This window comes from Micromys minutus (assembly GCF_963924665.1).
Source record: "Micromys minutus genome assembly, chromosome: 17".
Classification (NCBI taxonomy): domain Eukaryota; kingdom Metazoa; phylum Chordata; class Mammalia; order Rodentia; family Muridae; genus Micromys; species Micromys minutus.
In genome coordinates this window covers 36,617,366-36,686,934 of record NC_137952.1, presented here as the reverse complement: position 1 = coordinate 36,686,934, position 69,569 = coordinate 36,617,366, and the positions used below count along the sequence as shown (strand labels likewise).

General features: G+C 45.1%; 1 protein-coding gene across 1 annotated transcript; it reads right to left on the bottom strand.

The window, feature by feature from the left end:
- Positions 1-16,738: 16,738 nt before the first annotated feature.
- TGM3 (transglutaminase 3) lies at positions 16,739-52,678 on the bottom strand (the record flags this gene model as incomplete). Its single annotated transcript, XM_080930944.1, has 14 exons — positions 16,739-17,098; positions 17,527-17,660; positions 20,748-20,905; positions 23,306-23,614; positions 26,752-26,997; positions 27,796-27,899; positions 35,216-35,351; positions 35,450-35,627; positions 38,255-38,383; positions 39,697-39,815; positions 40,499-40,738; positions 41,182-41,355; positions 52,277-52,531; positions 52,672-52,678. 14 exons carry the CDS (start codon positions 52,676-52,678, stop codon positions 16,951-16,953), a joined length of 2,337 nt encoding a protein of 778 aa, XP_080787070.1. The 3' UTR covers positions 16,739-16,950.
- Between the last annotated feature and the right edge of the window lie 16,891 nt (positions 52,679-69,569).

Below are 69,569 nucleotides of genomic sequence, written 5' to 3'. Positions count from 1 at the left end.
ACTTTCTTGAGTGTGCAATTTTTATTTCTGCTCTGATGGCTTAGTGGTCTGCTACTGATCACAGATTTTCTTACATTCTTGGCATAGTGTTTCAGTTACAGTTCTATTACTGTAAAGAAACACCGTGACCAAGGCAACTTATGAAAGAAAGCATTTAACTTGGTTCCAGAGAGTTAGTTCCTGACCACCATGGCTGGGAGCATGGCAGCAGGAGCTGCAGCTGAGAGTTTCCATCTAATCTATAATCATGAGGTGTGTGTGTGTGTGTGTGTGTGTGTGTGTGTGTATGTGTGTGTGTGTGTGTGTGTGTGTGTGTGTGTGTAGATGGGTGGGAGAAAGAAGGGGGGCAGACTGGACCTAACATGAGCTTTTGAAACCTCAAAGCCCACCTCCACTGACATGTTTCCTCAATGTTAGCCACACCCCCCAATCCTTCTCAAATAGTTCTGCAAACTGGGAACCAGACATTCAAATCTATAGATGATATAGGTTATATAGATATAGGTACATGATATAGATGCAGATTATGGCCTAGGAACAGATATCTCCACCCTCAGGATTAAGTTAGATCTTTTCATTTCAGACATTTGACTTCTGAAATCTTAACTTTATCAGGCTCTTGCTTAGCCCAAGGGACATCACTGTCCCAGGGAGCTCCTGATGCTGAGCAATTGCTGATGACTGCTTTGGCAAACATTCTGAGGACAGGATTTTCCTCCAGGAAAAGCTTCAGTTCAGATTAGATGGGGATAACTTCAGAAAACGGATCTTTCTAGATCAAACAAGAACAGTAATCTACGTGGAACTTTCTTTCCATCCTTTCCTCCCCTGCTCTCTTCCTTCTTTGGCTGTGTTAGGAATGAAGCCCAGGGCTTTGCATGTGGCAAACAAGGACGCTGCCATCTTGGAAGCTTTCTAGAGTGCCTAAACCTGGCTCTTCTGGTGGCCAAAGGTTGCTGACCACCAGTGTAACTAGTATAACATCTGGGTCTTAAGGCTTCCATAGATAATGGGGGAGAGAAATAGACCAAGAAATAAAGCCACAAGTCTAGTCCTTTTATTGAGATTCAGCAAGGATTTTTGTTTGTTTGTTTTAAATAAATGTTTTACTTTGGTTAATTTCAAGGATTTTGCAAATCTGACTCTCACAAAATTTGATAGTGCTTTCATTGCAGAGGACTTCACTACTGAATTTCATCTCCTGAGTGTGTGTTTTCATTGATATAATATATTTAATTATGGAAAAATTTAAACATATATAAAGTAGGGGCTAGGACAGTATAGTACTATGTATGAACCTGTCTTAGTCATTGTTTTATTGCCATAAAGAGACACCATGATCATGGCAACTCTTGTAAAATAATTTAACTGGTTCTCGATTATAGTTTCATTATCATCATGGCAGGATGCGTGATGACACATAGGCAAACATAGTGGCTGAGAGTTCTACATCCATATCCAAAGGGAACAGGAAGAGGCACTAGACCTGGCTTGGGTCCCTGAAACTTCAAAACCCCATCCCCAGTGACACACTTCCTCCAATAAGGCCACACCTCCTAATCTCTGTCAAGTAGCATCACTCCCTAATGACCAAGCATTCAATCTATGAGCTTATGGGGTTATTCTTATTCAAACCACCACTTTGTAGTAAAATACCCAGGCATAAGAAAATCAGGGGCATGGTAGTACACACCTTTACTCCCAGGACTTGAGAGGCAGAGACAGATGAATCCCATGGCAACCTGATCTATATAATGAGTTCTAGACCAGCCGGGGCTACATAACAAGACCTCGTCAGAAACCAAAACCAAAAGCCCCCAAGCCCCCTAGCACTGAAAAGAGAGAGTTTATTTTGGCTCACAGTTACATGTTATCATCCCATTTCTGTTGCCAGGAAGTTTTAGTGACAAGAAGCTTGAGACAGCTGGCCAATTACATTTACAGTCAAGAAGCAGAAAGCAATGGAGGAACACATGCTGTTGCTCTCCTCTCTTTCTCCACTTATACTGTCTGGAGCCCATCCTGGGAAAGCCACCACCATCAATTAATTAACACAAGGTAATCCCTACAAACATGCCCAAAGGCCCGTCTCCAGGTGATTCTAGTTTCTGTCAAGCTAACAAGGAGAAGGCACTCTGAGACGCCTTAAAGGACCCCAAAAGGTTGTGCTCCTAGTTGCACACACATGGATCCTGTGTGTGCAACTTAGTGTTGTCCTTAGTGTGTGTCCTTAGTGTGTGTCCTGTGTGTGTCCTTAGTGTTCTAACTAAAGTCACAGAGAATGAAATTCCAAAGCACAGTACAAGACTGTTGGGTACAAAAGCAGCAGTGACTGGGACTAACGACAGGTGGATGCTTGGTACACATCTAACCTCCACACCAACGCCCTATGCTTCCCAGGTCGAAATAGGGTGTTGCACATTTTAAAGAAGTCCCCAATGTGCTTTTAATTCCTTCTTTAGGACCATGATTCTCAATGCCCATTAAAGTCACTGGTTTCAGGGTCATTCTAGTCTAGCTCTCCCTCTGCTGGCTATCATGAATATTACAGTGAGCTGTCCTGCTCCCGCTCATCCTTCAGCATGGATACAAAGTTACAATTGTTATATTTTCTTGATGAATTGTTTCTTTTATTGTTAGTGTAGTGACCTTCTTCATATTTTAACTGATTTTTACTTGAAATCATCTTTATCAGATATCAGAATAGCTACATCCACTTGTTTTTTGTTTCTATTTGCTTGTCAGGTTGTTTTACTGGTATGCTATGACTTTTAGTCCTTGGGCGATTATACTAGAGAGGTGTGTTTTTTGGTGAAGACAGAAAGTTGGATACAGTTTTCTTTTCAATCTGTTTAGGCAATCTGTGCCTCTTTATTAATAAGCTGAACAATTTACATGTAGGAATATTAGTGGGGACATTTTCTAATTCCTGTAACTTTCATCTCATTTTTCCTTTGGTTTTATGTTTGATTATTTTATTATTTGTGTGTGACTCTTTCCCCTCTCCCCCTCTGTGCATGCGTGAGTGCATGCATGCATGTAAGCCTATGAGAGAGGATTATGTTGCAGGCAGCAAAGCTGGAAGGATAGAGCCATCTAAGCTCTCTGTCTTCCGAAATGGAGCTACAGATTTGGAGTTGTCTCTAGGGCTTTAGTCCTTCTTTGGTTCAGTGTTTTTTTTATTATGCTCTTGTTGCTTTTAGGAATGGAAGTATATATTCTGAACCATTGTGTATTGGAAGTATGTCATTTACTTTACACTGTGAGATGGAAGTGTGTCATTTACAGGATGTTATAGTTAAGAGCTTGCCTTGAGTCTCTGAAGAGATTTTGAACTTTAGACCTTTAAGCAGTGTTGACATTGAAAGACAATGGGGACTTGAAGTTGGACTGAATGTATTTTGCATTTTGATTTTACCACAAATCTATGGAGCCTAGGGAGTGTAGTGGTTTAATGAGAATGGCCTCCATAGGGTCATATGTTTGAATCCCCTGTTGGTGGAATTGTTTGAGAAGAATTAGGAGGTATGGTCTTGTTGGAGAAGGTGTGTTATTGGGGGGTGGTATTTAAAAATTTAAAAGACTGCCTCATTTCCAGTGTGCCTCTTTGCCTCCTGCTTGAGAATCAAGATGTGAGCTCTCGGCTGTTTATGCCACCATGTCTTTGCTCTACCATCGTTGACTCTGACCCTCTGAAACCACAAGCCCAATTAAATGCTTTTTTTTATAAGTTGCATTAACTATGATGTTTTGTCACAGCAATAGATGAGTAAAATGACACCTTTCAACTCATCCATGCCCCCACACCCTCTCAGATTCATGTCTTCTTCATACATGTACACACACACACATGCACAATTTACTGAATCCCTTTAGTGTTGCCCAATGTGCATGTATTTAGAGCTGACTGCTTAGTATTGGATAACCTGAAGAAAACTGATTCTCTTCCCTCTTGGAAGTCATTAATAAGAGCCTGTGGCTCTGCATCTAGGGGTTGGACCTTGTAAAATTTCCTTATCTGTTTTGACAGGTGAACCAATAATGTCATTGTGCAGGTCTTTTTTAGGGGGTTATATTGTTGAGATTTCATGACTACTGCATTCCCATCTCATCTAGAAGACATAATTTAGTAGCAGGCACTTTGCTCCTCTGGTTTTCATAATTTTTCTGTCTAATCTTACACAATGGTTTCTGAGCATTAGTGCAAAGGTTATTTTGTAGATGTACCAGTTGGAGATGGGCACCCCCAAGTTTTCTGCATTTTGTTGTGTACACCAGTTGTGTATCTCTGCAGTGTCTGCTGCACAAAGAAGTCTCTTTTTTTGTTTGGGGTTTCTGATGCCTAATCTAATTTCTGATCTTTGGATTACTTCTTAAGAGGGGGATGCTATAGAAGCAATGAGAAAAAGCAAAAGTAACTCTGCTCAAGAGAATAGACTTTCTGGTCTATCTTTGAAACAAACAAAACAAAAAATACCCCCCCCCCCAACATTCCACTTGAATCAGGTCAGTTACCTGGCCAAGGGATCACTCCTAGAAAGGTTGGCTCACCTTTAGTCCTAATTTTTCTTTAATGATTCCTTTTCTTTTCTTCCTACATTCCAGTCCTCTAATATAGATATTAAAGAACTCAGCCATGCTGTGCTTTAAGTTTGCCCACTTGCCCTAATTACTCAGAAAAGTGTAGTTTCTCCTTTTTTGTTTTTGCATGGATTCTGCCTTTCCTAACTTTTGACCTTCTCCAACATTTAGACTTCCTTACTCTTCTGAAGCTCCCTTCCCTGCCGAATGACATCTGTGCTGTGTCTGACTTCCATGCTGGTTCAAATGACATGGGCTTTCCCCTTCTTTACTCCATTGGGTAGCTGCTGCAACAGGTAGTTTGTCTTGTTTTGATATATATATATTTGTGGTTTGGTCGTTTGGCTTTTTTCATTTAAATTTTAATAAAAATGTCCCCAAGCTTAAGAAAAAAAGAAGCTTTTGGATAAGAGGAGACAGTTACATTTATTATGTGTCTATTTAGAATATATTTTAAAATTATATTGGTCTAGAAAAATGACAATAGTAGGCTCCTCTCTAGGTCTGTGACTTTTACAGCCATGACTAGTTGGCTAGGTTCATGGTGCCAGGTATGAATTCCCTTCTACTGAGTGGGCATCTATTAAAAATCTGTTGGTTACCCCCAAGATAAAAGTGCTATTGTCACATTATTGGGGCTATTTCCTGGCCTGTCACTGCTGTGGTTCCTGGGCTTGCATCTGAGTAGGGCTTCTGATTGCTTTTCTCCTCTGACATCGTGTATAGCACTTTCTAGTACTGTGACAGACAGTCCTCAGGGAGGCTTCCAGCTCAGTTTTAGCTTTACTCCCTCATGTCCTGTGTCCAAAGTGAAAGATGTCCCTGGCAATAAGGTCTAATCTTCATGTTCTGGGAAGCAATCAAGGACAATTCAGCCATAAACTTTTGAGTTAGTTTCCTAATCAGGTGCAGACTATGGAGTGGACTTCAGATCCAATCAGAAAGTGTTTTATTTCCCCTGAAACAGTTACATCACTATTGTACTATTACCTTATAGATCAGTATGGTAGCATGCATGAACCATAGCTAGGCAAAACTGATGATCTCTTTCCCGTCCAAAAGTTTGTATATCTCCATAAATATGCTAGGCAGTCACATGGACAAGGCAGTGTCTGCCTTTGATGGTGAAATGTGTTTCTTTACAGCCATAATCATAAAGATCCTGGGTTTTTTAATAAGATTTATTTATTTATTTAATTGTTGGGAATGTGTGTGTGTGTGTGTGTGTGTGTGTGTGTGTGTGTAGATGTGTGCACACACCATGGTACATACATGGAGGTCAGAGTACATTTGGTAGGAGTCAGTTTTTCTTTCACCTTGGGAGACTTGGGAGATTGAATGACTGTCACCAGGCTTGACAGCAGGTGCCTTTACCCTCTAAGTCATCTTACCAGCCCCAGGATTCTGTTCTCTAATCCAATATGCTAGTTTGTCTGGTAGAATGAAGAACTGATATGCAGATACTCTTCAAAAGCCCCAGAGATTCACGGAATACAGCATTTAAAATAATTTCATTACTAATGAATCTTTTGACTAAGAGACATGTCTGCTCCTGACAGTAACCCCCATTCCACTTCAAACAAGATACTGGACATCATTACCCCTGTAAGGTGTTGCTCTAATTGTGGGAAGCTAGCCACTGGGCAAGAATTACCTTAATTTCATCTGCAGACAAAATGCTTTCCACAAACAGACAAATCAGTTATGCAGTATTGGGCCACTAAGCTGTGCCAATACAGGGTAAGCTAGTTGTTTTAATTCTTGCTTCACCTAAGGTCTGTCAGGTGGTTATGGGCCAGAAGGCTGAAGATAAATGTTCTAACATTATATGAATATTGGGGACAGACCAGGCAATCTGCTCTCTCTACAAATTGTATAAGTTTTGGAAACTATATCTTTGTGCTTCCAACATATTCAGGTAATATTCGCTCATTCTCAAATCTCTGATTGGGTTGAAGACTAGCTATAGTGTCATAATTGAACTTATGTTGTAGTTGTTTAACTTTCAAGAAGATATTCTAGATTTGAAAGGAAAGCTTTTGGATAATATTACAAGTTAGAATTAAACATGATTGAAGTACTTTAAGATGGGTGATAAAGACTTTATCTTGATTGCCAAATGTGAAAGACTGATATAATTGTAAGTCATACATAATAGTTTTTATAATTGCTTCAAAATAGTCCTACTATATATGGTTTGTTAATGTAAGAGAAGGAGCCTATTAGCAAATACATTGGGTTATCCTGTTGCTATTGTATTCTGATGTTAATTATACATTCTCAAAAATTGCCCCAATGAACAGCCCGTCAAGTACTCATATCATGTCATATACACATTCTCCCCATTTTAACTGAAAAAAAAATCTTGAGTTCATTCAATATTCAGAGTTAGTACTGAAGGATGTATTAATTCTTTAGTTTTTTATTTTATAGTGTTTAGTGTTTTCTTAGTCCTGTTTGTTTAGCTGTCCAGCTATCTTTCTTTCTTTTGCTGTAGCTCTTGGGTGAGTGTATCATTCTCTTCCATTTGTAGTATTGATTCCAACATCCTTTGAAGTGCTGGCTTAGTGGCCATAAGTTGCTTTAGCCTGCTTTTGGCATGTAAAGTTTTTTTTCCTCTTGATCTGTGACATCTTTGCTGGATACCATAACATGGGTTTGCATGGGTTTGTAGCTGTGGTCTCTCAGAACTCGACTTCCATTTTTTTAAAACCCTACTGAATTTTAAGAGTTTCCACTGAAAAACTGGCTTTTGTTTTTACGGATCTGCCTATGTATGTGACTCAGCCCTTCTCCTGCCACTTTAATATGTTTTCTTTTTTCTGAATATTTAGGTTTCTTTCTTTAATTTTAAAACTATAACATTATATGAGGATTTTTTTTTTCTGGCTCTATCTATTTGGTTCTCTTGTACCTGGTAGGACATTTCTTTCCACATATTTGGCAAGTTTTCTCTTATGAGCTTACTGAAAATATTTTATTGACTTTGCTATGGAATTTTCTCCTTTGTCTATAATTTGCAGATATAGCCGTTTCATGGCGTTGCAAAGATCTTGTATATTCCCTTTGTATTTTGAAGTATTTGCCATGTGTTTGACTGTGTGGTCTCACTCCTCTCTGCCGTAGTCAGGCCTTGATGTTCTGCCCTGGGGTTTTCCTTTGAGTTGCTTTTTCTGACTTATGGAATCTCCTTTTCAGCTTCCTTTCAGCTCAGTTTTCTTCAGTATTTCTGTCTCTGTTGATTTCTATTTTCACAAATCGAATGGCTTCTCTCATTTAATCCAGCCATCTATGTTTCGAGGATTCCCTTCAGGAGATTATCCCCATCATTTTCAAACCACCCACAAGCTTATTCATGTTCTTTTTTTTTGTTTTTGTTTTTTGAATTCTTTGTCTGGAATTCCATCTAAGTCACTCTATTGGAGCCACAACTATGGACTTGGTCAAACACTTTTGTAGAGGACATTTTGTCTTGGCTTTTCATGTTGCTTGTGTTTTGCATTGAGACTTGCTTGCCTCAGTGCACTAGTTTGTTGAATAGGTCTTTCTGGCTTATTCAATAGTCTGTTGAATAAGCATTTGGCTTGGTACTCTCGCCAAAACGCACACTTCTCACTTAAGTGTACTCTGTCAACACAGATATAGTCATAACAAGCAACAACCATTTCACGGTTGCAGAATGATCTGCCATGTAATTTCTCCCACCAAACAACTTGGCTTATTGCTTTTGACTCTATCTCCACTCAGATTTTCAGGACACGGCCAAAATCTAGCCAGGTTCCTTTCTTTGTTTTTACATGTAGATTTGTTTACTAAGATGCTCCTTAAGAAACTACCTCTTACGTATTACATCTCAACCAGTCTCCCCTCCTTTCCTTCCTCCTATTCTCTTCCTCATCTCCCCAATTCCTCAGATCCACCCCCTTTCTGCCTCCCCTCAGAAAAGAGCAGGTCTGGGATTTTTTTTTATAAGTGTGTAGCATGGATGGGCCTCTGTTGTCAGCATTTCTCTTGTACTGTGGTTTGCCAAAGTTGCACTAAATACTAGTTTCTTCTCTTGTCACTTGAACAACAAAAACAGCAGCAACAATAAAAATCCCAATCAGCCTAAAAAGAACCACTTTACTTTATCTCATACTTTGAGAGTGCAGTTGACCATGGCCGGGCAGGGAAGGAAGGACAGGAAGAGCAGCTCTGGCTGTGATGTCAGGGATGTGGGGCAGATGGTCCCTGTGCCCATACTCAGAAAGTAGAGGTGTGTTCTGTGAATGTTCTCCTTTTCTTCAGTCTAGGACCCCAGCCCAAGGCATGGTGCTCCCCACATTCAACCTAAGTCTTGACCATCAGTTAACCTTCTCTGGAAAGACCCTCACAGGCGTGCTCAGAGATGTGGTGTGTCTCCTAGGTGACTGCCAATTACAGTGACACATAAGTACCCCACCCCTCCCAACTGTTCCCCAGTACTAGTCACTTTTGGATTTGTGGTAAGGGTCTCTCTCCTACCCTCTGCCCCCAAAGACTCCCAGTTTGTGTGATCATGAGTCTGTGGAAGCCGCAGAGCTTTGCTCCTGAATCCTTATGACCTGACCATGGTAGGGATTCATTAATCATTTATCACTCACTGAAATTTTGGCCTGGTAATTTTATGGCCTTGTGATACCAGAAGATCACAGCATTCAGGATAAAGTGTGCCACTGCCTTATTTTAAAATACCCAAACCCTTCTGTAGAGTTAAACCCTCAACCCCATAGAATTCAAGCTCAAGAACAAGCCATCAGATTTATTTACGATGTATGTCATTCTCCCATAGGCCACTAGGTGGTGCCTCTTTCCTATTTCTAAGGACTATAAAATACTGGGAAGAATACATTGCAGTATCCTCTGGGAGGAGTTGGGGAATGTCACTGTCTACTTTAAAAAACAAAAATTCTCTTACATTTTTACATATGTAAGATGTTTAATGTTGTTAACATGATTTCGTAAAATACCTTAATGTGCCTGCATGTGTTCAAATATCGAAATTCCATTAGAAAGAAAGATAATCTATTATAGATTGACTATAAATTACCTGGACCAGCAGGTTGTTTTTCAGTGACAGGATCCTGGGCAAGAGGACCAGCAGATCAGGAAATAAAGAGGACGGATGATAGAGAGGAAAGTTTGGGACCAGGAGGTTTTGCATAAGCTGTCTTATGTCAAGCAGGCTTATTAAAAAGTACAGCAGTGTCTTATATATTATTTTTAGGGGAGAAATGAGACAGTCAGCAGAAACGATCATAAGATGAAGGCAAAAATCAGAATAAAGCTAATCAAACAAGTTGCACAAGAGGAATCCAGGGTATCTCACAAACATCACAGGCTGGGCGTACAGGGGCTTGGGGCTGATGACCCTGTAAGGTGAGGAGAGTTGGGTTCTAAGAGTCTGAAGCTATATCTCCCCCATGGCTTTGGTCTCAGGCCATTACCAGCTCTGCTAAGCACGGTCCTGATTTTAGAGAAGGAAAAGCCTTGTTTTGTCGCCCAGCCCTTGGCATATAAAGCCTGAGTATTCAGACTATAAGTGATAAGTAATATTTTGTAGCATATTAATCCCTTTTCATTATGTCATAAATCAGAAAAGATGGATAATCTGAGGAGGGGGACTGATGGCGTCGTTGTATTATATTTCCACTTTCATTACGGTCTGGGCACAGAACAAATTATCAAGTAATGTCACAAAACTTATCATGTTGCTATAGTTTGGATCTCGAATGTTCCCGGGGGGGGGGGGTCTTAGTCCCAGTCAATGATACTAATAGATGGTGGTGGTTTTATAAGTAAGACCTAGTGGTGGTAAATCTTTAGGTTAATGAAGCACCCTTTAGGGTGATGGGGTACCAGATTCCCATTTTCTTTGTATCTTGGCCATGGGGTGGGTGGTTTTCCTCCATCTTAGGTTAGCTTGTAGCAACTGAAAGTTGACTAGCATATGTATTTTACTGAGTACCACTCAATCAGCTTTGTGCACTTCTGAGTATGTGTTCACTCCTGTATCCACTGACAGACAAAGGATTGCAACAAAACACATCGGTGCTCATAAAGGTAGGGGAGGCTAAAATGAAGGCAAGGAAAGTGGATGACGTCTCTAAAGCCACCTCCTTCTTACTACCGCTGTACAGCGTGTTCACTGGTGAAGGCTCCGGAGAGACAAACCAATGATGTAACAACAAAAGTAAAGCACAGGTTCTGATTGAGCCCGACTGTCTGAAACTAGTGTCCCAGAGCAAGTGAAATCAGGGTTTGTAGAGGAATTGACCTAGAGATAGAGCACGGGGTGAGGGTGAAGAGGCTGATGCTGGGAAAGGGGACCCTTGAGCTCTCTGCCAGTGGTGTAGCAGCTGCTGGACCTTGCTGGGAGGAGACTTCCGAAAATGTCTACAATGCACCTGGCCCCATCTTTGTGTTTCTGTGTTATTTACCTCCACAATTCCTTGTAAACCCATAATAAAAAGCACCAGTGGATTCCACAGTAGACTCTGGTAGGTAGTCAGGCATAATGCAAAGATTGAGACAGTCCACATGGAGATGTACGCTAGATGTAGTGTTTCTGTTAGTTTTTTTTTTTTTTTTGACACAAAAATATCCCCCAAAGTAATGAATATGCAGTGCAACCTTATCGTATATAAATATATGCTAATAAAATATTAAATAGTTTTACCCTCAGAAGAATCACCAGCTAAAATGTATGTAATATGCCTAATCCACCGAGCTTCAAAGCCCGACCTTGCAAAGCTACCCAAGCGTTCTAAGAGATGGCACCATATTCCACAACTCTAGAAAGAAAAATCAAAGTTCAAAATTTGAAAATGTTTTGTACTGAGTGTGTATTATTTTGTACCATGATAAAGTATAAAAAATAGGAGTTGGGGGCTATCTATATAGGAGCATAGTGCTGTACATTTCTTCTTGACTGTGCTTTAACTGCATTCTACACATGCCGATGAGCTGTGTATACATGTTCAAATTCTACAGAGGAGTTCTCTTTTACATTTCCCTGTTATCCATTGGCTATTCTGAAGGCTTTCAACTACTTTTCATACATTTGGGAGCTTGGCATTGATGCTAATGTCCACATGGTCAAAGAAACCAGAGGTTATTTACAATTTTAATTTTCTTGATGTATTGATATTTTACCATTAGAAAATAGTATTGTCTCTGGCAACATCTTTGCCTATTCTGCATATTTGTATAACCCTTCTAGATTTCTTTCAGTTACCATTTGTATAACACATTTTTAAGAAATCCTTTCACATTGAACTCCTATCAACTTTATAGTTCAGATTCACTTTCTGTAGTGGTGTGTGGTTGGATTTTGCTTTTAAAAATCCAATTTGAAAGTAGTTATCTTTTAAAATTGTATTCATTTAAAATTTTATGTGTGAATGCTTTGCCTGCGTGTATGTCTGTACAATACGTGGTTTCCCATGCTCTACTGGGAAAGGGCATCAGATCCTCTGGAACTGGAGTTACAGATGGTTGTGAGCCACTGTGTAGGACATGGGAGTTGAATCTGGGTGCTCTAGAAGAGCAACACGTATTCTTAAGCACTGAACCTCTCTCAAGCATCATGTGGTAGCTATATTTTAATTGAAGTATCTGTGTTGTTCATGTTTAATGTGTGGTTGATATTTTGGGTTGGAGTCCACCGTACCAACACCCACGTTTTGCATGGATGATCTGTCTTTGTTTCCCATCTCCTTTTCTCTGCTTTCTTCTCCCATTAACTGAGTATATTCATTGTCACGATACTTGCTTTCTGCACCATTCTCCGAGAGATGTTCTCAGTGATGTTGGGCACGGGGATCCCTCACCTTTGTGTGCCTGACTCTTAGAACACCGCCTGGCACATGCGAGCAGCTCCAGAACCGCAGTAAATTGGCTAGGACACCTAACTAGAGCATGTTCAATCGAAAGCGCCTTCACCAGTAGGAATGTGTACCATCTCACTCAACATAGCTCTGGAGGTTGACAGTTTTGGATTAGCAAATGCAATGTCAAAATTTTGAGTCTTTCTTTTTTTTCTTTTCCTGTTCCTCGAAGACTGTGATCCAATGGATGCTGAGTTATCTTATCTCTTCATATACTAAGGGTGAGGCGAGATAAGACTGACTAGCAAAATAAGGAATCTAAAGTGTTCTGAGGAAGTGCACTGTTCTCAGAGATGCTATCGTACAGATTCTGTCTTCTCGGTACCCTTTGGCTGGCTAAAACAGGCACAGGTAAAGCGGATCTGGCCTACTTGGTAAGAGTTTACAAAAGGGTCAGATTTACCTTCAGGATCCACGTTGGCAGACACGGAAGTGGAGCTGCCTCCTGTTTTTCTGATGCTCTGGGACGTAACTCAGCTTTTGAGCCAAGGCTGTGGACTTCTAGGACAGCTGTAGCTATGACCAAGCGCAGTCAGTCTGTCCCGTGTAAACATTTCCATGGGAGAACACGCTACACACAGGAGGTTTCCTAGAGCCACATCATGTCCCTACAGTCCCCTCCTTCTTCTCCTTTCACGTGAGTCAGGCCTGACCACAGTCTTCAGGGCGACTGTCTACCTGCCTCTCTTTACTTCACATCAAGTGTCACCTCTGGTAATTTTCATGCACTTCTAACCCCATTTTTTTTTTTTTTTTTTTTTTTTAACTTTTGACCACAAGGGGTTCTCATTTTGCTTCTCTGGCAGCTGAAACTGGGTGCCCCCACACAGCTCTGAACAACAAATCCAGTTTCAAAGGCTAGAGAATGTTTCCCCAGAAGCATGGTTTGAGGTTCTGCAGAGTAGCTTAGGCAACCCCAACTTGGGAAGAGTGGTGAGGATTAAGTAATCGGCGGTCAGACCTCGGGAAAGGCCTCTTCTTCATAAGGGGCGATTTCTCCTGTGCAAGTTTGAAGCTTCTCTTGGCACCATGCAGGGAGAGGGGAGGGAGACTTGCCTGATGGATAATTTGGAAAGAATAGATATGAAGGATTCAATTTCCTCTTGGTGCTCTTGGTTTCTCTGGGTTTCCCGCATGTCCTTGTCCCATGTTGCCCATGTGTTGGGAAATAAAATCACGGGGGCTAGTTACCTTTTTATTTTGCCACAGTGATAGAAACTATATATTATGTATTAGCTCGGTACAAGTCTGCCTAGCTAATGATCACACTTCCTAGCTGACCTGGTAGTTAACTGTGACCATGTTATTGAGTTCAAGCCAGTGGGACATGAGCAGACAGAAAATGTATGGTGTTAAATGTCATCCGTCATACTGTTTTCTTGAAATTCGTTTTATTTCATGTGGATGTTTTGCCTGAATGTCTGTGCTCCACATATGTGCCTGGTGTCTGTGGAGGCCAGAAGAAGGCATCCAATGCCCTGACCTGGAGTTAGAGATGGTTATGAGCTACCATGTTGTAGCTGGAAATCAAACCCAGGTAGAAGGGCAGCCATTATTCTTGGCCACAACAGGTCTGTCTCGACAGTCTATTTTGTTCCTAAAATAGTCCAGAACCCAAGTAGGGTAAGAAGTTTATTAGATTTATTTCTCAAGACCTGTGCCTGGGTTGGATAGACACTTGGCATAGATTTTTTTTAATGTTCTATCATCTCCTTGAGGGTGGGAAGCCAAAGGCAATCACCACCCTAGTGTTTGTTTTTTATATCTCTGAAACCTGTACAATACAGAGTCCGGCTCAAACGGAGTGACTGAAAAACTCAGATCACCCTGTGCTTGAGGAATCAGCCTAGACAGCCTCCTATGGATGAGAGGTACTGAAAAACTCTGGATTTTCCTATCAGAAGCCAGAGCATTAGTGAGTATTTTACCTCAGCGTTCACTGGAAGCTGAGGCAGTCTCTGAGGCAGAATGAATATCCTTATCCCTAACACAAGGTGATGGCAGGCCCCAGGAGTCACCAAAGAGGAAGAGACAGAATTGTGAGGTTGCAAACAGAGTCATGATCCTCCTGTCCTTCATGGCTGGGAACCTCTCTGCAGTAAAGACTTAGGGCCCAGCTACCCTTCGCCAGCAGAGTCAGGGCTAGGTAGGAGTTCTGGGGAAAGTTTGGTGTTGGGAGCAAATGTGGATACAGATTCAGGTGCCTCCATCTGCGATGGGAAGTGGGGTACGGGAGCAGCTTCACTGGTGGGAAGGGACAGGCTGGTGGGCACAGCATTGCTTGCTGATGTGTATTCACTGGTGGGCAAGGGGATGTGAGCCTGGCCTGGAGCCATCATAAAGTACTTCTGTCCTCTTCTAGGACAGTTAGAGCCAGCACGTGCATCTCTCAGGCTAAAGCCATGCCATGTCAGAGGGTCTACTATAAATAAGGGCTGCGCTCACACCCCAGCTCACGAGTGAGGCTCCTGGCCATGTGGCATCAGTGACAGTGAACGTCACTTTAGTCATTTTCCTTGCGACTTCCCCACTGCTGTAATTCTGCAGGATCAAACAACAGGAAGGGAAGGAAGGAAGGGAAGGATGACTTTTCCTTCACAGGCACCGGGGAGGCCTGTGCTGAGTGTAAAGGGATTGGGCTTTGGGCGGGATGTGAAGAGACGATTTCTGTTTAGAATAGACTGGGTCCTGAAATTTGCAAAAATAAAACAGAACGGCCTGACTGAGATGGGTCAGAGCAGCCACAGGAGAACTAATGGGGTCTGCCTGAGATAGTTTTGGTTGTCTGAGATAGAGTCTCACTACATAGCTCACTTGGGCTGGTTTTGAACTCACGATCCTCCTGTCACGACTTCCCAAGAGCTGGGAATGCAGGTGTGTACTCAGTTGCTGGGGGTTATTTAACAGGTAGTGCTGAGGCACCACTGCTATAGCTGACTGGCAAACACAGGCTCTTCCGGCTGCAGGGAGAAGAGGCTGGCCCAGGGGAGTGCTACAGTTTGAGGGGGTTTGAGTTTTTACCGGACATTCATGAACTGGAAGCCAAGTCCTCAGTATGGTTGTGTTAAGAGGTGATGGGGACTTTCAGGGAAGGGGTACCGGGCAGCCATTACAGGCACTGCTTTCCTGAGGGACATGCAGTTCTTAGGAGACCCTCGGGTTATGAGAAAGAATTGTTGTGACACACCAACACTGGCCCTGCCGTACTTTCTGTTTCCTTTCTTGCCATGTGACTCTTTCCCCTTGTATACATGTCTGCCAACTGCTAGGACAACCCCATTAGAACCACTGTTATGCTATTTGGGCTTTCAGCCCTCCAATCTGTGAGCAGAAAAAAACCCTTTCTTTGGGTAGGGGCCAGCCCCAGGTATTTTGTTAGGGCCACAGAAAATGGACCAACACAGCAGGGAACAGACTAGTATAGGCAGAGCCCACTTTGCCTTAAGTTTCCAGAAAAATACTTGGAACTTTTTTCTGAAACATGCACAAAGGTCCTACAGAGTTTCTTAGGCACACATGGTGATTAGGGCAGTGGTTTTTCAACCCTCCTAGTACTGCGGCCCTTTAATACAGTTCCTTATGCTGTGGCGGCCCCCAACCTCAAATTATTTTTGTCACTGCTTCACTTAACTGTAAATTTGCTACGGCGATGAATGATAACACAGACATCTGCGTTTTCGGGTGGTCTCAGGCATCTCTGTGAAAATGTCACTCAACCTCCAAAGGGGTCGGGACCCACAGGTTGAGAACTACTGCGTCAGAGCCTGCCACGGCATTTCTATTTCATTTGGGGCATTACCTCGGGACGTTTCCCAGAAATGGCTGGCAGTGTTTCCCCATTTTTTGCCCTTGAAGCTGCAAAAGAGCAAGTGTATTTCCTGTGGACATTGGTGCCAGTGGACAAGGCCTTCCCGAATCTGGACCTTCTCTAGAGCAGGTGACCCCCACCCCCTCTTCCTCTGTTACCACCCGAGGCAAAGCAGTGGGATGGGACCGGTGCTGTATGATTGCACTTGTTTGGCATTTATTTTGACTGTAAGGATGTGAGTAGTGTAGTATGTGACTACTCCCTGCCTTCCAAGGAGGCTGAGGGAGGAACAGGGTTATCCGAATTGCAGGCTGGGATCAGCAAGTGGTCCAGGCTGGGTCCTTCCCAATATGTGTTGAGCTCCAGCGCTGTTCTGTCCTCAGCATGGCTGGGTATATGGGATCAGCAAGGGTCAAGGGTTCACAGAACAGGCCATCTTCAAGAGAAGCAATCAGGAAGTGTGCAAAACTGATCAAGTCCCAGACCAGGGGCGGGGGCGGGGGGGACCTGGCCTAGCTTGAAGTGAGGGGGGTTGGGGTAGGGGGGCTTGCTGGAAGTCCCTGTCTGGCAGCCTTGGGGGCATGGAGGGCTTCTCAGGCTGGACAGCATAGGTAACAGTTTCACTCCAGGTCTGTGGAAGTGCCGCTAGGCTGCTCACTCGGACACATCGATGGGGAGCATGGCCTTGATCGCAGGGAATCTATCACAGGAAAAGTCAGCAAGCAGTTGCTTGGTGCCAATCCGGGTGGGGAAAATCTCAAACCGGATCCGGGACTTCTCCTTGGGGCGCAGGGCCGGCACTCTGAAGGGGAAGGACACGGATTAGTGTTGGTGTGAAATCCAGAGGGCTCAGGCTACATGGGCCCTGGAGGATGCCAAGTTCTGTTCTAATGGTGTCAGGCAAAGCCACCATTTCTCCATCTCTCTCTAGCTGCCTCTTGGATGAGCTGGTTCCCTTTAACTCTGTGACATCCAGCTAGGGAGAGGACAGGTAGTCTTACCGTCTCCCAAACATGCTAAGCCCTGAAGATCAGATTTTAGCACTTGCAATTGGGACTTGGAGTTTGGTGAACTCCAAATCCAATGCAGGTTCTTGAGTACCCAGGCCCACAAAGAGTGGAGAAGCTAGGACAGAGGCACGGTCTGCCTGTCCACTACCTAAAGGCTCTGAGCAGGCCCTCCGGCCGACTCTTGGCCACTCCCACAAAGCTGCTTCGACCCAGGACTCACTCGATTTTGAGGCTGCCACGCAGCAGGCCGCTGCCCTCCACCATCAGCACACAGTTTGTCACGGGTTTATCCAGGGGGTTGGAGAAACGCATCTGCACGATCACAGGCTTTTGCACGTGAGCCTGGTCCAGCACCTGGAGGGGAAGGCCCATGAGTTAAGATGCTAGGTATGTGGCTCCTGTCTGCCGCCCTGTGAGAGCTGACCATGATGACAGGGTGAGGAAGAACTGTCGCCTAGGATGTAGAAAGGAAGGCCATTTCATTCAGCCCTAAGTATCCTAACCTCCATGTGGGGTACCAAAACATTACCATTATCACGACACTACGTGGGAAACAGCTCAGAGTTCTCTGTGACTGGAAGCAAACTGAGACAGGCTCACCATCCCAGCTAGTTCATCCAGAATGGGCTGCTCCCGCTTGTAAGGACAGTCCACTGTCGGCTAGTTCTCTTGAAACTTCTACTTATTGGTTTTTTTTCCCTTAAAAAATGTGTGTGCTTATGTGTATGTGTGCTTGTGTGTGTGTTTTGTGTGTGTATGTGTTGTGTTTGCATGTGTGTGTGTATGTGTGTATGTGTGCTTGTGTGTGTGTTTGTGTGTGTATGTGTGTATGTGTGCTTGTGTGTGTGTTTTTGTGTGTGTGTGTATGAGTTTGTATATGTGTGTGTATGTGTGCTTGTGTGTGTTTTTGTGTGTTGTGTGTGTATATGTGTGTATGTGTGTGTATATGTGTGTATGTGTGTGTGTATGTGTGCTTGTGTGTGTATGTGTGTGTGTTTGTGTGTATGTGCGTTTGTGTGTGTGTTTGTGTGTGTATGTGTGCTTGTGTGTATGTTTTTGTGTGTGTGCTTGTGTGTGTGTTTGTGTACTTGTATGTGTGTTTTTGTGTGTGTGTATGTGTGTTTGTGTGTGTGTGTATGTGTGTGTGTGTGTGTATGTGTGTGTACACTCAGGAGGTTGGAGTCATAGAAAATGATGGCAGAATTTGGGGCCATATAAGCAACACAAACTACTTACTCACCCCGAGAGGTGAGGACTGTTGTTATCTGCTAAGTATCAGCCACGATCTGGGCAGACGTAGCTGGTAAGAGGGATAATTAGTTACCTCCCGTCTAACAAGGAACAAATGACGTCACGGGAAGGAAGACAGTGTTTTGGAAATTGTGTAAGTAGCACATTTCTCTCTCACTTCCTTGGAGAACCCTGGAGGTTGCTGTGTTTGTTAGTTAGTTTGTTGTTTGTTTTTCTTGTTTTTAGTGCTCGTGGCTACCACTATCTGGGGTAAAAGAGCAAGTTCAGAGACAGCTTGAGAAATTTACATGCTGGGAAACAAAAGGGCCTAACTGGTCTCAAAGCCTAGACTAGTTTTTTGACAGACATCGCAATATATCACAGTACACTCTGAATAAGTCAAACATATTACACGTCACCATTGCTGTCATCTCTCCCTTGGAATTCAAAGTATATAGGACAATTTAAAGAGAAAAGCATAGTTTTGTGCTGTGGGTTTGTAACAATGCTTCATAAATAGTACCATAGTCTTCCTGTTGATGTTAAATTATACATCTGTATATTTATTTTTCTTTATTGCTGCTTATTAAAGTCTATAAACACTTATATTTTAAAGTGCCATTTTCTTTATGGTTATATATTAACTTGGGTCTACAAATGCAAGCAGCGGACTGGATGTGGATCACTGGTCATAAATTTGAAGGTTCTCACCCCTTTGGAAAAACATTCAGATTTTATTTCTGATCCCACGGTGTAAGGTCCCCAGGTTAGCCCATGTTAATTATCAATCAGTTGATGAGCTAGTGGGTTGTGATTGACAAAACAGATAAGAGAATTCTACCTAGAATATGATCTTCTTCTGTAGATTCCCTTCATGAGTTTGAACCTCTAACACTGCTCTGAGTGAACAACAAATCGACTTGTTTAGTGAGCTCTGTTTTCTAGAATCTCAGCAGGAGGGGAGGGTGTGTTTGAGAGAAGGAAAATTGGGTGTTATCTTATAAAGACCCAAAGAAATTCAGTATGGCCTTTATCTTGACAGCATCAGTGATAAAGATATTATAGTGTCTTTAAAGATAAATCAGACGTCATTCAGAAATCCAAAAATCGAATATGACTATATGAATAAAAGATGAGTCTGTAAGGATGTTTGGGGATCAGGGAGTAAAATGAGGGGAGGGACTAAATTTAAATGCTCATCCTTTTAGGGCAAAATATTTTTATAGCTGAGCCGGTCACCACCAAGTGTGGTTTCCCGGCTTCGGGAGCTGGAGAAAACACTCAGCGGTCTGTCATATCGCAGAGCTAGACAGGGAGAGCTTCTCGGAAACTCCTTGTGCAGCAAAAGGGTTGCACCATGCAGGAGCCACACAGGAATTGAACAACAAGCTTCCCTCTGGGAGAGGAGGGACAGCATCCCAGAGCCACAAGCTCTGCTGTAGTCATGACCCATGAAAGATGCTGCTTCTGTTTGATGAAGCTTATGTGGTGAGATAACCCCAGCACAGCATTCACACTAGCTCCCCTGGCACTGACTGTCAGACTGGGGGACATGTTGTTAGATGAAGGTGTGCTTTGGGTGGGACAAACGCTTAGGATGTTCTGGTGTCCAGGCCTGATCTGTGGAGATCTGTCAAGTGTGGCTACCCTGAGGAAGCGATACCCTGTAAGGAAAACATCCCATTCTTCTGACAGAGAGCTGGAGTAACAGACTTAGCTAAAGGGCTTGCTCAGTTTCCATGCTGACAAATACTAGAGCCTAGATACAAGGCCAAGTCTCTTTAGGAGTAAGGCCCAAGGTTGGAATTACTACGCCACAGTGACTGTCTAGCCCTGAGGTGGGACCACTCCTGTCCTGAAGCGCAGTGCACTAAACAGGGAAGCAGTAGCTGCATGGGAAATGGGACCCTGTATCACAGTGAACACCCTGGGGCCCCTTTCCTGACACCAGGAACCCTAGAAACTAGGGGCAGCTTAAGAGAGGTGGGACCAGGGCAGACACAATTGTCTGGATCCATGGGAACTCGGGAAGCCAGCAGTGGGATTATACAGGGAGAGGCAAGCATTATGTACAGATACGGTAGATGACAGGTGGTCAGATCCATGAGGCTCTTACGTACATCCCTAGGGAAAGCCCTGCTTTTTCTACTCCCTTCCTGGTGGCTAATGGGTCTCCTGGGACTAGGGGAGGCACCCTTCCTGTCCTCTTACCTCCAGGGTCAAAGTGGGGTTGTCCAGGATGACATCCCGTTCCACTACCACCTCAGCCTCATCAGGCACCTTGCACACGGCCGTGATCCGGATCATGTTGTCCGCCTTCAGGTATTTATCGTACTGCGAGTACGCGATCTTCACAGGGTACTGTATTTCTGAAGGGAGAGGGGGTTAGGCGGGTGAACTGAGCATGAGGCTGAGCTCTGGGATCCTCTTTAGGACTGAGCTGAGGTGGGTTGAGCTGGCAGGAGGATCAAAGCCTTCAGAGCTGAGGTTGTGTGGGGGTTTTGTTGAGTTTGGTTTTGTTGGTTTGGGTTTGGTGGGGAGAGGCAGAGTAAGGGACTAAGGAGGTTCCAGGATGCAAGCAAGCAGGCTGGCATCCAAAACAAAACAATGCAAAAACAAAACACAAGACACAAAACAAAAAACAAAAACAAAACAAAAAAATGAGGGACTTGAAGGACTGAAGTGCAGCTGCCCCTCCCAGGCCTGGGAAATGTGTGAGGATGAGCTTCCTTGTAAGAGACAAGGGGAAGAAGGACGCTAACCTATTGCCTCATGGCAATGTGGGCGACAACACAGTAGTGACTAGGCAGGGAGGCCGAGGCATTGGCTAAATGCTTCCAATGCCACAGTCATCAGGCAAGCTGCCCTTCTGGAGTGGCAGTGTCCTCGGCTTCCTCCCTCCGGGCGCTCCTGATCCAGAGCTGCCCACGTTCAAGGAGGCACAGGTTCAAGGACCACACAGCTTTTCTAAACCATGCTGCTCTTCCACAGTTTCTTACTGCCTCGGGGAGAAAGTTCAGACCCTCAGCTTGGCTCTGCCCCAACTGTGCAAAAGGTGCTTCCTCCTTAAAAACACCTGCACTTCCTCATCGGTCTAGACATATAACTTGTCTCTACCACACTTCTGACTTGTGGGTTTTCCCTTAATGAGATTTCCTCCTCTGGCTTCTCTCTAGGCCTCAAAGACTCCCTCTGTGGTGCTGGAGGCAGGATCCTTGTGCATGCTAAACACACACTTCATCAGTGAGTGATGCTTTCACTTTCCCCCAAAAGACTCCAAACACTGCAAATTGTGGGGATTTTTTCTCTTCAGATGGCCTTGGACATCACTTTCCTTCCCACCGTTGTGTCTCATGGCCTTGGGGGTAAGACAGCTAAGAGGAAGTTTCCTCTGCTTCTACTGAGTGGATTGACTACAGCTGTTTCTAATATGGAGAAGGAATCCTCGAATCGGTTGATCCAGCCTCCTCAGTGGTCTGACTCTGAGGCTCAGAGAGGGATCGAGACTCATTTAAGTTTATCCAGGAAGTACCAGATTATCAGGATTCCAGGGCCACTTGCTTTCTATTCCACTCTGCTGGGGTTCTGTGTTTGTTTTGTTTTACAGAGGATTAAAATGTTTTCCCCATCCATATGGAATAGTTTTTGCTCTTCAGAAATAGGTAGTCCTATGCTGGAGATGTACCTTTGGTAGCCTTCTTGCCTAACATCCGGGAGACCCTGGTTCCATCTCCTCCCACAAAAAGCCCCCCCCCCCTTATTTAAAGTGTCAGAGGTAAATAACAGTGACAGTTGCTTCTGACACCCGACATTCCTGCTGGAAGACAGATTGCCTGCTAGCAGAGGTACCGCAGCTCAATTTTCTTTGGAATTCTTTCAGGACAGGCTATATAATTAACCAGTTTCTATTCATTCTTGATGTGAAGCCAATAGCCACCCCACCCTTGTCAATCTGCTTTGTCAGCCCAAACTTTTTCATAACAGCTCCAGGATTTTGCCAATGCCGGCACACACCTACATTCTAATCCTGCAGAATTGGTTTCCCTCTGCCTGGTTCCCGTCCAGTCTCTGCTGCCCTGCAGCGACAAGTCACTGACCCTCCCATAATGCTTAGATCTCCAAGAAAACCTGTCACTGTCATCAGGAAATTGAACCCAGAGCCTGGAAGCTGTGGGCAACATGAGGCAAGTATTTAAGACCCTGGGATCTTTCAAAGACCACCCAAGGTCAAAGCTACGAGAGGACTTCAGGGGGTGGGGGTGATGAGAGCAAGAAAACAGCTACAAAACCTAGCAAACAGGAGGTGACATTGGGCTTGATATTAGGAAACCAAGGACCAAGACCTCAGCACTGGCCCTTAATCACTATGGCATAAGCAAGTCACAAGTATCTGAAGCCTTCTGTTCACCTCTGATACATGAGGCTTGAAGGCACCTCCCCCCCTTTTTTAGAACGTCAGATGAGTTTACATTCACTCTGAAAATCACGAAGGGTGGCACAAATCTGTGCCGCACACTGTGCTGTGGCTATGAACTGCTGAAGCCTCCCTTCTTCCTCTGCTAGGGTGTAACAAACATGTAGTTAGCACCACAGTGACTGGCCTTGCTCATAGGACAGCCAAGTTCCAGAGCATCAGAACTAAGGCTCAGCCACAGAGGCTATTCACTGCTCTGTCCAGTCAGCCGACTCACTCAGAGTAATAGGATCCCATCAGTGACCAACTCTTTTGGGCCCCGGATTGAGTCCCACCAACTTACAGGATGACTTACCTTCTTCAGGATCCAAGGATATTGTGGCAGAGTCCTTCCATACTTCGTGGACAAGGGTACCGTTGTAGACGATGGTCCAGGCTGTCATGTTCATTGTCACTGCCTTCCTATCACTAGTCATGTTTTTGAGCATCAGGGCCAGACTGACTTCTTTGCCTACTGCCAGAACCCCAGTGACCTTGAACTTCCCAGAAATGCTGGGCTCCTTTTCTTCCCCACCTGGACCCTCCGAAGATGTTGCGCCGAAAGATGCATTAGGTTTGAGTTTGTTCAAAGCCTTTTGGTGCACTTGTCTTTCCTCATTAGAACCTGAGCGTTGGGGAGAGAAACAAAAACAAAACACAGGTACCTCAGGGATATATTCAGACAATGGACAGTATGACCCTCCTGGAAAGTGACCTTGATCTAACACTGACACCACTTCTCCCTGCCTAAGATGTTCCCAGCAAGTGTTTAATCTTGTCAGGTCTCCATTAACCCTTCTTGCATAAGGTTTCCAGGCCAGCTTGTCTCTGGTCCTTTTTCAGTCAAGTCTATAGTCCCAGGAAGCCACAGGGGAAGCCAGGTCAGTTTCTACAAACATTATCATGGGGCCTCATCATTTCCTTGTTTTAAATTAGTTTTATTAAAAATTTTCTACCACCCACCCTCCCTCGTCATCTCCCCCCTTTCTTCCATCTCTTTTTTACTTCCTTTCTCTTTCTTTGGATGGAAGGTCTTTTCCTGAGACTTGAAAAACAAACCGATGATTTCAAAGCAAATGGCAAAACTGAATGGAGAGGAGTGGGAATGAACTCATAAGCCAGAATCATGAGAAAAAACTCCGAATCACTTCCCCACATTCCCCGGGCTTGTGTCCAGAGGCACTTTGAGAGTCAGCAAGTGACACTTTTGTCTGTGCAAGTCATCAAGAACATCCCGAGGCTGGTAAGTTCCCAAGGCATGGCTAGTTTGAATTGCTGAGAAATTCAGAGTCTCAAAAATGCAAGGGTTCAAGTCAAGGGTGTGTTTCCCAACTCTGTAAGTTCTGCTGACTATGGCGGCAGGAGTAGGGAGAGGACAGCATTGGTGACACCCTAAAGGCTTGTGGCACACTGGGGAGAGAGCAAACAACTCTGAGCTCAGGCTGACTAAGCAGTTTACCGTCCACTCCTGCCTTTGACCTGCAGACACATGTACTATACAGAAGGTATTGGCCTCCCAAGAAGATAGAGGAGTGACCATGTTCATATTTATGGCCCCTTAGGCTTTCCCCCAACCAACCTGTGAAAATTTCAAAGTAAACCAGAAGGCTTAAGATAAGTACAAGTTAGTGAGTCCTTTCCATGAATTATGTAAATTTCCTGGCAGGGACTTCAGAGGCTCATGCAATCTAGGAGAAGCTACTGTTTTGGACAACACTGGGATTTGGATGAAGAAAGGGAGGGACTCATCTCCAAGGATCTGGAGCCTAGTCTAAGTAAGGATCCTCCCTTGTACTTACCCTGCTGCAAGCCAATGGCTAGATTACCAGGCTTGAGAGCTCCTGGAGGGTCAGGTTCCTCTGGATGCCCTTCCATTCTCTAGCTGAGCTGACAGGTCCACACCCAAAGCTGAAAGCTGTGCTAAGCCTCTGAGCCTCCTTGCCTGAGTCCTTGAAGCTGGCGTTTGCACAAGGAGGTTCCAGAGCCTATATAGGTCACCTGCTGAGCTTACTCAAGACAATGCTTCCTGCTGCTGTTTTCTCACCACAGTATTGCTATTGTGTAAATGCTTAGCAACCCAATTTATGAGCTTTTCCTGCCTGAGGCTCTCTGAGACCAACTGGCATCATTAGGCAAGAAGATCCTGGTAACATCAGACAGCTCTCCCATCTTGCTGTCATGCATGAGCAGAGGTACTGCCAGGAGTCCTAGAGGGAGCTTCCTACTAGGCTTCCTCTCTCCATTGCTTAGAAGGTTGCTAGGAATTCAGAGAAACGGGATCAACATGCGAGAGCAATAGGGAAAGTCACAGGCTCATTCAGCCAGTACCTGAACAAAATAGTCCGTGGGAGGCATGATTTCAGGGAGGGTATCCAAATGGATGGAGATCACTGTCCTATTCATTCAGTCTTTACTGTGTGCCAAACACTGTACTTTGTGTGCATTTTTTGTATTGAAATCCAACCCAAGAGAGACACTGCTACTCTTGTCTTGTTGGCAGAGGGACAAGAAAATGAAAGATCCTATAAAACCTGTTCTAAGTGGTAGAACTGAGGGTCGCCTTCTGTGCTGGCTTCTTTGTTTCCTGTTCCCTATGTTTGTCCTACACCATGATATTGAAATTACCAGCCTGGCACCTGCCTCTCCAGTGACACCATCTGTTGTGTTTTATCTACAAGGTACCTGGAGTAGGCATTCAGGCTTGTGAACATTGTCAGATGGTTTACTATGGCATGCACGATCTCCTTCCAACTCTCTACCATTCTCGAGCAAGCATATTTCTATTTCAGAGAATTTCAAGGGTTTACAGACCCCAAAGTGTCCATCCACTAGTACCTAGAGTGGTCACCTCTGGCCTTGGCGTGAGATAGACTCAACCTTCTGGAGTCAGTTTGCTCCTGTGAACAGTGACAACGCCAGCAATTGTCAGAGATTTGGTCTGCTTTTAGGAGCACTGTAGGCACATTTAGAAGGACACTTTTCTTTTACTCCCCCTTCCTAGAAATTGGCTGTAAGAGATTCATTGAGTCTCAAGTCAACTTTTCCCAAGTATTTTAGGAAGAATGAAGTATGAACCAATTGGATAGCGCCCATGACATGCTAGAGCAACTGCTAAATTACTCTGGCTTGTTTCTAAAGCTGAACTACACCTCTAAATGGGGAGCTTTTGCCATCCTTGAGAACTGCCATGCTGCTGGTTTCCAAAGCAACTTTGGAGTGACCATGGCCTTCCTAGGTTACTGTAGGAGGACAGCAGCCGTACAGATGATGGAGATTTCACAGACCACGACATTAGCCTCCTCCTGTAATCGTACCTCGGGGCTATGCATGTAGATAGCACAAGCACACCCCTGAGTTTCTTTGTCTGCTTCTTTGCTGAGACGGCTTTCTCTGTCTATGTTCTTGGAGAATAGGGACTGATAGAGAAATGTGTCCCAAAGTCCTTGAGGACTGTGCTTCTCCCTGTGATGTTGAATCATAGCAACATCACTTCGGATGACAATCGGGAAAGGTAATATCTGGAGGTGGGCTGGGCTTACACTTGTCTGTGCTCTGATGCTAACTCCCCCAGGTATTATAGCTGTCTTTGACACTTCTGTCCCCATTGAAAACAACAGCTGAGCACTCGAGACATCCCACCATTTCTGTAGAGCTAGCTGAGATATCGGAGTGTTGGGTAAAGATTCTTTTTCTTGCCACTCACAAAGCTGTCCACCCATCACCAAGCCCCATGAGGCATTGCTCTGCCAGCACCAATCCTACCTTCTGGATGCTTGTACTTGACTGTGACATCCATGCGAGAGTTGCTGCCCACTGCCTTGGTGCTGATGTATTTGCCAATGGAGTAAGTGTCCACAGAATTCTGCTTCTGGCTGCCGTCCCTATTGTTGTAGATCCAAGTGATGCGGTCGGCATTAACCTCCGCGAAGATGAAGATCATGTCAAAATTCTGGTCCACCTCACCCTCTCGGATTGCATTCACAGAAGCAGGACCACACTGGAACACACCTGGTGGCCAGGACATAGAATTTGGATGCATGCAAACCACGGCTAAGTCCATCCATCCCAGCCTGGCTAGCGTCTGGCCCTGGGGTCGTACTGATATGACAACATAGCACTTCTCTTCCTTTACCTCAGCTCTAACCGCGACTGTTGCTCCAGCATGCAGCAGTTACCCATCACCACCATTTTGTTCCAAGTTCCTGCTCCAACTCCACATGAGACATGAGTGTCTCCCCTGGGCAGACCCACTGATATCAGTCTGGTCTTTCTCTGGAGTGCTGCCTTTCTGTCTTTGAAATCACTCTAACCCAGAGGTGCACTTTTAATTTTGGGAATCGTTCCCGAACATCTAGTGCACAGGATCCTTCCTCTTCTAAGTTTCTAACCCCAACCTTCACCAAAAGGAAAGGCCCAGGCCCTGAGCAGGAGCGAGGCAACCCAGCTGAAGGGAGCCTCGTCTGTCAGAAGGCGCACAAGACGGAGAGGAAGCAGCAGCAGCCATTGCTATGGTCCTGTCACATAAAGAATAGCAGGACTGAATCCACAGGGTTTCTTCCCTGGAAGGGCTATGCTGTGGGTGGCAGAGATAGGAAGTAATTATTGACAAGGGAGGGAGTCTTTTCCCCGTTGCCTGACATATGCTAGGGCTCTTCGGTGGTAGCAATAGCCGGAGGGGCTGCAGAGGAGGGATTCACTCAAAAGGCAGCATAAACAACAAAAAACAAGGAAAAGGTTTCATCCCATTGTACATTGTGGAGCTAGAGATGGCTTTGGGTAATCTCAGAGCAGCTCCAGCAGGGTTACCTTGGCTTCTCTCCTGGGGGGTAGCATCCAGCACCTGCCAGCCATTGTATGAGGGGCCTAAGTCAGTCCGCACGAACCAGCCTTCATTCCAGACGTGAAAATTCCTGCAGACGGAAGGGCACGTAACAAATGAAGGACAACACCACTTCTCTGACCAAACACAGCTCTCAGATCCTCCCTGAAGGTGCTCCCTGCTCTGGAGATTCTGCTGGTTCTGGTGGGCGTCATTTCCCTGAAATCTCCCAGGACTGTAACCAAAAGCTCATTAGACATGGGAAACAGAGCTTGGGGTTGACTGAGGAGAGTGAGGGGGCTGCTCTAAAAAGTAAGAATCAAGAGAAAGGAACCCCAAATAAACATGCTCTTGAACCACACGTGCATGTGACGAATCAGGTATCGTGACAGAAAGAATGGAGCTGAATTGCTCCCTCTGTACTGAGACGGTTTGCAGTCTGGGTCACGTCTGGGGTCTAAGCCAAAGGAACTCAAAACACAGAGGACCAGCAATTACGGTAATTCAGCCTCATGAGAAAAGGCAATCACAAGTTGAAATTGTCAGGCAAGGACTTTAAAGAAGCTACTCTAATCAGAATCAATGGCATACAGGGAAATATATTCACAGAGAGAAATACATCCACAAAAAGAGAGGAACTTCTGGCAGATAAATAGAATTTTTTTAGAAGAATCAAATGGAATGTTTTAACTGTACCCTCTCTGATATCTGAAATTGAATAATTCAGTGGATGAGTTTATTAGGAGAAAGGCTATAAGGGAGGAAGGATAAACATACTTGAAGAGAGATCTGCAGATCACTCCAATTATGTCTGGAAATGGGAGAGAAAAAAAGATGACAAAAAAAAAAATAGGTACAACATATGTGCTAGACATAAACTTACCATAATACAGTTATAAGATACTTACAGATCAATAAGAGCAAAGTAACAGAAGAACATGCCAACAAAGAATGACAGACAGTTTTCCTAAGCAGGGCGACCGAACATGGGATTCTAGTTTTAACCTTGCCACTATTAAAAGCAGATTAAAATGGAAAAGAGGAATCATGGCAGCTGTGCAGATTCTGCCTGCTAAACAGAGATGAAAGGCTAGGCTGAGGGCCTTGGTCACACTCAGTAAGAAAGCAAGAGCTACCACAGCTGAGGATTTAAAGTGGTAGGAACTCTGCAGAGGGCAATTTGGCAATGGGTTTAAAAACCTCTAAAAATTTGCATACCCACCAAGCCGGTATTTCCACCATGAGGGATTTCTCCGGGAAAGCTCATGACTACGCACAGTTGTCTGGACTAAGGTGCTCACTCCAGCATGGCTTGTGAGAGCAAGATTATTGGAAGAAAAAATCACCAGGGATGGAATGACTAGACACATTGTTGCACAGCTATGAATAAAGTATCACACAGCCGTAAAATAGGTAATAAACAAAATGAAGCCAGTATTTAACATGGGAAGATTATCTAATATAACACAGAGTAAGAAATCAGCTGTAATCCTGGGATGCCAAAGCAGGGGACTGCACCCTAGGCCGGACTGTGCTACATCCTGACACACATCGCAAAACCCAAACAAACCTCACAAAATACAAAAACAAACAGAAAAACAAAACCAACAATTAGAGTTTCTAAAATAAAAATGAAAACAGAAAATTAATTACAAAACCAAGGTACAAAACAGTGCGCATGTGTGTGTGTGTCCGTGTCCGTGCGTGTGCACGAGTGGACATGTGTGCACATGTGTATATATGAATTTGTTTGAATTAAAACTACTTGGGGCTGGTGAGATGCATCAGTGGGAATGGTAACCCGAGGTTGTTCGACAACCCTGTGGACCAGAGCAGGAGCTTTGGGACGGTGTAAAGGTGGAGGGAGAGAGACAGAGTCAGCTCCACAAGGTACTTCCTTGACCGACACACGTGCTCAGTGTCATGCACCTCACCCCAAATGCACACACACAGAGTAAAAACAAACTCACGCATAAATGAACTGCACAGGAGTTAAGGACTCACCTCAGAGGCAGATCAATAGAAAGAACTGGACCTAGTCAGTCTCTAATACCTCCTGTTGTGTTAGGCAAATTCACAGTTTGTGCCTTATGCAGCACACACGACAAAAGTTACATTGTGTTTGAAGTGTTTCATTTTTTTAATTGTGAAAAACTGCTCATTGCTTGCACGATTAGGAAATAAATGAACACTTAGATTTTGTATGCTCTAAAAGTGGCAATAGCCAAGATAGTGTGGACGTGGAAAATTAAATATTCTAACCACCTTCAGTATATTCTCTCTCTCTCTCTCTCTCTCTGTGTGTGTGTGTGTGTGTGTGTGTGGTGGCAGGGCTTGAACTCAGGACCTTGTGCATGTTAGGCAAGCACTCTACCATTGATACATAGCCCTGCCTCCATATTAACTCCTTTAATACTTGACTCTATAAAATGGAAATCATTAACCATTCTTATATATATATACGATTTGTAAACTGTGACACCAAGAGAAGTGATTCCACAACTTACACTCAGGAAATTCAAGTATAAGGGAGGGAAAGGGAAACAAATGTCACTATTAATAGGGAACAAGATATTAATTTAAACGTATAGTGGATCATATTACATTTAAATAATTTCACTTTTGAAGATTATTCAGTGGTAAGGAGAGCATATTTATAATATACTATTTGCTCAAAATGATATGATCAATCGGGGAGGTAGCTCTTTGGTAGAAGAATGCTCAAGTAGCAGGGGCAAGATCCTGGGCTCTAGGCTGTAGAGAAGGCTCAGCAGGGAAAGGTTACATCCCTCGAAACCTCATGATGAAAAGAGAGATCTGACTCCCCAGCCTATTCTCAGACTTCTGCATGATTGCTGTGGCACACATATGCCTCCACATATAAACACACACACACACACACACACACACACACATACACAGACATATACACAGACATACACACACACATACACATACACACACACATACACACATACACACACACACACACACACACACACACATACACACATACACAGAGAGAGAGAGAGTTTAAACAAATAATAAATATAAAAACATTTAAAGACTCCAAGCTCAGTCCCCATACTGAAAATGAACAAGCAATCCTCTAAGAGAAGCCATGAAGTGACTGGCTTCCAACTATGAGGATGGAATGTGATAGAAAACAGGATTCATCTATCACATGTTCCATCTTGTTCTTGAACTTCGCAAAATGTATTATCTTAATTCTACAATCAATAAAAAGCATTAAAGAATGCAGAGGAAACTATCAAATGTTAAAACATGTGAACAATATGGCTATAGTTGAGCTTTACTTTTCTTATATTTTGAAAGTTCCTATAAATGGGTTTAAAAAAAAAAAAGCTCTGGAAAAGACAGAGTTCCGCCTCAGAAGGACTGTGTGTTTAGTAAGTCACAGAAGCCTGCTCCTCCCAGCTCCTCATGTGCATTAGTCGTGATGCAAACTTGGAAGTTTACAGGCTGGGGCTTGTCTTGAGAGCTGTCACTTTAAAGTTCCTATGGTGAGAAAATTCCACCTGGAAAGTGGTCTCAAAGCCTAGTTTCTTCTGCAGGTAAACTCCAAACACAGCCTTAGCTACTGTCTCACCAGCACCCTTTCCCGATCTGGGGAGTATGCTGAGCAGAACTCCGTGCTACCCCTGCATCTCCTACACCATTCAAATGCTTCCATTTTTACTTCATAACCACTGCCCTTTGTGTGTGGCTATAAACTACTCTAGTACAGTCCCTGCCTTTAACCTCTTGGCACGCAGTGCCCCAGTGCAAGTGCTGAGTCAAACTTGCTGGTTTGAACAGCCTTGGTGACAAGGCTCCCATAGTAGCCTTGGTGACCTTCCTGCAGATCAAGTGGTTAAGGGTTAGTAGGGGCAGGAATCCAAAGGAAGAGCTCTGTGTGAGAAGACAGGGGATGGGTCACTGAAGAAGAATAGGGACCAACAGCTCTTCTTTGAACACTCCACTCCCTAGGCAGGGCAGAGCAGGGCAGGGCAGGGCAGGGCAATCCTCATCTGCCTCCTAGCTTGGAGCTCTGCAAAATCTACAGATAGCATCTTGGACATTTTTTCTTAATAATTGAGATGACCCTGATTGAATAGTCTCCAAGCCCTCCCCTTCACAGTGGCCCAACAGGAATCTGGGTTAAAAACCACAAACAACAACAACAACAACACACCAATACCAAGTTCCCCCACAGTATCCTGCTCCTGAAAAAGCAAAGGCTCTGGTTAGACAAGAAAGCTCATCTCTCTTAGGCCTGGGGAGAAGCTGTACTCAGTTGGAGGCTACAAGTCCAACTACAAGAAAGCCCTGGGAGAAACTGCAGATTAGGCTTAACCCAGCCCTCCAATGTATAGGTGGGAATTTAAGTACCAAAAAAAAAAAAAAAAAACCCCACAGACAATAAAAACAACAGAAAGCAATTAAGCATCTCACAGTCAGCTGCTTATCTTTAGACAAGTTATAGGCCACGAGGGGCTGGTTCTAGTATCACCTCCTCAGAGAACCAAACTCTACAATGCTCAAAAGCTATATAAATATATATATAAAATCATATCATCTTAAGGGACTTATAATGCTTAATACAGTATAAATGTGACATACGGGTATATGATAGCATTTAGGGAATATTGAAAAGGCCTATCATATTCAGACAGACAAAATCATTATAGGCTTAAGGTCATTTCCAGTTCAGAGTCTGTGAGTCTGTGGGCTGGCTGTAGCTCTTGGTGGGAATCTTTTCCCTCCTCTGTAAGATGACCAGGACTCTCCCTCTCCCTCAGATTGCTTTTAGACCTAGTGTTCTTTATGTTAATAGAAACTTATTATGTCCTAACTGTAGCTTATTCAGTGTGACTTTGGGCAAGTCATTTTTCTTTGTGGCACTCCTGAGATATGTTTGGTCTTATCAGAAAGTGTGTTGTTTACTGTTTAAAGTGAGCCAAGCAACCCAACCTAATTTTCTACACCACAATGTCTTGCCAACATCCTTTGGAAAATACCCAGATAGGAGCTGTTGGATGTCTTAGGATTTAGTCCAGGATAACAGCAACAGTATTCTCTGGTGCTTTGTAGTTCAATCTGTCTGAGTTCACATTGCTTCTCAACCACCCGGATATGTCTCTTGGAGGAAATTACTCAACTTCTCTGCATCTCAGTCCCTCACCTGTAGGTTGGGTCTGAAAATATAAAGTAACAAAACCTATCTCCTGATTTGTGAATGTAAACACCAGCATGAAGAACACAGGTTGGCATCCAGCTGTGTGTCAGCTGTTGCTAAGCACCTCCTGACCGATCCTCACCTGCAAAATCAGGCTCCAATGAACAGCTGTTTAAATCTAAAGCTTTCAACAGTTATGACAGGAAGGTCTAGACCCAAGTTTTCCTGCCTAAACCTAAGCTGTGCTTGTTATAAAGATCAGTAATTCTGCTCCCTTTGGGTGTGCTTGATATGTGAGTTTCTGGAGGGAGCCGCTAGACCTCACACCAAATACAGGGTCTGGGAAGAAGAATGTGGATGAGATTGACAAGAGCTGGTAAGAGGCTTGTGTGATAATCGAGTCCTGGACCAACTCTGATGCTTCTTCACTGGGGGAGAAACTTGGGAGCAGAAACACAAGGCGGCTTGCACAAGTCCATAGCAGGTGTATAGCAGAGCTGGAAACAAGGCTCGAGACTGTCCTGATACCATCCAGGCCTGGGTCTCTGCACACGGCTGCCAGGGAATGGAGTAGATAAAATTCCCATTGCTTTCTGAGAAGGAATCCATAAAAGGAGTTAGGAGAGTGAGAGTGATCAGCCCCATAGGAACAGTCTGATTCTAGATCTGGAATCTTCTCTTAAAGCCAATAGAATGGCGGTGGGGCCACCCACGTCTGTCTCTCTTGGGCTCTATTTGTTTTAAAGGTGATTGTATTTGGAATAAATTACTGAGGTGCCAAGAAAATAAATTCAATTTAAAATCCCCATGTTTCTCTTTTGTTGAACCTTCTCTTGAGAATCCCTTCCCTGGGTTCCCACAGGGCTTAATCCAAAGCCCTGGTCTGGACATCATGGATAATGCCCTGTCCCTTTGTCCCTAACACTGCTGTGAATGTTGTCAGGAGAGGAGTTGAATCTAAGTCCTATGGTCATCACAGCCAGGTTGAAACAAAAGGGACCGTCCCACTTTTTTATTTCATATTTTCTGTCAGACTGAACACAGTTCAGAAAAGTTGGACCTTCTCATTCTGGAAACAATAGATAACCTGTTTATGAACAAGTTCAAAGCTGGACAAAAATGGTGACTCTATAAAGTTCATCTAGTCATGTGGATACTTGTGAACAACTATGCATATGTGTCCTTTGAAATGGACTCAAGCAGTAGATTATTGATTATGTGTGTGGCACTGTATAGAGGGACAGCCACAGATATCTATGCATCTATACAGAATATTCCATTGATAATAGCTGCTAATAACTTATCATATGGTCTAACCTTAAACAGCTATAATAATATGTGTATACTGCTATAAGTAATTATACATTTTAAAGTTTTACATAATCTACTTCTGTCTGATGGCTATTGTAAATTATATATATATGTATATATATAATATCTGTGTGTATATGGCTACATGTGACTATAGCAGATTTATGATTAGAAATATATGGTGCTTAAATACATACATTTTCTTAATTTCACATGTAACCCAGAATAGATGTTTTCAATCTGTCAACTAAGATGCCTAATCAGCTATAGGAAAATGTATTGGGTTTTTTTTTTTGTCTTGTTCAAGAAAAAAAAACTGAGCCTGATGGGGTGCATCTGCCACCCTAGAACTCGGGAGCGAGGCAGGAACATCTTGAGTTTGGGATTTGAGGTTATCCTGGGCTGCAAAGTGATTATCTGCCTCAAAAAAAAAAAAAAAAAAAAAACAAAACAAAGCATGCAACCAAAGCAACCAAAAACCTAACAACAAAGTAACTCCTCCAAATGGCGGGGGGTAGGGTGGGGGTGGGGGTGGGGGGTGGGAGGTGGGGGGTGAAGGTGAATTCTTTAGTCATATGGTTTGCCTGAATTAGGATACATTTGTATTCTTTGTTGGAAAATTAGTAGCTTCAATTTTTAACTTTTCAATTGGAGCAGAGCCTAAGGGCTGCTGCAAACCCCCAGTGGTCTCCCCGAGTTCTTGAGCCCATTTTCCACTGGCATCAGACCCTTCCAAGACCTACATTGTAAGTCTCTCAAGGGACATGATTAGCCTCAGGAGTGCTTCTGCTCTGAACCAATGCCTTGGCTCACATGTTACTTTCTTCCAGTTCCAGGATGGAACTGAGTTCCAGGACCACAGGGGAGACTTCCTCAAACTTGGAGCGCTATGTCCAGGGAAATGGCCCATCACTTACCACACACTATCACTGCCTTTCTCCAGGGGATTTCCCATGGCATCATAGTACACATCCACGCTGAGGTTCCGATCTGTGTCGTGAGCTGAGTTGAAGTTGGTGATCACCCGAGAGGGAACTCCCAAGCACCGCATCACTACAAACCAAAGTCAGTGTGAGGATGCTGCTGATGGTACCTCAGCACGCTCCATTACTGCCCACTGGCCCATAAAAGGCACACAGCGCCCAAATTACCTGTGTTGAGGGTCCCCGCAAAGACCCAGCACTGGCCAAATTGCACTGGCCTGAAGCCAGATTTTTTCCAATTCTTGAGGATCTCCACACTACCATTCCAGGTCCTTGGGTCCACACCACCGCTGTAATTACCACTCCAATTCCCAGAAATCACGCCGTTGTCATCATTGCCATTAATCTGTACAGAAACAGCCCCGTTTCCCCAAATGCATTAATACCATGTCTTGCCTACAGGACAGACGTACAGAAGTCAGAACACAAGGTGGGAAATGAGGAAGCCGTGGGGCCTTGAGTGCACATTTCTATAATGAAAATTGTAACAACTCGCTTAGAGGGAGGGGGCTTTTACGAGTTTAGAGGTAGATTGTTGAATGGGCCACGTCTGATTGCTCCTGAATGACATCAGCTCTTTACTACAGGATGACACGAAGCAGGACATTCCACAGTTTGTCAGCAGCAAGACAGGGCCCGGAAATCTTATTTGCAGAAGACAATGGCTGTCTGCTTGTGTGGTGTGTGTGTGTCTGTGTGTGTGTGTGTGTGTGTACCTGTCTTCTAAAATTTACTTTAGAACTTTAACATAACTTCTCAAAAACAAATAAGGATGGAATATGGCCCTTCCTTCCTTCTTTCCATCCATCCTTCCTTCCTCTCTCCCTCCCTCCCTCTGCCCCTCCTTCCCCCCTTTCTTCCTTCCTTCTACCATTTGTTCGTTTAGTCCTTCAACTTAAATGTGATTCTAGTGTAAGGAGCACAAACCGGTGACAGCACTGACAGACGCTGGGTGAGGACTCGGGAGACCTGGATTCTATTTTTCCATTTCTTTTACAGGTGTACACTTTTAGATAGAATGGATTTTCAAAGGATGCAGTGTCGGGCTTCAACAAGTCAGTGGTGGAGAAGGGATGAAGTAAGACAGTCATTGAAGCCAACGACAGGTACCCAAGGACTTGCTATTTCTCTCTACTTTTGTATAGGCCTGTATTTCTCCATGATAAAAGTTATAAAAGAGACCAGGGGCTGTATCTATCTCCGCAGTCAGGCACTTGCCTAGCCTGTGTGCAGCTGGGCTCAGTCTCCAGCAATGCACACGCTCACATTCATCTTCACAGCCGCCAGGTGAGGGAGAAGAGCTCACAGGTACTCCCTGCCACTTGTCTCCTTGGTGATCTTGGGGGTCAGTTTGTCTCCTTCACATTCCAATGCAGACAAAGTGCACCGTAGATTCATCAGAGGTACCCGTTTTCAGAGTCCACTAAACTCTATTTATCCCAACTACTGTACAATGAGAGGCTAGACTGGGACCTCACAGGCTGACTCCTCAACCTCCCACATCTGCCCCTTCTTGTAGGAGCACCTATGAACGTACCAAGGCACATGAAAGTGGACAGCAGACACAGAAGCATTTTGGCTCAGGATGAGCCAGCAGCTTTCCCTAGCTGCCAGCCCACAGGTGAGCGCTCTCTCTCTTCCCATGGTACCCTGCAGGCTGGCGTGTCCTGGACCAGGGAAGATGTGCAGTTCGCCAGCTCCAGGGGTCACGGATGCTCAGGGTAAGGTCACTGCTGGCTGAAAGCCGAGTACTTCAAAGCTCTGCATAAGCCCTAATTAGCTCCTGGCTTGGCCCAGCCCAAAAGGAGGGTCTGGAGAGAGCATCAGGGAGGCATGTCTGAGGAAACCAGCTCTGAGATAGCATGGACTGGCCCCAGGCTGAGTGAGTCAGCAGCTGAGCAACCAGCTGGCTTCAAGGCTGGACTCCACTGCTCTGTTTGTTGGCAGGAAACTTGGCTTTTTAAGTGGCCCTGATCTCCAGTGTTGTTTGGCCTCTGCCTTTTAAGGCTTACCCCATTCTCTGTCCTGGATAGTCAAAGCCTTCCTGAATCCTGAAGGTCCCAAGCATCTCTGGGCCCATCTCCCTTCTTTCCTGCAAGGCTATGTTCCAGATCCTGGTCTTCTGAGAAGCCCTCTGTCACTACTCTTAGGCGCCAGCATGCCACCAAGAGCACGTTCAGATTTCTAACAAAGTAACCGGGCAGTCTGGGAATAGTTGAAGGTATGCCTAAACCATGGGCCAATATAAAATGATGCTAAAGAAGTTTCTATATGATTATTTAGTTTGGGGAAGTTAGAACGAAAGAGCGCACTCTGACTTTTAGCTGTCTTTGGAGACAGGGCTCCTCTGTGAAGCCAAGACTGGTTAGGTAGCCATGCTCCTCTGGACTCCTCAGGCTCCCAAGTGCCACCTTAACATTTTTAAGCAGGTAGGTCCTTTCTGATGGAGACAGTCTGTACACACTGAGTGCAGAGCCATGGATTCCTCCAAGATGACCAGATAGCTCAAGACATTGTTTGACTCACAAGCGCACACTGTGACTAGGTCACATTAGCTCCTCAAGCCTCTTTCTCTGCTCTCCTCCCGTCAGGAAACCCGAGGGTTCTGTGCTGCTGAGGAAGTCCACATCCCAGTCTCACTGGGCACATCCCACCCTTTCTAGGAGGCCTCATGGTGGAGCAGAACTTCTCATCCTATCCCTGGTAAACGCCTAAAGGGAGTGTCCACCTGCCATCTAAAAAGGCCTTGCCATGTGGCAGAAAGAGCTTTGAAACCCTCCACTCTTTGGGTCCGGTTCTGCTTTTGCTGCCTGGTCACTACACATGTCAGGCAAGCCCCTTAATTTACGGGAGTTCCATGTTCTCTGTTGGTGAGATGGGCAAGGTCATAACTACCAAACACATGAGACATAAGTGTTTGACACGCAGTCACACGGCAACACAGTGTACTTGCTATTGTCTCCTGTTACATACCATGGCACTCAGCACCCGGCAAACGTATTTGGGGTCATTTCTGCGGGCCACATCAGTCGCAGGGTCACGGCGGAAATTCAGACTCTTATCCAAAATGGAGAGGCTGATGTTCAGAATGTCTTCTTCAAACTGTTTATAATGGAACCACAAGTTAAGATGAAAGAAGTGACCTAGTTTGTTGGTTAATTACGGGAACAAGAAGCACCATGGTGAGGACCACAGGACCTGCCCAAGCCCTGCCACCCTGGACCCTTCAGAACTAAGGGCTATTGAGGAGCCACCAATAAGTAGACTTTACACAGCCAGATCACCAGATCTCTCAGTCTTCGTGGGCCAGAACTCTCTCCACTAACGTGAACAGGAGACAGCATGACACAGTCCCTCTCAGCTTGCTGTGGACTCAGGAACAAGTCAGCCTTTCTAGCCTTAGTTTCTCTATTTGTTTAATAACAGATCAGACCAAACTCATCTCCAAGTTCCTCTGTGCCTCCAACTATGATCCTGAGTGTGCTATTTAGATTTCTGGAGAACTAGGTATAAAGATAAAAGTGTGTGGCTGTTTTTACAAAATAGGGCACACGTGAATTGTTTCACATGCTAGCTCTTCTTGCCCCGAGTCTTTATATTCGTTTCTCTTTCTTCCTAGAATGTTTTTCTTCAAGATGGCTAGCTAGCAGCCTCCCTTACCTCCTCAGGCTCACAAGGTCCTTTCCAAAAAGGTGTTCACAAACCATCCCACCCAAAATAGCCCTGTTCCCACTCTTGGTTGTATTGTGTGAAAATCCTTATCATTTTCTCCCCTATAACTAAATCAACACATAGACTCAGCTTAGAAACTTGATGTCGTTAGCTACACAACAGTACCTGGAATGGGTACACAGGTACCTGCCCACCCACCTCTGCCACTTCTGGGTATGTGGGCACCCTGGCTGCCCAAGGTCCCTCATTCTAATGCCTTCATGTTTGCTCTGGACAATGATAGGTGAAAAGGCACCCCTAAACATCAAGCTGAGAAAGCCAGAAACTCTCTGGGCTCAGACGGTTATACAAAAACAAAGGCTATGGGTTTGAAAGGCCAAGAATATTCAATAATGGAACTTCACCACAGCTTTGTGTGGAACGGAAAACAAGCTACGTTATCGTCCCGAAACGCTTTTGCTGGGTCTTTTAGTTATTTGTGTGTTGCGGCATCAGAAATACTTCAGTTCCTCAATCCAGTACCGAGTCCATCTTGCCAACTAGATTGTGGCTCCTTTGGAGCAGGAGGTTTATTGTCTGTATCCTTAGTGTTAAACTTAGGGTCTAGAGAGGAGTAGATGATTGACAAATGTGTTCCAAACAAATGAACAGATAGAAGGGCCGGAAAACAGGACAATCTGCTATAAGCCCTGAGCATCTTGTGTATTAGGGAGACAACCCCAGCCTTCCTATGGTCCATTTACCTGCCCAAAGTTCCAGCCAACCATGCCGATTCTATTTGTGCTGCCCACGTAGATGATTCCAGAGTCTTCCTCAACATACTCTTGTCTTTCGGCGTGGTTACTCATAAAGACATCATCCGCTGTTATACACACACACACACACACACACACACACACACACACACACACACACAGGAAGGGAGAGGGGAAAGGAGAGGGAAAAGGAGAGAGACAAAAAAAACAGATGTCATAGTGAACCAATGAACTCAGTCCTTTCATTCCTGAAGACTAGTGTTGTTGGGGTTAGAGCAAGAGTCATTTGGGGCCCATCCCCCAATCTCTACTGAAGAATGATGTCGTGGGTTATGCCATTTCCAGCTCTCAGTGTGGGTACTCACCATAGAGAGAGAGAGAAGCTAAGCTGACCTAAGTAAGAGTCTAAAAACTGCACCCAAGGATGAGATATTTGCTCCTCCAGATGGAAGGGCCACTGCTGCATTGTAGACTTTTACCCTTCTATCATTTCATAATTTGTCATGCTGTACAGGGTATTACAGCTCACACAACCCCCCCCCCCCCACGGGGGCCTCAGAAGGTAACGGCACAATGTACACTTAAATGGGGAAGCGTTTGAGGATAGAGGTTGATAGTGTAACTGCCTAGAGTCACACAGCTCGGTAAGTGCAGAGATCCTGGCTGGTAGCTTTTCTGCTCCTTCTCCAACCAGATCTGAGCCCATAAAGAGCACAGATTAATGGTCTCCCTTTTCCACACTCATCGTTTCTGTCAGGGACATGCTGGAACATAGTGCTCAGGGACCTACCTTGCAGCCATGGGTTGAAGAGCAGTATGAACGTGCCGAGTCTCAGAGAGGAGACCTTGCCCTTGGAGGAGATCTCAACATTCAGCGTGTACAGTCCGATGGGGGCGCTGGCGGGGCTGGCGACGGCAATGACCAGATTGTTGCCACTGTTGGATTTGAGCGCTGCACTCCAGCCGCCCGTATTTCTCCCGGAGATGGAAAATGCAGCCTTTGTCCTGGCTGACTCAGAGGGCTGGGGACCTGTCAGAGAAACAGAAAATGAAGAAACCAGGCTCTGGTGTCACTGTGAGTGCCTCTAGGTCAGTGGTTCTCAACCTGTGGGTCCCATGTCACCCAAGATCATCAGAAAACACGAATGTTCACATTACAGTTCCTAAGAGTAGCAAAGTTACAGTTATGAAGTAACAACCATATAATTTTATGGTTGGGGGAGGGTGGTCACCACACCGTGAGAAACTGTATTAAGGGGTAGAAGCACTAGGAAGGGTGAGAACCACTGATCTAGGTCTTCATCCAGTGAAGAAAGTCATCATAGTGCTTGAGGTAACTGCAGGTCACATCCTTCTTGACTTGAAGCCCATAAGCCTCATGTTCCCACAGTTGTCCTGAATCAAGACACAGCCCAAAGTCTAAAGATCCCTCAAGGGTAAAGTAGGCATGAATGGAGGGGACCGAGCAAGTACCTGTGGAAACGATGAAGTTCAGATCGTCTCCAGACTCAAGACTTCGGTTGCCTAGCAGTATCATCTCCCAGATCTGTCCTCTCCGTACAATGAGATCCTGACTGGAGAACTTCTCTGTGTGATGCGCCCTTCGATTCGCGGGCATCTGCCAGTTGACATTTTGGACCTCTAAAGCTATGAGACAAAAAGTAGGATCTGAAGTCTTAAGGGAGAGGGAAGAAATGTGCAGTGTACCAAAAAGCCATCCATGGGTAAGGAGGCAGCAGGGAGACCTAACTGTGCAGAAGGAGTCACATTCACCCTTTCTGTATTCAAACACTCCAACTCACATGATCCAAGATCACACAAATGTCCTGCCTTTCAGATGGCCAAGACTCCACACAGTAGTCCCTCTGCTCAGACTCTCTCGCTCCATCCTGTGACTTGTCATTAGGCCTTGAGGAGTAGGCTGAATCCTCAGGGAAATACCACTCCACCAGCTAGAAGAACCATGCCATGAGAGACTGGGAAGACAGTCTGGTGGATGAAGTTTTACTTCAGGGTGAAACCCTGAGGACCTCGGTTCAGATCTGTAACAATTGCACGCACAGCTGGGTGTGTTAGAACACAACTTGTAGACCCAGTGCTAGGGATGGAAATAGGCAGGTTCCCCAGGGTTTGCTGTCGTGGGAGTCTAGATGAAGCAGCTTGCTTCATGTTCAGGGAAAGACCTTTCCTGGGAAGCATGGTGCAGAATCATTGAGGAAGGTATCTCAACACCCACAGACAACATGTTTCTGAGTATACCACAGTACTCCTGGACTCACACAGGTTAAAGGGGGGAAAAAAAAAAGAAAAGAAAAGAAAAATGGGCGCCATCAGAACTCCAAAAGAACTGAGAGTGAATGCATCTCTGACCCCAAATGCATCTTTCCACTCTCAAACTGTTCAGTGTTAATGTCTATATATTTTACTCCTGTATTTACTAAACCCTTGGTGTTGGCCTTGGATACCAGAGAGATCAGTCACAGCTTTAAGCAGCGCTGATAGTCCTGGGGACTGGGGAATATTAGCAGAAGTGACTTGCAAGTACTCCCCCGGAAAGTGCTCCCTGTGACAAACGTCTCAGAAGCCACCCTCCTCCACGTCTCAGATGGCTGTGGAGTGAACCTACATTAGGCTTATGGGAGATGGCATGATTTACGAGACATTTAGCTCAAACCAACCTGTTGAAAAATCTCTTTTGAGTTATAGCTGGGATGTTCCCCTACCAAACAAACTGCTCCCTGTTTTCACGAGGAAGTACAGCCCGGATGAGTATCTGACAGCACATCCCACTGTTGGAAATCATTCCCATTTGTGTGTTGACAGACTGTCCATGAGGATACATCCTCTTGGCCTTTATATTCGGAGGCCTAGCATTCCACTTGACTGCTTAGGCACAGAAGTGAATATGTAAATGAGGTAATATGTAAATGAACAAAAAGTAACATCAGAAAAGTAACTGTCTTGGGGCCTGGAGAGATGGCTCAGTGGTTTAGCTCATCGGCTGTGCTTCCAGAGGACCAAAGCTAGAGTTCTAAAACTCACACGAGGGTACGAGCTGTCTGTAACTCCAGTTCCAGGGGATCCTAAGGCCTTCTCCAACTTCTGCAGGCACCAGACACAGGTGGTGCATAGATACGCATGCAGGCAAAACAGCCGCACGACCAACAAAATAAATAAATAGAAGACAAATAAATAGAGAAATTCCCAAATCTGTTTTAAATACAACTCAAAATGTAGTCCACAGACCAGGGTAAATGTGGTATATTCCAAGTGGAGTAGTGTGTGTGTGTATGTGTGTGTGTGTGTGTGTGTGTGTGTGTGTGTGTGTGTGTGTGTGTGAGACAGACAGACAGACAGAGAGAGAAAGAGAGAGAGAGAGAGAGAGAGAGAGAGAGAGAGAGAGAGAGAGAGAGAGAGAGAGATCTGTTATTTATAAAGCACTATCAGAGATGTTGGAAGAAGAAACAGGTAAAATTCACCTTAACCATTCAAAGGTCTTTTTCAGTTGATAAGACAAGAAAAAGCCACACTGAAGGATGAGACAGGAAGAATCCATTTTTTTCCCCAGCTAAAAGTACACGGGAGGTGCAGACAAGAGAGAAGGGTTTTGTTTTGCTTTTGTCTGTAGCTATCAGGAAAGGCTTTACTGGAAATACTTGACCTTAAAAGAAAACCTAACCTGTCAGGAAGACCTCATCCCTGGGGAGATGCAAATTGAAAGCACAAAGTGTTACCTTACCCTGGTAAGAATCACTATTTCCCAAAATCCGAAGGATAGGAAGCGAGGCGAACTGACAGAAGAACAGTCCTATGCACTGTGGGTCAGAATGGAAATGACCTCAGTGCAGCTAAGTTGGAAAACAGCGCAGCAGTCCCTCAGGACAGTTGAGAATTGAACAAGCCATCAGTATGTGTTAAAGGAAATGAAGTCAGCAAAACAAAAATCTCCACCTCTGTGCTTGCTTTAGCTTTTGTTGGGGGAGGGGCAAGATCTTGTTATTTAGCTCAGGCTGGCTTGGGTCTTGCTATATATTCCAGGCTAACCTCAAACTCTCAAACCTTCTCTCAGCTTTCTGGGGGCCGAGGTTACAGGCATGCACCACCATGCCTAGCTTATTTTAGTATTACTTGCAAGAAAACAAACAAGCAAACAAACCCCCCCCAAAAAAAATACTCCAGCTTAAATGCAAACCAGTTCATGAATGGATAAAGAAACTGTGGCATCTCTGCATACAATGAAATGTTACTCAGATATTTAAAAAAATGAAAACCCATTCTTTGGGGACAAGTGTGGGTAGAACCAGAGGACATTATGTTAAGGGGAATAAACAAGGCACAGAGTGTAATGTGGCCTCATTTATTTGTGGAACACGGAGGTTGATTTCATAGAAGAGGAGGGCAGATTGGTGCTTAGCAGAGTCTGGAGACTAAGAAGGGACAGGTAGCTGGGGAAATGCTGACCAAGAGGGTTTAAGTCACAATTAGATAAGGAGTTCTTTGATCGTTAGAAAAATGAAAAGTATTTGTGGGAACGGAAATGTTGTACCTGAATTTAATATCATACCATGTACACACGTAAACCACCACACCTTGCCTGTAAGCATGTGCGATTTACATGGACCTGAAAGGGGAGGATTTTAGTCGTATGCCAAAGGACAGGCTGCATTCCAGACAAAGAGGCTCTAAAGGATCTGGAAAGCGAGGCACATTGTGTGTCGAGAGCAGGGAATGGGAGTCTGGGATAGGGGCTTCTACCAGAGCAACTTCAGACAGACACTATCTCTGGGATGCTGAGCCAAACACTGCTTTTGGAGAAAAGGGTTTTACAATGTGATCTTGCCAGTGGATCAGGTTACTAAATGTCCATTCATCCATCCAACAAATATTTACAGACAGAATAAGTTAAAGCATTTTACACAAATTAAGGGACATTTCTGTGTCAGATGGAGACAGCTCAAATATAGGGCACTGTGTGGCAGATGCTGAGATGTACAAAGGCTTATACAACTAGGGACTAGGGACTAGGTCTATCTAAGGTAATGGTCATCAACTTTTAAAACCCCTGACTTCTACAGTATTGCTCATTACCCTGAGAGCATCCTAAATGCTGAGGAGTGGTAGAGCCTTGCTTTCTGTCTTGTTTCAAAGAAAATAAAGGCTTTGCTAGGCATTGCTGGTGAAATATTTTGATCCCAGCACTTGGAGGCAGGGGCAGGTGGATCTCTGAGTTCAAGGTCAGCCTGGTCTACAGATTTTAGGATAGCAGAAACTACACAGAGAAACCCTGCCTGAAAAACAAAAACAAGAACAAAGAGGGGGGAAGAAAAGGGAGAAGGATGAGGAGGAGGAGGAGAAAAAGAAGAAGAGGAGGAGAAGGAGGAGAGGAGGAGGAGGAGGAAGAGAAGGAGAAGAAGGAGGAGGAGGAGGAGAAGGAGGAGGAGGAGGAGGAGGAGGAGGAGGAGGAGAGTTTTATAAGACAGGTATTTTTAGACCCCTTGAGCCTCCCTGGCTTCTTTCTTCATTCTCCAAATGATGCATGGCCAGAAGGAAAAGCTCCCTCTGCTAGAGCATAAACTGTTTGGGAGCAGAAAGTGTATGTATCCCAGATGGGCCTTTGCTGAGGACAGGGGTGAGGATAGACGGTGGGGAGAGCCACATTTATAGTTGGCATCTGTTCCCATCCACACGGGTTTACCCCCGTCTTGGTTCTACTAATGTTTATGTACTCTAATGTAGCTGTGCCTCCCTCAGTCATTCCAGACACCAGTGGCTGGGTTTGGAAGGAATGATCGAGATGAGGCTGAACTTCGGGGTGAAGAGGCTTTAGGGACCCGTTCCTTCCCACCAGAGGTGCAGCAGCTGCAATGTGACTGTGGTGGTGACGATCATTGCGTTAGCTGAAGTTTGCTGGACTTTGATGTGTTAACCATCGTCCCAAGTCTTTACATGCCTTAGCCCATTAATGCCTTGAGCTGCACTCAGGGTTTTACAGATGAAAGAGCCAAGAAGTGGAGAAGCCTTGGTCATAGTTACTCCTTCCCGAGTGGAGAATTGTAGGCGCACAGTCATGAGAGACCTGAGGGGTATCATGAGATCTTCCTTCCTGAGTTGAAGGAAGAAGGAAAGGTGGACTCATATGTGTCACCAGTATGCAGTGTGTCAACTGTTGACCACTCAGAAAACCCATTATGTATATATACCATGGACAAACTATGACAACCACAAAGAAGCTCAGGAGACAGAGCGTCCTCTTCGGTACCTAGAAATCAGAAATGTGTATTTGGTCTCTGCCTTCTCCTGGCATAAGGCCTCTAAAAGATTTGGGATCTTAAACTAGTAAGATAACTGGTGATTGGGAGCTTCCGACAGCCTCAGGATAGTGGCTGGTTGCCTAGGAAACCAACCAGGTCCTCAGAGGGTTAGAGACTTCAGTTATCATGACCCTGTTCTTCAGGAAGGGAAAATTGACATCGTCAATGACTATGGCCATCATCAGTCATTAATTAACTCTGTAGTCAATCAAGAATGTCTGTGTAATGAAGCCTTACTAAAACCAAAATAAAGCTTGCTTTAATTTGCCCATAATTTGGGTCAGCAGTCTTTCTCTTCACATCTGTGGGATTAACACAGACTTGCGAAACTGAGCCCTTATTCCATACAGGCCCTGTTAACTCCACACAGTGTCAGGATTGAGTTAGGCCATAGGGCACCTAGATAACGCTACAAGAGGAGGGCTGAATGGTGGGAAACTTAATCCATTTGTTAAGCAGGAGCACTGTAAGCAGCCTAGAAGGAGACAGTGTTTCCTTTCCACCAGATCTTATTGACTCTACTCTGTCACTGTGTCCCCAGTCCTTCTCTTGGGGATAGGTTCCATGTAAGACTCAGAACCCAGAAGCTACTGTAGGTGGTACCTTAGGATGCACTGTCTACCGGCTGATATTGTAACCTAACAAATAGGGTCAGTGAGTATCTAGGGGGATGAAACATGTTCTCAGAGGACAATCTTTGGGGACAGTGAACGAACAGGATCAATCTGCCTTGTTGTCCCTGAGAGAGCTTCACAAGAAGGCCTACTGGCTACCTACCTCTGACCTTGTCCCACCCATGAACCTCTGAATCAGGAACTCGTGTTTGTAGGTACCAGGAGCCTTTGGCTATGCCCAGAGCATTGCTCTTAAAAGAGCACTTTGTCTGCTTTGCCAGGAGAGTAAAAAGGGAAAGGGGAAGAGATGTCAGCCATCTTGGGGTCTCCACAAGTTGAAAGCTCATGAATATGTTTTTGTCTCAGGGGTGTTTTCTATGCCTGTCTGGGTGAAAGGAAGTGATGAAGGGAGAGTCTCATTGGCCTGCAGTTGACTCAAGTCACACACTCAAACATTGTTAGCAGGAAAAAGAAAGGCTCGGGGTGTAGTTTGATTTAAGGCTTGAGACTAGAATGCACAAAACCCTGAGTTTGAGTTCAAGCACCAGGGGGAAAAGAGAGGGAAAGAACAATGAGAAACAACCCATTCGCTTTCTAAGCTGCTCCCCGCATAAAGATGGGGAAGTCTGGAGAGCAGCAGCCCGCACGCAAAGGCCCCTGGTGTCTCACTGCAGACACTAGGGCGAGTTACTGCTTTCCATCTGCGTCAGGATGAAGACATTTCTCAGCAAATATCAGTATTGCCAGCATTTCTGATGGAGAGACTGTTAAATTCTATCCCAAAGTTCACTTGTTCCCCCTTTCCTATAACAAACCCCCATTTTAATACGCTGTGCTTCTCAAAGGCTCCTGTCAGTGGATGCACATGAACCATGTCCAGCCAGTGGCGTGTAGGCCAGAACTTCCACACTTGATCTTAGCCAAAAGGCCAAGAAGCGATTGGCCAGAACTTCCATTGAGTCTTTTTTTAAATTACAGTGATATGTATATAGGATAAAAACTAACATCTTAAGCATTTTAAGGTACACTTCAGTATATTTTAGTATATTTATTTGTATGTTGTGTAAACTCTACCTAGTTACCTAGTTTCCAAAAGAGACCTGATGCCCATCATGGTCACTCCTTCCTAGTGTCTTCTGCCTCTTGGATTTTGTCTGTTCTGGACGATCTGATATAAATGGAACTACACAGTACTTGGTTCTTGAGGTCGGCCTCTTTTCACCTGTCACAGTGTTTCCAAGGCTGGTTCACTCTGTAGAATGTATGACAGCTTATTCTCCTATGGCCGAACCATATTGCATTGCATGAATACACCCTACATTTTGTTTATCTTTTCCTCAGCTGACGGACATGGGTTGTTTCTACCTTTTGGCTGTTGTGCAAAGGGCTTTCATGAAGCAAGTTCTCTGAGGTTGTGTATTTAATTTGTTTGAAGAAGATCTTTGGTTCTGAGATAAGTCTCACCTTGTAACCCAGGAATGCCTTGAGTGTATAACCCTATTCTATCTCTACACACTTTGAACATGTCCAAGCTTGCTGGAACTTTTGATCCCCCTGCCTCAGTCTCTCAGTGCTGAGATGACATCACCTCTTCATTACCATCAAACCCAGCCAGGAAACCTTTTGACAGTAGTTGGCAAATGTGTTTGACCTATTCCAGCCCCCTTTCTTCCATCCTGCTGTCTGGGCTGTAAAGTGACATGGATGGGGCTTGCAAGATCCACCTCAGATTACGCAGGGCCATACAGAGGGACAGTAAGCTTCGAGGCTGGTCAGAGCCTGTGCTCAGAGAACTCTGTGGTTCCCTTCCCTTTCCCAACCCACCTACACTCAGATCTCCTGTGAAAGAAGGAAGCAAGCATCTGGGTTGCTTGATTTTTTTTTTTTTTTGTTGTTGTTGATTGCCTTTTGGGGGCTCACTATCATTTACAAGTAACCCTAATTCTATGACCCCGTGATTATAGCTCTTGCCCGTCTCTTCTGGGGCTTACATTTGGCAGGGCAGCGTAAGAAGATGCTAGACCGTGACAGAAGATTATCACCAGCTAAACAAGCCCTTATCAGAGCAGCTCTATAAGGAAATTGCTGGCAGCAGACATTTGAGGATGCCTTGGTTGCTAAGTGTTGGGCTGAGGCCAACTCGGCAGGCCTAACACTTGGGGAACTGGTCTCCTACACATAGCAGTCTGGACTCTATTCCTTACTATGTCTTCTTTAGACAAAGATACATTCTTGCCTTACAGGCTTCCAGAGTTAATTAATGTTAACGGAAATTCTACTTATTTTTTATGTGTATGAGTGATTTGCTTACACGTATGTTGGTGTATCACATGCATGCCTGGTGCCCTCAGAGGCCAGAAGAGGTCATCAGATTGGAACTGGAGTTACAGACGTCCGGGACACCATGCAAATGTTTGGAACCGAATCTGGGTCTTCTGCAAGAACAAGTGCCCTAAACGACTGACCAGGCTCTGCAATCCCAACTAATGGGAATTCTAAAAGTCACTTAGGTGAGTGGATTTCAGGAAAGAGACTACACCAAGAAGTACATTTTGGTGTTCTCTAACATTGACGTGTAACTGAATACCATAATGTACATACTCTTGACATTTCCTCAATGACATCACCTTGCAGCATAGCTGGTTGCAGTCCGCTAAACTGATATCACAATCTGAAATGGATTGCAATGGACATATTGAAAAATGGTGATATAATTCAATATAATTCCCATCTCACACTTCAGAAAACCAGATTCCCTCACCCCAACCCCAAATTAGCAGAAGTGACCTGTATTAAATACAGAGTAGTTTAGAAGCAGAACTAGGCTTGGAAGCAGGAGTCATTCCCTGGACCACTCCCCCAGGCTCCAGGTCCTGGCCGGCCACTCTTTGGCTCCCAGGACTCACTGCCAGACACTGCCTTTCTCTCTTCCCAGTCGGTGTCAATTGCTTTTAGCTTCTTCTCTCCACGGTCAGACACCTCTGAGCCTGCTGCAGCACACACTTAACAGTTCCTGGTACTCAAGGCCAGGATCTGGCAGTGGGCACGGGAAGGCTCTGCCAAAGTTCCTGGGGTAAAACCCTGAGCAGGCAGAGAGGCCTGAAAGGCCCTTGATGTCTCTGAATTGTGGGAGTCTCAACAGTACAAAGGGAGTAGAGAGGCCTCAACTTCTGCCTCTTCTAAGGCCAACACTAGGTTGGGGAGACTGTAGCTCCTTCTGTACTGAGCATAGAGCACTATATTTGCATCTTTTAAACTCATAAAAGCCTATAGCCTGTACCAATTTACAGGTGTGTGTGTGTGTGTGTGTGTGTGTGTGTGTGTGTGTGTGTGTGTGAGGGGTTGTAAGTTCAGCTGGGAAAACTCATTTCTTCAATATCACAAGCTCAGACAGAGCCTAGACCCCCAAGGAGAAGCTGGAATGCAATTTTCCTTGACAAAAATCTGACTCCAAGCTGCTAGCTTCAGCCAACCACTGTGGTGTTGTAGAAGCCACTAACCACAGTCTGCTCCGTGCCCACGCATCACACTGACAGGTAAGAGAAGAAGGACTTCCTCACATGCTTCCTTTCTAAACAGTGAGCTTGTCATCTCTCCTGATGGGCTCCAAGCCTTGACACACAGGGGAGTCACCAGGACAATGATGTCTTGATCCAAGAGATTCCCAAACCAATTTAGTCAGGATCCGGATTAGGACCATCTCTGGCACTTAAAAACAGCTTTCCTGCTGATTCTAGATTTGTAGCTGGGGCTGAGAATAGTTACCTTAGGCCTATGTGTCATTCCATACTTGTGAAAGCTCCTTCACACTCATGAGTTGTGTAGCTGCTCCATGGGGTTCAGGAGGGGTCAGTGGAGAAGCTATCATCATCATCATCATCATCATCATCATCTCTCTCTCTCTCTCCCTCCCCCCCCCTCTCTCGGCTCACCAAGGGGGAACACAGTCTCCTTTGGAAGCCATCTCTTTGCTTAAGAGACCCAGCCTTGTTTCCTTTCCTCCCAAGTGATACAGAGAATTTCCAAACTCCAGCACACACCCCAGCCTGGCACGTGGGCCCTGGGGAGGGGAACAGCTGTCCCATGTGCACACCATGGCCCTGTATGGTAAGGTAGCATAGGGACACCATTGGAAGTGAGGAGGAAGAGTGCATGGGCCCAAGGATACCTGGGGACATGTGAAAGGAAGATGAGGAGGAGGCTGAAGTGACTTGTGCTAGGGAGAAACCTAACAGAAGAGGTCCTCTGGAAATCACCTGGGAGTAGAAAATGAATTTTATCCCAGGGTGGTTTCTCTTTTTGAAAACATAGACTGTCTTGTCTTTACTCTCTGATGATCCTGTACATGGAAACAATGTCTTGATCATACTGGTTTCGTTCCCCTGCTCTCCCTTGGCACCTCCAACATGGATCCCACTCTTATCAAGCTTTCCTAAGATCCTAAGGTAAGGAGGAAACTGGCTTGATTAAGAAAACAAAAAACAAAAAACCTCCCAAGTGCTACTAATGAACACCATTAGGTGAGTATAATCCACTTTAGAGCTGAGGAAACAGACTCACAGGGTAGAGACCCTCTAAGATCTCTAGGGACCGGGATGAAAGCCAATGGCTTCAACAGCCCTGCTCTTGGATATAATCCTAAGAAGCATTTACAGTTTGAGCAGACCAAAGACTGAGTGGACTCTGCTTCTGGTGAGCAGGTGCTAAGAGTGTGTGCGTGTGATCTTGTCTTCAGTGCAAACAATGGGAGGGTCTGGAGTCTCAAGATATGGAGCCCAGAGAGATGGCCTGCTTTTCAGAGAGCACTGATACTCCTCTGGTCCAAGGAATTAAAATGAGGATACGAAAAGGGCCCTTGGCAGGTTGTAGGTATATACAAAGAAGTCAGGAACCCGGGAGGAATTCTCGATTCCTCCCTGCAAGAAAGCAGCCGGGGTCCTAGCTCAAGAAAGAGGGTCTGGTGGCTCACCTGATGGGAATCGTTTTTGAGCTCAGATCTGAACATAGAGCCTAGTGGAAAGGCACCTTGGTGCTGGGATTTGGTTCATTTTTGCTACCAACTTGCTGTTTGACCTTCCTAAGGCTCTGCCCATAGCCAGACCCCAGCCCCTTCCTGGCAGAAGATAGCTGTAGGACAACAGCCATTCCCTTTCAGTGAAGCTGTAATCCCCAGGGCTCCTTGGGTTAGCATCTCAGCCATGCCTGTATTCACAAGAGGGAATGGATGGTAAGTGGGCTTCCCCTGCCCAGTCCTCATCTGGAGATTTTCTCGTGGCCCATATCCACCTTCTGCATTTGGATTGGTACTCTGCGCTCCTAACCACCATTCACCACGCTTTAAAGGTTTGACTCATGCCTTGTTTGGGTTTGGCATTGCTGCCGTCAAGGTCCGAGGCCGATCACCATGGCAGGCAGTAATTAGCAAGGCCCAAATCCTCGACAGTAACCACAGAGTCAAAAAACCTGCACTTCTTGTTCCCTGGTGCTCCTCACAGGGACAGTCGGGATCCTGTGACATGCTTGCCACATCTGCTCCTGTGCTTTCACACAGCAATTCAAGCCAGGGGAGCCTAGCAGCGTTAGAGGCTCTGCAGTTTACTCGGGAATGCTCCAGCTGATGGTTTCTCAACACTCAGCCTCCACCTGTATCTCTCTCCCCCTGTGAAAGTTGTTCTTCGTTGCTCCTGCTACTGACAGCCGGTAAGTGTCCCGAGGAACCCAGAATGCTATGTGGCTTGACTTTGTAGGTAGCACTGATGAAGCAGTACCAATGAGACAAAAGCTTGTCCTCAAAGAGAATGTGACCCCCCAGCTGTGCGTGGGACATCCTGCCTATCACTCGATCCGTTCCAGTCATGTTCCAACACTGAAATATGCCGGAGGAACCCAGCAGGTACTCTAGAATAAAGACACCCCTGAACATAACCCGAAAACACAGAGTCCCCAAGACAGACAGCTGTCCCAACTGGCCGCTTCGCCAGACCCAGACAGTAGCATGGGTTTCCCGAGAGGACCTGCTGGAGAGATACCACACTCACCACTCATGTTCGGCTTCTTCTGCCTTTCCTGGGGCTCCTCTGGGAATGACCGAGATGGTGTGGGGAGACAGGCGCCAAGGATTGCCTTACCATTTATAGAAGCCTCTCCTACACACCCCAATTAGAATTCTAATGAGGTGGGCGAGGCACCAGGTCATTCCTGTAGTGCCTGTGAACGTTTCACTTACAACATCCCCGTCACCCAATGGAAGGTAATCATGCTTATGCAAGACGGGCTTGGAAAGAAAGGAGATGAAAGGAAGAATGGTTTGTTCTTAGGATTTCTTACTTCCTTCACAAAGGTAAGTGACTTCCTGAACCCCCAGCATTGTCCCAAGCTCACCCCAAGAAGGCTTTTGCGACAAGGACATGTCTAGAACTTAGCAGTGCTCTTTCTCGCTGTGCACATATATGATTAGGGCTAACTGCCTCCACACGGCACAGTTCATGTGCCCAGGGATAGGGGGATAGAAAGTACCAGGTTCCAGTGTTGGCTCAGCCCTGAGTCATCCTTCAGATCTGAAGTTTAGAAGCTTCTGTTTAGGTTTGAGAATAAGCATCCCTACACTCTCAGCTCACGAGGATGGAGGATTAATTCAGCGTGATTATTTTGGTGGAAAGCAAATATATGCCTTGAAACCAGCTAGAATCCAGGTTAGGGGGACCACAGTCCTTTTTCATGAAGCACTAGAAATGGGCAATGCCTTTCCAGCCACATGCTCTCTCCAGGAGTGTAGGAGGAGTCACTGACCTTTTAATGGGGGTGGGGGAAGCTCTAGCTTTAAAGGGGGAGATTAAGGGCTGGTGAGGTGGTTCAGTGGTTAGGAACCTTTTCTGCTTTTCCAGAAGACCAGCTTTGTTCCCATCACCTATAGCAAGGGGCTTGCAGTCCCCTCCAGGTGTAGCTGGCTGTTTGGGGGGGGGCACAGCTGGAATCACAGTTCTTGAGAAGCTGAGACAGGAGGATTATAAGTTATAGGCTAGCTTGGGCAAAGGGGATAGGGCTAAAGCACAGTAACAGGGCATCTGTACAAAGGGCGTGGCTTCAATCTCTATCCATAAAATAATAAACAAATAAATAAATGCATGAGGGTTTAAGATATGCTGCACTGCGCTGTAACTGTCTGCTTAATCCGTCCCCACCTCTAGACTGAGCTCCTTGGAGGTACAGGCCATATGTTAGTAAGTTTCTCCTCAAAAACCTAGATGAGTACTTGGCAATGGTGAGAACACAAACCTGTTTGAATAAACATTAAAACGTTATTTTTATTAGCATGTGTAGTGTCATGTGCACACGTGGACGCATATCTGTTACAGTGCACATGTAGAGATCCGAAGACAACTTTGGGGTGTCCTCTCCTCTGCCTTGCTGAGGCAGGGTCTCTCTTGTTTCTGCTGTGCTGGTACTCTAGGCTAGGTGATCCTCGAGGTTCTGGGAAATTCTCCTGTCTCTGCCTCCCATCTCCCTAGGACTGCTGACGTGTGCAACCAGGTCCAGCCTTTTATGTGGGTTTCAGGGATCTAATTCTGGATGCCAGGCTTGTATGCCAAGCACTCTTATCTACTGTACAATCTCACGGGCCCCTGCTTGAATACAAGAATGAGTTAATGAATGAATGAATGAATGAATCACTAAGAGGATGATAACAACTTCCATCCTTGTGGTGGTACCTGTGGCCATTGCCTGAATGAGTGTCACCTTTTGTCACCCCCACATACGTATCCAGCATAGATTCTATTGTTGCTGTTGTAGTATGAAAGGGACAAACAGATGAACTTGAGGCTCTACAACTGTAGGACTGGGACCCAAGTTTAAATGACTCCAGATCTGCTCAGTCTCTGAGGTCCCTTCCTAGATGGTGAGGGAGCTTGGCCTTGTTAGGGTCCTGATGGTTTGGGGACAGGTAGCTTGGCACCTCTTTCTGGTAGACGGTCAAGAAGAGAGCAGACGTTTCAGAGGTATCTGGCAAAGATCTCTGCATCCCATGTGGAGCTCTGAGGGTGGCCGTGGCCCATGCCGTTCCATCAGCCTTAATTATACAGGATCCACATTACCAGGAGCCTTGAAAGTTGCTGTGGGACCCAATGTGATGGATGATTGCAGAACAAGGAGAAGGAAGAGTTTACCCATTAGTGCTAATGTTTCTGTTGTCCTGAGAGCCAGGGGGAATCGGACGGACGCTGGGCATTCCTTTGAATGATATGACAAAGTAACCAGAAGAGACAAGCAGGTGGCACTGCCCTTGGGGAAGAGCCTGAGGTCATACAGACCCGGGTCCACATTCTGGTTTTGCCGGGTCACCTCCTCATTCAGAGTTTCCGTTTCCTTGTCTGTAAAACTGAGGCAGAATTGTTGTGAGAATTAAAGGAGTCGTAAAGAGCTTAATTAGCATGTCCTCTGGCACAGCCCAGTGCAAGCAGTCAGTGCTGAGATTATTAGAATTATTAGTATCCTTAAAGAATCGCACAGTTCCGAGTGTCGACAAGTCTGCAGGGGGACACACAAGTGTCTACGCTGATGCCTGGTCATGTGATCTTCCCTCAGACCAGCCTTTATCCCAGTGTGGCCGATAAATACAGACACTGGACTCGGAAGGCACTAGAGGTCACTCGCTGTGTGGCCTTGACTGGATACTTTCACACTGACCTCTGCTGCCTGACCGCAAACCCTGCTGAGCTGCAGGGAAACCCAGAACCACTGTCCATCACTGCTAGGGATGTTTCCCGAGACATAGCCAGTTTCCCTTGTCCCCTCCAGTGCTGCCCATCCAGGCTGGTGAGCAGCCTGTTAACCCCCCAGCAGCCGGGCGCAGCAGGGAGTCTGCCTGAGCCTAATGCTGTGGGAGGATTGCATCATGGCCACAGCCACAGCCCCAACCTGCAGGCAAACTATAATTGTTGGCTTTGTCACCATTGCAGCCAAATGATTTTCAATTCGTAGTTGAGTCAGACAGCTCTACGCAGGATGAAATTCCTGCTCGGCCACACTCTGCGGCCCAGACACCAGGTAAGATGGAGCACGCAAACGGAGGCTTTTAAAAAGAGAAGCCCATTGATCATTTGCCTTTTTTTTTCTCTCCCTCTAATTAAGGGATTTAGGATGCAGAAGATTTCACAACACAGAAAGCACAGGCTCTGAGAAGTTGTTCAGCCCAGATACATCTTCAACACAAACCTCACACCTAAAGCTCAGGGAACATCATAGTGGACAGAAAGACTTGAACAGCCAAGAAGATCTGGACATGCGGACAGGAGAGCGGTACCCAAGAAATCTCAGTAATGTGGCTGTCTAAACAAGGCTCGAGCAACGACACTAGTTGACATACACAAAGGAACTTTTAGGGACCTCACCCCTAGAAGAGTTATAGGCAAGTTATAACTGATGAGAGAGAGAATTAGATTTCCCCAGGGATGTGCCTCCTAATTGATTAGCTAATACCAGGTGGTCAAACCTAAACAAGTGTGGGCACACACTTTGAATAAGTGTTAGTTCAATTTGCTGAGTTTATTTAGTGCCGTGTGTGTGTGTGTGTGTGTGTGTGTGTGTGTATAAATACATGAATTTTAGAGAGAGCATGGGATCAGGGCATAGGAGGAGAGGAAGGGAAGGGGAGAATGACGCACACCCAGTACACGTTTGTAAGGTTTATGAAAAGAAATTAAGAAAACAAAAAATAATTTATTTTTAAAAATTCAGGAGTTAATTGTTATTAGTTACAACATGCTTTCAAATCCCTTTCGCACAGAGTCTGGCAGCTTCTCTTCTGGGACTGATGGTACTTCTGTCCTCTGTAGTCCTGTGGTCCCTTTCCATGTTTATACGCATGCGCGCACACACACACACACACACACACACACACACACACACACACACACGAACTCACCACTATTCCTGATGTCAGATTGTGTGCTAAGAGTTCCACATCTAGGTGTTGGGGACAGAACACTTTGGACAAATTTTGAAGTCGTCTGTACGTCTGCCTGGGAAAAGATGGTCAACGTCTGAAAAGGAGTTCTTAGAGAACGCGACCCCGCCATGAAGCGGTTCTTGCTGTACTTGGATAAGTCCAATGTCTCGAGGAAGTTCATCATTGAAGACATGGGTGATACACATGTCTTTGTCATAGTGAAACTGGTTCATGTCCTCCAGGAGCAAGTAGGTGAACTGATGGACTAGAATACCTCTTCTCTTGCCAAGAGAGAGATAGAGATAGATAGATAGAGATAGAGAGAGAGAGAGAGACAGAGAGACAGAGAGACACAGAGACACAGAGAGGGACACAGAGAGAGACACAGAGAGAGACACAGAGAGAGACACAGAGACACACACACACACACAGAGAGACAGAGAGACACAGAGACACAGAGACACAGAGAGAGACACAGAGACACACACACACACACAGAGAGAATGAGAGAGAGAGAGAGAGAGAGAGAGAGAGAGAGAGAGAGAGAGAGAGAGAGAGAGAGATCAGTGTCTCGTGGGATTTAGAATTCTTATGTGCATTTGGTGGGAAAGGCTGCTGCAGGGTCATTCATTCAGATGAAAGTCCCCAACTGATTTTGTTAGACCATTAAAAAAATCTTTTTAAAGAAGAAGAGAAGAAGAGTTAACTTCTAAAGCTTCTTGGGGAGCATGAATCCATTTCACAGCTAAGAAACTTAGCTTACAGAAGCTAATTAGCTGTCTTGGTAGGTAATGTGGGCCCACCAGGATCTACCTGACCCAGGTCCTTCTATTCAGTGAAGCCTGGACCTTAGGAAGGCCCTGCCTGGGTCTGATGTTACTGATCTCGGTGGCAGCGTTAGCAATCTAGGGCTGAGCAGGAAGGAAGGGACCCGTGGGATCTGATGCCAGAAACATCAGTGTCAATGTTTGTATCCCCAGTTTCCTACGTGTGCCCGAACACAATGAAACAGAACCTTTTAGGAAGAGTAGGTATCTGATGATCCCTTCTATGTCATGGCCACTTCTTTGACTGTCTGCTGCAGGTGGCACAGTGAATTCTAAGTGATGTCCTTACATGAACAGTCAGACAAGAAGCAACAAAAAAAAAATGTTTTTCCTTTTTTAAAATTTATTTATTTTTACACTCTAGATGATTTTATTCCCCTCCCAGTCCACCCTCCAACTGTTCTACATCCCATACCCTCCACACCCATCTTCGTGAGGATGTCCCCCCCCCACCCTACCAGACCTCTAAACTCCGTGGGGCCTCCAGTCTCTTGAGGGTTAGGTGCATCTTCTCTGACTGAACTCAGACCCAGAAGTCCTCTGCTGTATATGTGTTGGGGGCCTCATAGCAGCTGGTGTATGATGCCTAGTTGGTGATTCAGCATCTGAGAGATCTCGGGTGTCCAGGTTAATTGAGACTGCTGGTCCTCCTACAGGGTTGCCCTCCTCCTCAGCTTCCTCCATCTTTTCCCTAAGTCAACCACAGGTGTCAGCAGCTTCTGTCCATTGCTTGGGTGTAAATATCTGCATCTGACTCTTTCAGCTGCTTGTTGGGTCTTTCAGACGGCAGTCACGATGGGTCCTTTTATGTGAGTACTCCAGAGCCTCAGTAATAGTGTCAGGCCTTGGGGCCTCGCCTTGAGCTGAATCCCCTTTGGGCCTGTTGCTGGACCTTCTTTTTCTCAGGCTCTTCTCCATTTCCATCCCTGCAGTTCTTTCAGACAGGAACAATTATAAGTCAGAGTTTTGACTGTGGGATAGCAACTCCATCTCTCACTTGATGCCCTGTCTTTCTGCTGGAGGTGGGCTCTACAAGTTCCCTTTGCCACTGTAGGGCACTCCATTTAGGGTCCCCCCTTTGAGTCCTGAGAGTCTCTCATCTCCCAGGTCTCTGGTACATTCTGGAGGGTCCTCCCAACCTCCTACCTCCCAAGGTTGCCTGCTTCCATCCTTTCTGCTGGCCCTCAGGGCTTCAGTCCTTTCCCCCCTCCCAATACCAGATCATGTTTCCCTCTTCCCCTCTACCCCTGTCCACTTTCCCCCCAAGGTTACTCCCTTCCTCTCCCCCTGTGGTTTCTTTCTTTTCCCTCCCAAGTGGGACTGAAGCATCCACACTTGGGCCCTTCAGTTTGTTGATCTTTGTGAGTTCTGTGGACTGTATCTTGGGTATTCTGTACTTTCTTTTGGCTAATATACACTTATTAGTGTATACATACCGTACACGTCCTTTTGGGTCTGAGTTACCTCACTCAGGATGATATTTTCTAGTTCTATTCATTTGCCTGCAAAAACTCAGGATGCCCTCGTTCTTAATGGCTGAGTAGTTATTCCATCGTGTAAACGAACCACATTTTCTGTATCCATTCTTCTGTCATGCCAGAAGCTGCAAACAGCAACAGAAAGTTCTGAAGCTGATAAGCTAATAGCCAAAGGGGTTCATATCACCTGTAGTGAACTTCCAGAAAGAGTGACAAATACTGATTATGGTGACAGGTGGGCTTATGAAAGAGGATGTGCTTCAGACAAACCAGGAAGGAGAAGATCAAGAGGAGGCGACAGCAGAGATGGGGACTCTTCTTTCCACCGGCTTCACATGGCTTCATGTGGAGCACACAGTGCTTGGAGTCAGTAGGGAAGGCTGAAGTTGCCTTCACCTTTAGTCCCAGAGGTTACCCTAAATTCTCAGACCTAGAAGAGAAATCAGTGGGTAGGTCTCGACCCACTGAAAGACTCTATTGGAGAGATTGACTTCTCTGCCAAACTCTCTTGGCCATTCGTGAACACGGGCAGAGAAAACAAACACAGAGAAGAGACTACAGTCCACCCCCACAGCCAAGGGGTAGCCAGAGAGATCACCAGAAAAGGCTGATAGCAAAGGACAGCTTGCTGGAGGGTGTAGCCTCTCAGGAAGAAAGCAGACCAGAGGCCACAGAGCCCAGCTTTTTATTTTTCTGATAATGGACCAAGGCCTACAGATAAACAGTAACTTGGCCTAAGATCTCAGAATGGTTACTTGAAGTGCAGAACAGAAGGGAGTGCAGAGGTTCTTCCTTCCCTTCTGAGATCCCCGTTCACCAGTGAGGCTGGCACACCCAAGACTTCCAACAGGGAGAACTGTTTCTGCTAGCCAGTTTAGTCACTTCCTGCTTTTCAGTTGAGAAACTCCCTTGACATCTCCTTTTAAGTAGTGTGATGAGGCACATTTTTATTAAATTCATTCTTTGACAATGTTGTGCTTGTATATGAATCAAGCTGATGGCCCCTACCCAACCTTCCCTTAGCTCCTTCCCACCCTCTTCACCTCCTGCCTCCTTCCTCCAACTCACTGCCTCCCAGTTGTGTCTCCTTGTTTTGTTCTGTAAACCTCTGTGTGTAACTAAGGCAGTCTGTGTGATTATGGATTTTGAGTGATCCAATTTGATGTGTTTTCAGCAAATAGAGAAATATTTAAACTCTGGAATTTATTTAACAAAATGCTGAATGTTTTATATTCCCCGTTGTTTTGCTGTGTCGACAATAAATATGCATAAATCATGGACACAGGGGGAAAGCATCTTCTTCTGAGAAAAGATCAGTGAAGTAGGGTCCTGCCTATACTACCATGAATATTCACTACAGGAGAGATCAGTAGAATGTGTAGAACATGATTATACAGCTGGGATCAGGAAGGTTTGCCTATTAAATGGGGTAAAGATTCACAAGAAAGTGAACATTTCACCATGGCAGAAAAGATAACAGAAACTGGAAGAAAGAACATTCTCATTAGTGTTAAGGTAGGATGAAGTCAGGGGGCACACACAGAATGACATCTGGAAGGTACCCAACAGCATGTGACCGGCTCTCCTATCAGCCACTTCCAGACCTACTCACCGAGCCGTGGATGGGTGCAAAGGGCCCAACATCCCAACATCTGTTCCCACTGCACGCTGTATGACTTACACAGAAGCTAAGTCCTCGGCTGCACCACTTTGGGATACACACCTGAAGTACAAAGTCGCTACATTGCTGAGACATCTCTCTGCCTCCTCATGTCCACTCAGCACCTGTTCCTGAAGCCCAGTCACTGAAGCAGCCTCGGTGCCTATTTCTAGATGAATGAGTAAAGCAAAGGTAACATATGAGTTTAGTTAACCAAGAGAATGGGTGGGAAAATGTGTTAAGTAGAGTAAGTCAGAGTCCAAAAGACAACACAGCATATTTTTTTCACATATGCAGAATCTAGATAAAAAATAATAATACAAGTAGAAGGGGGTCTATTTGGGAGGAAGGACAGAGAACTGGGAAGAAGACAGAGAGGGCAAAAAGGAATATGATCAAAGAACATTGTGTGCATATATGAAAATGTCATTATCTTCAATATTTGCTATTAATTTCTTTAAAGGATTTGGCACTAAAGAAGTTCCGTCAGTGAATTTGATGCTAGGAACTGTACTTGCCCTGCTAGACAAGTTCTCTACCACTAGCTGATTCCCAAGAAAGCACATTAATTTATGGTTGGGAAGCCTGTTGTCTGCTGGCTGCATTTAGCTGGGAGTTGTAGTAAATATTAAAATGGATTGCTTATCTGTTCATCGCCCCCACCCCGAGGTCTCACTCCACAGATGACACTCTAGTGTGGAGCTGAGGGCATGGACTCTGTCACTCTGTCCCCAAGCTACACTCTTCATGAGATTCCCTTCCTGGGCGATTCACTCTGCCCGCCCTGTTACTTCTGTCCCGAGTAGATATGACCACCCCAGTGTGTTCTGTCTCTCTATTGCCCAATAGCTTTTCATGGTTATTTTATATGTTAAATTCTCAATCCACAAACCCTCTACACAATAAGACTATATCCAGTGGGCAAATATACAAACTGCCTTTCTATATGAGATAAAAAGACATATAAGGATCCCTTAAAAATATTCATATCTACCTATCACCAATTACGGCCACAGATCCAGATCTGCTTTTCCTAGCTCCATCTTGATTTCTCCCCTAATCTCTGCTCCTCTTCTGTTTCCCTACCTTTTCTCTGCTTACCTCTTCACTGTCCAATCATGTATCACCTTAACATCAATCCACAGGGAGTTTTGGTCCTCATTAGAATAATCCAAAACTAAAGGTTTCTTGCTTTTCTGGAGCAAAGTGGGGATTCCCAGGCAGCATATTTAGGTCCTAGTTTTGTGCACCAGTAAAGAGAGTCATAAAATAAGGAGAGTCGTCAACTTTAAAGGGCCGAGGCATGTTCTGGCACAATGTCGGTCCTCACAGCAAGGTGCCAATAGCTTTAAACCAAAGATGTGTGAGTGAGGTCACCATCTTGTCTACCAGGAGACAGACCAGATGTCAGGAAGTCAGTAATGCTTGGAGAAATATCTTTATTCACTTCTCTGACATAAAAATATCTAGAAAATCCAAACAAGGCTTGCTTCTCACAGTACGGCAATATGTGTGTGAACCCAAGAGAAGAAACAGAATTAATTCAAGTCAATTACAACTCAGAATAAATAATCTTCTGTCTTCTCCCAGCAAGCCCCCAGAACTCTGGTTCTCTTGATTTTCCCAGCATGTTCTCTGGCTCATATTCTGTGTCCTCAGCCTTTGAGTAAAATAGAAGCCATGCATTCTGGAGATCTGAAGATTTGAGTTTAGTCAAGGCTTCTTTCTAAGAAACTTGGAGGCCTTGAAAGATGCAGAGTTTAACTCGGGAGGTGCCATCCTTTTCCTTGGCTAATACATTGTCTCTATAAACAAGTATCTTCTACAAACCCTTCAGCAACATCTCTCATTAGACACAGTGACTGTCAACAAACATGACTACCTCTACCCATCCCTGATTCTCAGTGAGAATCTCTGAATGAAATGATCATAATGTATTTTGTATCCCTACCCTACTCCTAAGTTTTAAGATTCTACATTTAAATTAGAGACTTGAAACACAAAACAGGCACAGATGTAGTTCTCCTTGTACACAGCTTGATTATGCCCCAAAAGGCTTAAAAGAAGATGCTAACTACGGTTTTCTCTCTGGGGAGGATCTAGGAACCTGATGAAGATGAAACTATAGCCATTGATTTTGCTGTTTGTTTTTGTGGTACTGGGGATTGAGCCGAGGACTTTGCACACGCTTGGCAAGTATTCTAGCGCTGAGATATGTTTCTAATTCTTGGCCATTTAAGGCAGAGTTTCACTATGTGGCCCAAGCTGAAGTGGGACTTCTGATCTGCCTGCCTCAGCTTCTCAAGAGCTGAGAGGAGGTATGTGCTACCATGCCCAGGGGACTTGGAGGATTTTATTTGGCTTCGAAGTCCCAAAGACTGGCACTTAGTCACACAAGTGGTTTTATCTGCCTTCTATCTAAACGAAAAGTTTAGACAGGCCATACAGGGCTGGTACATGGTTTGAAGGATCATTTCCAGTTCCATCCAGCTTTATCTGGCCTCAAGCTCATAGATAGTTCGTGCACCTCCTGGGTGACACCCTATGTTTCTGGCAGGAAAGCAGAAGGGCAAAGAGCACTGGCAGATGATTATGTAATAAACTATCCTGGAAGAATGCCTCAGCCACTTCTGCTGAAATCACAGCTGAATGCTACTGCCCCCCTCAGCTTCGAGGGGCTGGGAAAGAGAGCTGTCTTGCTGAATTGCTGTCGTGCAAACATGCATGTCCATTGCAAAGTTAGGATCTTATTAGTACTAGTGAAGACATGGGGAATAGACCTGGTAGTCACAGTGTGTCTACCATACACGCATTGTCTTTTCAAACAATAACACCACCAGAAGAAAGCTCTAGGAACAAAAAAAAAAAAAAAAAAAAAAAAAAAAAAAAAAAAAAATACAGCATGAAACATGACTACAGCAATGACGAAGTGGCAACCATACCAGGTTCCCAGCACAACCAAGAAATAAACAGAAGCGTCTTCTAACGTTGTACAGAAAATAAGAACAAAACACATTTATCTAAGGAAATCTGCTAAACCTTGGTGGGAATGGCAAGATCTGTGCTCTGCGATCATGTCCCATCCTGTTCTCCCTCTGCTTGGGTAGCAAAGCTCCAGTCAGGGAGCAGCCTCCCTCCGCTGTTCACAGCTCTGTGTCATTCCAGGGCTAGGCCCTCACTGAACAGAGTCTGGGATTTTGGAGTTCTTTCGCCCATGGCTGTGGCTTTAGTTTTGTTCTAACAGATGAACCTATTCTAAAGGAGGCCGACTTGGTCCTTCTAGGGCTAGGAATCACGACAAGAGAGAACAAAGAATGGGATGAGTGACCGAGACAGCGAGTTGAGGTCCTCTCTTTGTTCTCTTGGGCAAGTCTCTGTCTGTCTCTGGATATCCATTCCTCCATTGGGGTGGAGAGAGAGAGACAGACAGACAGACAGACACACACACACACACACAGAGAGAGAAAGAGAGGCAAAGAGACACACACACAGAGTGAGAGAGAGTTAGAGAGACAGAGAGAGACACAGAAACAGAGAGACAGGGAGAAAGAGATGAAGAGAGGCAGAGAAAGATAGTCTTAGCCAAAAAGAAGCCATCTCATACTATGCTGAGAGCCATGGTCTGACTCTGCTGTCCCTATATCCCTCCGCTCCATTCTTCTTTTCCTTCCTCTACCTTGTTCTCTCTAGCTTTCTCTTTTCCTCCCTCCCTTTTCCTGGAAAGAGTATTTGCCACCTGAAACTCTCCAGAGGACATGTTAGAGATGGATGGACATGCCTAATGCTGCCATTAAGGCAAAGAGACTTAGGGCAAGAACTTCTTAATGAGGAGCTAAGACATATAGCCAGGAGAAAATGAAAGTAAAGGGACAATTTATGCACACCCAAGAGCTTCAGCCAGAACAAGGACTTACACATGAAAACCATAAACACTTTGTGGTTCCTCCCCAGCTTCTGTCCCTTCCTGGGTATGGAAACAAGGAGGGGATATGACCTTTGGTCCTGTGCCAGTCCCACTTGCCTTCCTATGGATTCTAAGCCTTGCAGACTTAAGCCATTTACCCGGGTGTCCCCTTATATACATACTTGCTATGCCTTTATTTGTTATTTTCCTTCATTTTTTTTCCTTTTTTTCAACTTGCATATCCACTTTAACATCGACCCAAGAGATGACATAAAAGTTTGCTGTGTTGGGTATTTGCCAAGGTATATGAAAATAAAGCTGTTTGGAATGGAAAATCATTCCTGTGTGAGTGTTCAGTGTGTCACAATCTGGAACCGATCAACAATGATTCCCCCAAATCTTTGCAAGGGTTCTCCGAGGTAGGGATTATTGCTGTCATATCACACAGGAAGAACCAAAGTTTCTCTGAGAGATTATGTTCCTTTCCCAGGAATACAAAGGCAGGGAAGACAGAGGAATACTCCTCACCACTATTGTCTCCAGTAGCTGGGCTTTTTTATTGTTGGTTTCCATATAGTTGGGAAGGAGTGGGGGCAGAGGCAGACAAAAGCACATCAGTCTACAGAGCCTTGTTCAGTACAAAGCCCCAAGCTCCAGCATCCCTCCTTCCCTTCATTGTAGACTTGCTTTTTCAACCTCACAAAAGAGCCCTGTCTGCCAGCAAGCTGGTGCTTTGATATGAGCTTGTGGAGTGGTGGCTTTGTTTCCAGATATCTCCCACTATAGCGTGGCCTGGAAAGAGCTGCTAGAAGCCTGCTTAATCCTACCCTTTCAGAGTTCTATCCCAGCTCCTCCTGACGGTTTGCATCTTGCCTGGGCAAACAAGGGCTTTGCCTTACCCTGGCATGGGACCTAGCTTGCTAGCCCAGTGGTAGGCTGTGGGCATTCATTCTGGAACAAATGGTAAGCATTCTTGTAATTTCTTTTAATCCTCAACAGCACCTAGTTGCCTGGCACAGATGACTCACTGGGTTGATAAACAGAAGCAGGATTCTCTGCCATCTGCCCTCTGCTCCCTTCACCCAGTGCTACCTACCAAGTACCCGGTGCATGAGACCAAGAGGACATCGAAAGGTCATGTGAGCACCCGACCTTGACCTAGCTGTCTATTTTAGTCTCTCTGACAGCAGCTGGGTCTAAAGCATCAGCGATAGGGAAGGGTATCCGGGAGCACATGAGTAATGACCAGGGTAACAGGCATTTACTGTGGACAGAGAGCATGTCAATCACTGTTATGGATACTGTTAAATATAAATACTGTTATCTTATTACACACCAGTCAGTAACTTGCAGTCCCAGAAGGAAGTATCACTAAATTCACCTTACAGGTAAGGAAATCCTGGAAAGGAATTTTAAGGGACTTGCCCTCATCCACCCAGCTATTAAAGATCAGAGTGAAGATCTGAACCCCCATCCATCTAACGCTGAAGTCTCCAGTCTTTAGCACTATAATCATCATTACCTCGGGTTTGACAAAAAGCAGTGGTTTACTGAGGAGGGAGGGGCCAAAAATTGTTGGAAGGAGTTGGTTAAATGAGAGCAGATGTTTCCACTGTAGGATATCTGAGTTTGTATAAGTCCATGTCAGTCTCCAGAGGGAACTGCAATATGTCTTCTGGTCCACATCACCTAAGAAGAATGAAAAGGAAGGAGGAAGCTTGCCCAGATAACAACATGATCCAAAGCAGGATGCTCTGAGCACATGTAGCCTCATTTCTCTTCTGCCTATTTCCACAAACAGTGCCATTTGTTGGTCATTAAGAAGGAGGTAAACACTCACCACATGGCAGGCACTGCGGTGAATGAGACACAATAACAACCTCACAGCTGCGGCCTGACGTTAGGGAAGCCCTGTGTGGAGATGAGTGGGTGGGAGTTTCTGGCCCCTGCCATGTGCCAGCATGCTTTTTGGAAATCTGAGATACCTTCTGTGTTACTAATTCATCTATCTCAAATAGCAAGCCATTGTCTGGTGCCAATCCCATTCCCAAAACTCTCTTAGGATAGTAAAAGAACCAAAGGGTGTATGTGTACAGTTCTCTGACTTTTGTTGACCCTGGATGAAACTCTTCTGCAGTGGGGAGGGGGTGACCTGGAAGGGGATTATTCCTGGAGTGTCTAACCCCAGAACCAGCACAGAATGTCAGCAGGAGATCTTGGTGAGTCAGTAATCCAAACCCAGGCTGCAAATAAACAGGCACTACTTGAGGATCAGGGCTTGCTGTGGTCTCCTGGGCTTGCAGATCCAGCCTGGTGTACCTGAAGTTGATGTTCGGTGTGACACTTGAGCCACTTGAAGTGGAAAGTCCAGATCTTTCTTCATATATGTAGCTGTGTGCCCTTAGGTAGGTCAGTCTCCATGTCTGGGTCTGCTCACTTACTCTAAGAAAGAGGAACTTGGGTTTGAGCTTTCCTTTGCCTCCAATTCCAGTAGGTTTTCCACAGGGGAGGTCATCTAGTGAAAGGTCGAACCACTGTCGATCTATACAGTGCCTCCCAGTGCCCCATTTTTGTCCACTTACTGGCCATATGTTCTCTGAAATTATCTTCAATCTGATGGGTGAGACTTGCTGCTGTAAAAGCACAAATTAAAGCTAACATGCTGGGACAAGAGTGGATGGGTGAGATAGTCCCATCGGCCGCCACAAGGTTCTGCAGTGTCTGTTTGCATTTCTGAGTCTTGACTGAGGAAAGCACCAAGTCCACCTTATTTTTGGTTTCCTTGAGGTGCTAAAGTCTAAGTATGCTTTTTTCTGGTACTTTGAGTTTCTTCAATCTTTTGCTAAAGCTCACCCCCCAACCACATGGCTGCCTGCTTACCATGTAGCTGATCTCCATGCCCATTTAAACAAGCACGCATGCACACGCACATACACACTCACACATACATATAGATATACACATACACATACAGACACACACATACAAACACACACACAGACACACACATACAGACACACACATACAGACACACATATACAGACACACACAGAGAAGCACATACAGACACACCTAGAGACCCACACACTATCACACACACACAGACAGATACACATGCAATCATACACACAATCACGAGCACAGACATACACACACAGACAGATACACAGAAACACACACAAACACAGACACACATGCAATCATACACACAATCACCACGAACACAGACATACACACACACATACAGACACATATATACACAGCCTTTTCCTCTCCATTCTCCTAGGATGTTGGTATTTGTAACTTCCTGGCCCTGGGATTTTTTTTTTCCTAAACTCTGATAAGATTGTTTGCTTTGAATAAGCTTTGAGTTTACCTCACTTTAAAAATTAAGTGGGAGAGGTGGCATGGTGGGGCTACTATGTAGCTTGTGAGGAGCAAGGGGAGTCAGCAACCCCTGACGGTTTCTCAGGGATGGGGAAATCCCTTTCTCTGCCAGTCCTAATGTTGCAGGATAGAACAGGACCTGGAAGAGCAACAGCACTGAGATGTTGAAATGGTGACACCAAATGGCTTGACAACCCTTTCATTCTCCACTGCTCCTGATCTGTACACAACTTTTAAAGGAATGGTTCCAGAGCGAGTATCTTCAGATCAGAGCATCCCCGCAGCCCATCCTTCAAGACTCATATGTGGCCAGGACGGTGGTCCTGATGTTGGTAGGTTTGGAAAGTCAGGTGGTTCATAAGTTGTAACTATTTTTCCCCAGAACAGAAGCATCATTAGTCATTGGTGATGTGGTGTACAGAAGAGGTCTTAGCCTTGGCTGAAACGAGCTCTAAGATCTGGACTTAGCATAAAGCAGTCCTTGGTGCGACTCAGAGAAAAGAAATGGTGTGTCACAGTATGGTGGACCTGCTAGCACTGAGAACAGAGGCAGGGTGAACAAATGCAAGCGCAGCAGCAGCCTCAGCGGCAGCAGCAGCAGCAGCAGCAAGTTCTCCTTCAGTCTGGAGAGTTGAGTCCTGGGAAATGCCTGATAACCTTTCCCTGGCCTTTTACTGGAGACTAATTGGGAGCCCCAATTAGGACCTGAATTCTTTCCTGAAAGAAAACAACGGAAACACCTCTCCAAACATGTCTGCTTCGGTGGTGGCCACATCCCTTCCCTCAACCTTCCATACTTCACTCCTGTTACCCATTTCTCCTGTGAGGTTTGGTGATAAACACCTTGGAAGCCATGCATTTGAAAGAGAGCAAGGAGGGGCATGGGAGGGTTTGGAGGGAGAGAAGGAGGAAGTGATGCTAGCATGTTATAATCCTAAAAAAAAAAAGCCAAATTAACATACAGAATGAAGCCATTTCTTATTTCTGTCTTCAATACTGAAGCTCCTGGAGAATAAACACACTCTCTCTGTGGGACCATCTGGCTCTCCCATCTGGGAGAGCCACTAATACCAGGTGCTGCTTGGGGGATTTCCTGTGTGTTTATTTTCTGCTGTCCCCACCAGGCAGGCATTACTTCACATTGTTGATTGGTGGCCCATGGATTAGCTCTTCTGCTCTGATTTCTCCCCGAGATAATTGGAAAGTTGGCTGCTCCTCTCTATCATTTTACTCCGCCCCGGGGCCGCTTTGGAAGCCAATGCTAATTTGATATTTTTTTATGGCTTTCCCAGGGAGAGTGAATAATTATTTAACCTGTAGTCATGGCAGTGATTAGGAATGACTAGAGAAACCTTAGATACTCCCAAGTCTCCAGTTCATGAAAAACCACACGGGAAAAGTTCGAGTATTTCCCTTGTTTCATAGAGCATCTTTCTCGAGATTGAACGGGGTCAGGGTAAGACTCGGATTCAGAAGATGTGGATCTCGGGCATGGTTCTGTCGCTTTGGGCCTCAGTTTTATTATCTGTAAGATGGGGATGGATTTGTTTATTCACTCAACAGGTATGTGATTGCTGCCAATGCACAAGGCACTGTGTGCAAGACCCTTCTACCTACGGAGCGGCTGCACTCATACACTTGTAAATCTGTGGGAAGGTCTTAAACATAATGTAAGATTGCACAGTAAACAATGGGTTCCTGGTGACGTGTTCATGCATTGTCTTTTCACTCCTC